This window comes from Setaria italica, chromosome IX, assembly GCF_000263155.2.
Source record: "Setaria italica strain Yugu1 chromosome IX, Setaria_italica_v2.0, whole genome shotgun sequence".
Classification (NCBI taxonomy): Eukaryota; Viridiplantae; Streptophyta; class Magnoliopsida; order Poales; family Poaceae; genus Setaria; species Setaria italica.
In genome coordinates this window covers 8,827,017-8,896,198 of record NC_028458.1, presented here as the reverse complement: position 1 = coordinate 8,896,198, position 69,182 = coordinate 8,827,017, and the positions used below count along the sequence as shown (strand labels likewise).

At 43.6% G+C, this 69,182-nt stretch overlaps 7 protein-coding genes and 1 pseudogene across 12 annotated transcripts in view; 3 read left to right on the top strand and 5 right to left on the bottom strand.

Moving 5' to 3' along the window:
* Window positions 1–611, bottom strand: part of LOC101758904 (BEL1-like homeodomain protein 7) — a 5,871-nt gene extending 5,260 nt beyond the window's left edge. The window contains exon 1 of one of the 2 annotated variants that reach the window (XM_004982120.3): window positions 366–611. The gene's annotated coding sequence lies outside the window, so the exon portion shown is untranslated. Of the gene's footprint in view, window positions 87–365 lie in introns of those variants that run through there. The other variant, XM_004982121.4, reaches the window with a different exon arrangement.
* Window positions 612–10,085: 9,474 nt separating this feature from the next.
* Window positions 10,086–31,881, top strand: LOC101757950 (protein SABRE). 2 transcript variants are annotated; one of them, XM_004982119.4, is made up of 23 exons: window positions 10,086–10,462; window positions 11,793–11,904; window positions 12,640–12,897; window positions 13,836–14,101; window positions 14,393–14,615; window positions 16,135–16,308; window positions 16,393–16,470; window positions 16,547–16,798; window positions 17,389–19,482; window positions 20,302–22,096; window positions 22,286–22,386; window positions 22,802–23,155; window positions 23,271–23,389; window positions 24,244–24,496; window positions 25,045–25,269; window positions 26,365–26,498; window positions 26,700–26,772; window positions 27,122–27,220; window positions 27,505–27,690; window positions 29,159–29,515; window positions 29,597–29,764; window positions 30,857–31,223; window positions 31,321–31,881. In XM_004982119.4, the coding sequence occupies exons 1-23, from the start codon at window positions 10,392–10,394 to the stop codon at window positions 31,419–31,421; spliced, it is 7,860 nt and encodes a 2,619-aa protein (XP_004982176.1). In that variant the 5' UTR covers window positions 10,086–10,391; the 3' UTR covers window positions 31,422–31,881. The 2 variants fall into 2 exon arrangements, with proteins under 2 accessions (XP_004982176.1, XP_012698131.1); XM_012842677.3 differs by having other exon boundaries at window positions 10,088–10,462; window positions 20,302–22,075.
* A 393-nt stretch (window positions 31,882–32,274) lies between these two features.
* LOC101757555 (ubiquitin-conjugating enzyme 15) lies at window positions 32,275–35,196 on the bottom strand. Its single transcript, XM_004982116.3, has 6 exons — window positions 35,035–35,196; window positions 34,790–34,893; window positions 34,373–34,475; window positions 34,219–34,282; window positions 32,708–32,796; window positions 32,275–32,632 (listed from the first exon to the last, which is right to left on the bottom strand). Exons 1-6 carry the CDS (start codon window positions 35,074–35,076, stop codon window positions 32,537–32,539), a joined length of 498 nt encoding a protein of 165 aa, XP_004982173.1. The 5' UTR covers window positions 35,077–35,196; the 3' UTR covers window positions 32,275–32,536.
* Window positions 35,197–36,483: 1,287 nt separating this feature from the next.
* Window positions 36,484–40,439, top strand: LOC101756872 (protein LST8 homolog). 2 transcript variants are annotated; one of them, XM_004982114.3, is made up of 11 exons: window positions 36,484–36,725; window positions 36,968–37,089; window positions 37,417–37,518; window positions 37,602–37,714; window positions 38,139–38,208; window positions 39,074–39,151; window positions 39,235–39,351; window positions 39,434–39,528; window positions 39,773–39,852; window positions 39,950–40,009; window positions 40,086–40,439. In XM_004982114.3, the coding sequence occupies exons 2-11, from the start codon at window positions 36,982–36,984 to the stop codon at window positions 40,211–40,213; spliced, it is 951 nt and encodes a 316-aa protein (XP_004982171.1). In that variant the 5' UTR covers window positions 36,484–36,725; window positions 36,968–36,981; the 3' UTR covers window positions 40,214–40,439. The 2 variants fall into 2 exon arrangements, with proteins under 2 accessions (XP_004982171.1, XP_004982172.1); XM_004982115.3 differs by lacking the exon at window positions 37,417–37,518.
* A 959-nt stretch (window positions 40,440–41,398) lies between these two features.
* Window positions 41,399–47,084, bottom strand: LOC101756466 (serine/threonine protein phosphatase 2A 57 kDa regulatory subunit B' alpha isoform). The gene is made up of 3 exons (XM_004982113.3): window positions 45,573–47,084; window positions 42,258–42,587; window positions 41,399–41,915 (listed from the first exon to the last, which is right to left on the bottom strand). The coding sequence occupies exons 1-2, from the start codon at window positions 46,794–46,796 to the stop codon at window positions 42,258–42,260; spliced, it is 1,554 nt and encodes a 517-aa protein (XP_004982170.1). The 5' UTR covers window positions 46,797–47,084; the 3' UTR covers window positions 41,399–41,915.
* Window positions 47,085–48,550: 1,466 nt separating this feature from the next.
* LOC101755803 (glycine-rich RNA-binding protein RZ1C) lies at window positions 48,551–52,940 on the bottom strand. Of its 3 annotated transcripts, none has more exons than XM_022823147.1 (3): window positions 52,724–52,861; window positions 50,656–52,160; window positions 48,551–50,172 (listed from the first exon to the last, which is right to left on the bottom strand). In XM_022823147.1, exon 3 carries the CDS (start codon window positions 50,167–50,169, stop codon window positions 49,339–49,341), a length of 831 nt encoding a protein of 276 aa, XP_022678882.1. In that variant the 5' UTR covers window positions 50,170–50,172; window positions 50,656–52,160; window positions 52,724–52,861; the 3' UTR covers window positions 48,551–49,338. The 3 variants fall into 3 exon arrangements, with proteins under 3 accessions (XP_022678882.1, XP_012698416.1, XP_004982168.1); XM_012842962.3 differs by having other exon boundaries at window positions 50,656–51,106; XM_004982111.3 differs by lacking the exon at window positions 50,656–52,160 and having other exon boundaries at window positions 52,724–52,940.
* Window positions 52,941–53,022: 82 nt separating this feature from the next.
* On the top strand, window positions 53,023–55,042 carry LOC101755014 (annotated as a pseudogene).
* A 9,379-nt stretch (window positions 55,043–64,421) lies between these two features.
* LOC101754602 (protein NUCLEAR FUSION DEFECTIVE 4) lies at window positions 64,422–66,793 on the bottom strand. Its single transcript, XM_004986252.3, has one exon. The coding sequence runs from the start codon at window positions 66,363–66,365 to the stop codon at window positions 64,476–64,478; it is 1,890 nt and encodes a 629-aa protein (XP_004986309.1). The 5' UTR covers window positions 66,366–66,793; the 3' UTR covers window positions 64,422–64,475.
* Between the last annotated feature and the right edge of the window lie 2,389 nt (window positions 66,794–69,182).

Below are 69,182 nucleotides of genomic sequence, written 5' to 3'. Positions count from 1 at the left end.
AGAAAACCCTATGCTCCAGCACAAACACCATATAATTGAGGGGATATCTAATTTTTTGCCACTATTAGGGACTACGTGAGAGGAGTGAATGTGAGAGGGGTTAAGTGAACATAGCAGGAGACCAACCAATCATTGGGGTCATAACAGCACCCATGGAAACCAAAAGGATTGGTTGCACCCACCGAAATCGGACGAGACACAATTCCAGAAGCAGAGAAGAAGAGCAAGAACCAGAGCGAGCAAACCGAATCGTGTTATCCAGAGAATATGCACCAAAAGAATTTCTGTTGCTGCTGCTGCAACCAACAGGCAGGAGCTAATGATGCGGAGGCGATTGATTAAGCAATAGGAAAATGGAGGCAGACCTGATGGTGTGCTCCTCGTGGGGGGCAGGGCAAGACGGCAGCGATTGCTGTCACCGGACCCGAGCCGACGCTCGGCCTTGGGAGGAGGGGCGGTGAGGTGAGGTGAGCAGAGGAGAGAAGAAGAGAGGAGAAAGAAACCCAACCCCCTCCCTCCCAGTATGGGGACAAAATCAGATCCCAAGATAACAATACCAAAAGGAAAATAGAGGAGAGAGAAGCTTCTCCCCCCTCTCTCTCTCCCTAGCTACCACCCTCTCTCTCCCCTCTGCCGCTTTTCTTCCTCCTCCTTCCTGCCCCGGGAATAAAAAAAAATCCAGCACCACCCACTAAATGCAACAAACAACAACGCCCAATATAAAAATAATTCGAGGGCCTGCCAGAGAAAGCTGTTTCTCCCCTCCATCTTCTTTATTATTGCTGCTGGTGTTGGTTGATTATTGTTGTGGAGGATTATTGGGGGGGAATTAAACCTACTCAACTCGGCTCAACTTGGCAGCTCCGCTTGGGCTGGTGGGAGGGACTTGGCGGTGTGTCCACCACAACTTCCGGTTGCTTCTTTCTTCACGATAACGCGTACTGACATGGGCCGTTCTTATTCGCCATACGCATCGTCGCGGCACCAATTATGCGGCTATTCTATTGGTCATAGGTGAGTACGCATAAAATTAAAAGCTTGTGGTGTACCAACTCAGCTTTTTGTTTAGCTCTCCTCTTGGGTACATCACCCTTCAGCTCAGCAGGTATTGTAAGTTAATGTTCTGCAGAGTACCATCGGATAGAACTCAAAATTATACAAACTCTCCAACAATTCAATATGCATGAGGGGAAAAAAAGATTGCATTTACCTTGGAAGTGTCTAAAATTTAATATTAAGAAGAGAATTAGCATCTGAATTTGAATTACAAGTTTTTTAGAACACGATTCGAATTTGGAGTTAGGATGGACAACCAAACGTCACACCCATTGATCGAGCGGATAAGTCCAACTCTACCTATAATACTATGCGTTTAGACCTACCCATTCCTTATACGTACCAAACTATCATCATGTAAATATAAAAATTGCATATTTGTATTGTACCTCTGTTTCAAAAAATATCTGTATTGTACTTGGACCGGCGGCGGTGATTATCAGTTCAATACTCTGCCAAAATGCCGCTCATTTATCGGTCGTGACAAGATAGCATCCAGCCGGCCGTGCTGTAACCGGAATGCCGCGGTGGGCCAGCGGCATCCAACCGTGACATTTCTGCCCCCACTGCACGAAAGCCCTGCCCACCTTGAATAATTGGAGCCTCCTTCCCGACTGGACCACGCGTCCATGCCGCTGCGCTCTCATCGGAGTCAAGAGCTGGACCAAGGCGGGATGGAATTAGAACCTCGCCGGTCGCCGCCTCGCCACTTGCGCATCAGATGGCGGCCGGGGCGGACACGGGCGACGGGACGGCCCGGCATCCGCCAAGAGGGTGATCAGGAGGGCGGCGAGCCGGCGACGCGGAGAGAAAGGATCTCAGGGACGGCATGCGCATCACCGCCTCGGCTTGTGGTTCGGAGGTTTGGAACGGGTTGTGTGCGGCCGGGCGATACTGCAATGTGGTCGAGCTCGAGCCGGACCATTTCTCGGGTGCGGGGTATGTTGGGGATTTTTTGTGGTCGGGGAAAGATTCATTTTTTTTTTTGTCATAGCTCTAAAATTGGCATGATCTTTTCGCGAGAAAACAACGTCGAGTAGTTTCTCAGCATAAGCTAGTGGTATTTTCCTGTAGCTCTACAAATCATAACGATGAGCATCTCTGATAGACTACAATCTCGTTCGGTTCTCTCGGAACCGCTTGAAATGAGATTTATTCTGCACGGAATGATTTGGTGAGCATCTCTCAGAGACTACGGCCTCGTTCGGTTCTCTCGGAACCGCTTGAAATGAGATTTATTCCGCACGAATTGATTTGATCCGGTTTAAAATCCAGCCTAACATAAAATAACCATTCGGTTCGGATTGGAATAGAGCCGAGCTTGATTCTATTACAGCTCGTTTTGGTTATTCCGGCCTTTTAACGACCCGGAATCAATTTTCATATCTTGACCTCTAAAACAAAACCCTCCCGAATCGAGTGACACAACCGGATCTACTCATTCCCCTCCAAGAACGAATCTGTTTCATGATTCAATCATGGAACAAGGCCTACAACAGACCTTGAAATTGACAAAGTCATGTGCTAGTTTCATTTGTTGCTCAAATAATTATGGTTCTCAGCCCTATATATTTAGCTCAAAATCATATAGTATTTCAGCCTGATTTTTATTGAGCCCGATTCTTAAATTTCTAGGCTGCGCAGGGAGGAAATGACGGGGCTCGCATAGCCATAATTTGGGTAATTTCTTCACCCTTAATATGACTCAATTTCCTTGTGAGAAACCGTTTCTTCATCTCCTCTCCAATCATTTTGCCACATTGGTAATTTGCTTACATAGTAGGTAAATTAAACATTTGATTCTATGAAATTATCCTACTCCCCGTTTTGGTACTATCCATCTTGCTCAGATATGGTATGACAAACCGTACCTACTAATCCTCTCAAAAAAAATGTACCCACGGACTAGACATGCCCATCCGCGCATCAAATCAAATCATTTAATTACTGTAGGCACGAATGGCGAAGAAAGGCCGGTTTGCGCTGGCTGCTAAAATTTCCCCCGTGTTGAATGTCTGAAAATGCACGCGCATTGAATGGCCGCGCACGGTAGCGCCCGCCTGCCCGCGCCCGCAATTCGGTGGCATCTAGCGCGGAGGATACGCAGGATCAGCAAATCGTTCCAGGACAAAGACATGGGCAGAGGATTTATCGCATGTGACATCCAACTCCCCATGACAAAACACTCCACTGGTGGGGGACCTCAAACACCACAAATGCTAGGCTCACCAAGGAAAAAACGTTGTGCTTTGAGAAACGGTGATGAACCGGCTGCTCGTGTGGATGACTAGCCAATTGCTTGAAACTTATTCCCTGGTTAGAAATGAGAAAGTTCACAAGAAGAAGAAAAAATGTAGAGAGAAAAGACGTTGCTTCCTGTTGGAATTCTAAGCGATGCTTTTGGCTTTGTGGTCAAGAGGTTTGAACTTTTTGCGAGTCGCAAGTTGAATATACACATTGACAACATTTGCATTATGTTCGTACGTGTAGCGGCTATCGATGAAGGAAATTTGGGCTCTCGATTGTGTGGTCCATGGTGCTGTGCCATAGCTTGTGGTGTTGTGCAATAGCTTGGGTCCACTGCGAACAAGCTTCTTTGCGCACCGGCCGGGAAGAGTAGGAGGGGCAAAGCGTTGGGTGTGCCCATATCGTCGGGACTATTGTCTTTGCATGACTTAATTTAAAAGCCTAAGAATGCTAAAAATATACTGAAATCCTAACCGTGGAATATCATGATTATTGAGCATAAACAAGAGCGACAGAATTGTAATTGGCACGGACCACATGCTAGATGGATAATCTTTTTTATTGCAAAAGGTTCAATATATATCCTATTTATGGATTTATTTGATCTTCCGGCAAAGAATCAGTGGTGAGGTGCGCCAATGGTGTGGACAAAGGAAAAATGCGTGTACAAGTCTATGAAAAAGATTCTAAATGTGAAAGCTTTAATGACTTTAATTAATAAGTTCATATCATAATATTATGTCATGTTGACTTTATCTAAATTTGAATGTGTAATTGCTTTTTATGTGAATTATATATGGAGACAGAGACACATCATGCATGCCTCCAACCACCCAACCTAAAAGTAATTTTGATCCATTTTTTCTCATGGTAATAATATCATAAAAGATTCCTCACTAACATGAGAAAAAAGTTTCTTTTCCTCTAATATACTCGGAGAAGAATTTCCACAGGCAAAAAAAAAATCTGCATGCAACTTTTTACTGTTAACTCTGAAGTAAAGTCACACCATCACTCTTTTACTCTTTGTATACCTAGTAACAAGGGAGCCACCGTAGCTAGCTAACCTCAATAGTGATATTTTCTACCCAAACATCTTACCACGTGTTCCACACTAGGCTAGCACGTGTTTCTATGATATTTTTCTCGGTTAAGATTCCAATCCATTCAGATTTTGGAGCACCCAACGTGCCTGGTGAAACTGTCAAGATGATCAAATTGTGGAGCAGAGCTTGGAGCAGACACGTTGAGGTTGGGAGTGGGCGTTTTGGTTAGGATGGATGGGAAATGGATATGAAGATGATAGGTGATGGATGGATGGATGGATGGTCTCCATCCCCTTATAACAACCAGTTGGTGGACCTAAAACCGCTTCTTGCCTTAGAGCTTCAAAGACCACACCTCAGCTATCTCCCCCTTTATATCTTATCCCATCCTTTTCTTTGCTTTCTAGTTTCTTTCTCTCTCATAAACTTCTTTTTCTTAGGGGTTTTGTAATCATGCAAGAATGCGCCCACTAATTTGCGTGTGTGCACTTTTTGGGCTGTCTATGCAGCAAGTGACACTAGGACCACAAAAAGGGTGTGTGATTGACAGTGACGGTTGTTAAAACGGTGCTAGTAATAATACATATATATGTATATATGCAGAATTTTTTAGAAAAAAAAATACTTCCAGACTCTGCAACCGCACATAGCCAAGTTTTACAGCATTCTTAGCTCAAAAGCTGATGAAAAAATATGCACGCATATAAAGGAATAAATTAAAGCAAAGTCTATTATTGCTTCTCCATCCATTCTTAGTAAAGATATCCAAAGCGACAATCTCCAATGCTTTGCTTGCTGAGCAGATAGTTTCCCTTGATTCCTCATGCTGCAATAATAGTGTATATGCAAATGGTGAGAGACACTATGTGCTTATCCATTTTTGACCTAGTGAAACTGTAAATAACTTTGTGTGGGTCGCGTGAGTATTTATGATGTTTTCTTGTAATAGTAGTAAAAGTGGGATCAGTATATTTTTTATATTTTATAGTATAGTACCAATTTTCGGAAGTCATCAAGTGTACTTTCAAAAAGAAGTTCATAATTAATGTCTGAAGACTTAAATATTCCCTAAAGTTCATAATGTTACGAGTAAATGAAGGACAAATAATGTGACACCTTCTGAGAGAAAAGAAATAGTTTTGTATAATTAAAAGAACCTTTTACCCTGTTTCTTGAGCCAACTCTATCATTGCAAGTTGTTTTTTTCCGCTTTTGCATTTATGATATATTGCTAAACTAAATTAATGAGCTGAGCTAAGATTATTGACATGATCATTCAAGTTGTACTTGTGAGGCATTGGGTTCCGTTTATGCATGAATCACGAGCAATAAAATACCGTATATATGGCGTGTGCTTATTTGGTGTACACATGTTGTACTCAGGAAAAGCGGTCTCTGTACAAGTGTAACGAGATTCTTCGGGGTGTTTGGATACCACCCGCTAAAGTTTAGCACCTGTCACATCGGATATTTGATACTAATTAGGAGTATTAAACATAAGCTAATTACAAAACGAATTGCATAGATGGAGTCTAATTCGCGAGATGAATCTATTAAGCCTAATTAGTCCATGATTTGATAATGTGGTGCTACAGTAATCATTTGCTAATGATGGATTAATTATGCTTAATAGATTCGTCTCGTGAATTAGTCCAGGGGTTCTGCAATTAGTTTTATAATTAGCTCATGTTTAGTTCTCCTAATTAGCATCCGAACATCTAATACGAGACTGCTATATCCGACACTGCTAAAGTTTAGCACTAGTATCTGAACTCCTTCTGCCGCCTTTTTGCGCTGATGCAACAGTGACGGCTGCTCGATGAGACAACGATACAGCGGCAGGGGTTGCTTTCAGGTGCTTTGAATTTAGTGCGGGACGTTTCTGATTGCTTACTTGGCAAATCGATTGCCTATTTGATTTTTCCTCTCACATGTACCGGCACTGTGTGCGCTAAGCATACGTCGACATGTCGTATTTCACGTCCTTTTTTTTTCCACGGTTGCTGGCGTCACAGAAGATTCTCCTCGGAAGAAGCTTCTATTTTGCATTAGCTGGATGCCACGGCCTCTTGTATTTTCAGCTCGCTACAAAAAAAAGGGCAGTGGGCTCTTTTGTTGTCTGCTTTTGACACCATGCCATGCACGCAAAGAAGTGTGCACCCTAGCAGTTCATGAACCTAGGAGCTACGGCACCTCTGCCTGCTAGTAGCTAGCTAGGTTCTCTGAATGTAGTACCTGATTAATTGGTGATTAGACATTACTAGTTACTACTTTAGTTAGGCAGGCTCCAAAACAGCATTAGCGCAGAGACAAAAAAAAAGTATCTCAAAGAGCATTGGTTCTAGCTGCCTGTGAATTTACACCTTTAGATCACATTTTTTTTATTACTTACTCCTTCCGTTCCCGTTGCCGGTATTGGCATCGTTTACTTTACTTTTTACTTTTTGTGCATGTTCTACCTTAAAATGAGAATTATACTGAGCCAAACTGAATATTTAGATGTTGAATTTATCAATTCTACTTTTTGATGTGATAAATCAAATATTTTAACGTCAAAGTTTTACACTTCCGACTACATGTATTTGAAGGTGACGTATGTGTACTTTTTAAATCAAAGATAGTAGATCGAACTTAAAAAAAAGGGCTAAATTAGCATGGCTATCCACGATGCTTTCTCCTTGATGTAAACTTGGGTGATGTGCAATCCGAGACGCAGACAGTGGCCATCAACACCTTCCCTTGGGCTTGGATAAAACCAGCAGGGGATCTCGCCATCAGGAAGACGACCTCCTCCTCTTGTCTCCAACACTGCCATCACCCAAACCACCAGCACCAACCACATCGCGAATATACAATTAAAAACGTTGCCCTCCCACACACGGTTAGGGAGGAGCCTCTAAACAACGGCACACACGCTAAATCGTGGCGTTATTTTAAGCCGCGCATCAGCAAGCAGGACCGGCGCTTCGGACGCCGATTAAACAAAAAAAACCTCGTGGACACAGTTCTCTGTCTCCGTGCACAGGTCTGGCACGCCAGACACAGTTCTTGCTTTTTCAGAGGAAGAAAAAAAATCAAGCAAAGAAACTCTTGGATATTCCCCACGCTCCGGTCAGCAAGAAGCTTCTCGCTTGTCGTTCCCTCCGACGTCAATCAACACCGCCCTAAATTATCCAAACAAATTTTAAAGAGAAAAGAAAAAAAATGAAGGGAGAAGAAGCTAAGGTGAAGAGGCGTCTTCGGGTGCAGTGCAGAGGTGAAAAAATCATGGCGCACGCGCAGGTGTAGCACCAGCCAGCAAACAGCTGCAACGAAAAGTGTGGCAAAAAAGTCCCATAAAATTGGTACTATTCCAGTCTCCAACCATGAACGTCGCCGGGCAAGGGCGCGCCATCGTTTCTATCACGAGAGATCGGTCCTGCACCCGTAGACATCAACCAACGTGCCCGGAAATCTCGAGCTCCCATCCCATCTCTCGCTCGCCGTCATATCCAATTATCCACTCACTCCCGCAGGAAAAGGATAGAACGCAGACCAGACCGAGGCCACGGCCAGCGCCCCGAGAGAGCGGCCACTGGGTCCGTCGGCGGACGGCATCGCCGGTCCTCCGTGTGCGATTGTTGGGTGCGGCCATAGCGCAGACGGCTAGCCGGCGCTCGTGGCGGGCCACGGGCGGCCTCTGTTTCGGCCGGCAGTGGTTTGGACGAGCTGGCTCGAGTGAGTCAAAGGAGCATCGCACGCGGCGGTGCCCACGCGGCCGCCGTCCGCTGTCCGCGGGGCTGCCCTGCGCTGCAGCCTGCCAGCGCTCCTATCCGCGGGCAGGGGCAGGGCCAGGGTCAAGGCCACGCATACGGACGAGCAGGGATGGCCCGCACTCCGACTCGTCCCCGACCGCCACCGGGGGGCGCCGCGCGCGCGGACGAGACGCTGCCGCCGGCTTCTCGTTGCTAAATCCGAGCTCCTTCCACAAGAATATGAAGATGCGAGGTTGGATCCGTGGGGGTTGCCTGGGCGAGCAATCTATTTTTGTATTGGGGATTGAACGGAACATGTGCTGCTGGCGGTTGATTTGTGCGGCATGAGGAGGAGGAGAGCGGGAGAAGCAGAGAACGGAGGAGAGAGGAGCCAGGTTTAACGCCGTTACGGGAAAAGTGACAGCAGTGGCACATGCGGGATGGTAAATTAAAATAAGGAATTTTCTCATGATGTTGTGCGTTCATATGCGCGAGCACTGTAGGTCGTTGTACAATGCAGCATGTTGTTCTGCTGGCTGATCTGCATCTGCATGCCAAGATCGATGGATCTAGCCACTGTGGGCACTGGGCAGCGACCTTGTTCCTCTCATGCTCATGCAACGCGCGGAGCAGACGGGGATGCTGGACCGTGGACCTCGGTAGATTGTCAGAGAAGGGATCTAAACCACGTCCACGAGAATTAAGGACACTATGACAGGACGTGTGGGGCCCTCGCGCGCGGGGGATCATTTACCCTGTTTGGGAGAACTGTACTATCCGCGAGGATTTGACGATAATAAGTGGAAAACTACCCCGTCCGGAGGAACAGTAGAATGCTATCGGTTGCGACTCTCAGGGTCAATGGTTGGGTCGTTTGTCGATCCCAGCAAGGCAGCAATGGCCGCAAACTGCCGCAGGAGCCGCAAACCTTGCCTTAGCTTCTGTTTGGTTTCTAGGACTAAAGTTTAGTTCTTGTCACATAGAATATTTAGATACTAATTAGGAGTATTAAATATAGATTAATTACAAAATCAATTGCACGGATTGAGGCTAATTTGCGAGACGAATCTATTAAACCTAATTAGTCCATGATTTGACAATGTGATGCTACAGTAAACATGCTAATCATGAAGTAATTAGGCTTAATAGATTCGCCTTGCGAATTAGCCTCCATCTGTGCAATTAGTTTTTATAATTAACTCATGTTTAATCCTTCTAATTAGATTCGATGTGACATGAACAAATTTCTCAAGATCCAAACACCACCTTATAATTTCACAATCCCCTGGTTCGGCACATACCCATTGCGCCTGTGCTCATCGCGAGAGACTACACGCCAAACACCCCATCAAAGCACACGCGTACGTCAAATCTTCTTGACATGGACATCGTGTGAGCTCATGAACCAGTAAGTGAACTCGCAAGACTATTCTTCCAAGTAGGTTTTCTGTCTCATTTAGCCACTTTTTTTCCACATTTCTGGAAATTGATATGATGTGCCAATTTCAAAAACATGTCCTGATTTATTAGGGAGAATTGTCGATCTTATGGAGGAATGGAGTCATCAAATAAACAAAAATGATGAACATACATAAAACTGTTTCTTTGATGGGCCTTTGTCGTGCAATTAGCTTCCATCTGATGAGTTATAATGGACCTTGCCAAAATTTTCCACTCAAGACAAATCGATAAGAAATTGGTTTTGACTAGCCAACGCAAAAACTGCTACAGTTTTTACCGTCTCTATCTAAATCCTATAACTTTGGAAAATCGTAATCCTCTCGGGCTTTATCATGATCTCCGCTGTCATTTGTCAACCTCACAGTAAGTCAACCACCATGCTTTTATTTGTGTCTCTTTTTTTTTGACGCCGCTTTTATCTGTGTCTGTGTCTTCTGCAGTTGTAGGAGTAGCGATGAAACCATCCATCCTGCTGCAGTCTGCCCATTTTTCAGAGCTTGGTTGGACCCTTGCCCGTCTTCGGAAGTCACGAAAGGCGAAAAGCCCAAGGCTTCTACTACAGTTCTACTCCTCCCTCCGGCCTTCTACTCCACTTCCCCTCTCGCTCTGACTTCTGAGAGAGTCCTGACACATCCCCCAAGGCAACAGCACAGCAGCATCTCGCTCGCCCGCCTCCGTCTCCCCACGCGAGATCGCCCGCCGCCGCCCTCGCGCGCCGCGGTCCGAGCACCCGCGAGGCTAGGGTTCGAGAGGGAGGCCATGCCGGCGCCCTCGCCGGACCGGATCCGGGCGGCGTGAAGCGGATCCGGCAGGCGCGCGGGGCCGGCGGGCGCGGCGGCGGGTGGCCATGGCGTCCTCGCCGGTCAAGTTCTTCTCGGTGTTCCTCGCCGTCTCCGTCGTCGGATGGGTCGTCTTCACGTAAGCCCCTCTGCCCCCCTCCCTCCCTGCCTCCGCGCGAGCGCTGGAGTTCAGTAGGACAGTAGGGTCTCGCGGAGCCGCGGAGGCGCTGGCTGGTTTTCGGGACTCGTGGGTTGGCGGCGCTGCTGGGGACGTAGTGGGATCAGGCATTCCACGGCGGAGCCTCGCGCGAGGCCACGGGTTGCTTGCCACTGCCGCTACTTGCGGGCGATGGGGTTCCGTGACGGTGAATTGTGGTTTTTGGTGGTGCCGATTGGCGCTTGGAAACTGCAGTGGCTCTACTTCCGTGGTCTTACTATACTGCTGCTAGCAGTGGCGGCGGTGGCGCCTCATGGAGGTTTTGGGCTTGGGTAGGAGCTGCTTGTGCTGGGAACCTGAGGTTTTACCAGAATCATCCTTTGGGTCTTTTTGCGTTTGAGCAGGTGCAACCAGTCTGGAGCATTAAATGTTTGTGCAATAAAATCCGGTTCAAGTTAGAGGTGTCTGTGTTCCTGATATGATAATTGAGCTGGCATGCTTAAGCTTTGTTGAGGCCTGTGCCATATTCATTTGACTGGTTGCTTTAGAGGATGCATAGTGAAACCAAGACATCACTCTTTGTGTTTTGGAGCCTGCAATCGGCAGGGCGTTGAATAATATAGTTAGCTTTGGTTGTAACTAACATGACACGAGAGTTGCTTCAATCGTGCTTATTAGATGGTTGTTCCAGTCAGTAGTTGTTCTATTTGGAACCGTACAATTTCAAAGCTCTTCTACTTTAGCCTAATGTAACCTGACTATTATAATTGCAACATGTTCTGGTGTGTTCTATTGTCTATTTTCTTGCTCTTTGGTGCATAGTTGGATTATGTTATGTTATATTTGAGCATGGATTCATGGTCACTTAGTTAAAATCATGATCTTATATGGAGGGATTGGAATAACTTAGTTTGCTTTGTTGTTATCGCATGTTATAGTTATGTTCGAGATTCAATGCCTCCACTTCCATGCTGTTCTGATGCCACATTGTGTGTAAACCTCGGAATTTAAATCTGAGGTTTTTGATTTTTTGGTTGCAGTTCTATATTTCACTTTGTAACGGAAATGAAATTGACTGGTCATTTAGACATGGCTAAACACATTTTGATTGTTCAGTGTCTCAGTCTAGCACCTTAGTATTATTAATACCTCGTAAAAAGCGATCATTCAAAGAGAGAACTATGCCGTTAAGTCGAATGTCCTGCCTCCCATGACAAACAGAAATGTTAGACACTAACACCTTCATGTTTTGCTGTAATCTTTTTCTGGTGAAGTTTCTGTTCAGCATTGATATGTGTTTTCTTCTTTGCAGATTTGCTGCGAGGTTGTTAGCTTGGTTCTTGAGCCGTGTTCTCTCAGCTTCTGTTGGGTTTCGAGTTGCTGGGTTCAATTGCTTGCGCGACGTAACGATAAAGTTTCATAAGGTTTGTCTTTCATCTCTTGCTGCCGAGGCCCTAATGCTATAAGTTCATGATTGTCAATGATTTTCTTCTCAAACCATTTTATTAGTAACATTTTGCTTTTGCACCTTTTGCATCTTTTTTTTGGGTGATTCTGGTGCTTTTTCGCTGCTAATTTATCGAGGTCTTGTCAGACACTTCATTACAGTTTGCAAGCAGCTATTGGTGCTATGCACAGCCAAAAAAAAGATGGCTTGCACTCAAGGGGCAGAGTCAGAAAATATTCATGATGTGCCCCAAGTGCTAACACATGAATTATTGGAGGGACAACATCAATTTCTTTTTCAACAAATTACATGGTGAAATTTTGTATACCTAGTAGGGGTGCATCTACCAAGGGGTGTCTTTGCCCCCCTCAGCCCCTGCTAACAGCTGTACTTCTTGATTATGATTGGGAAGCAGCTTAATTACCTTGACATTTGGAACGCTTATCTTGTAATTATAACTATATGTATATATTTTTTTTAAAAATCACCTGGTTTCTATTGGGGATGTTGGTTTTCATGATCCTTATTTTTCTGCTTTCAGTAGATATGGAGAATCTGATCATACCATCTCTCTCTATTATGAAATATTGATGTGCCTAAGACTCAAATCATCCATGTTGTGTTGAATCGTAATGTCTTTAGTCACATTTCTGCTTCGATTTTGTTTCTTTCTTGCTAATCCATTTGCTCATATTATCCAACTTCTTCTCAGGGTACAATTGAATCTGTTTCAATTGGTGAAATAAAACTAAGTTTCCGCAAGTCACTGGTCAAACTAAGTTTCAGTTTTATCTCCAAGGACCCAAAGTTGCAGTTGCTTATAAATGATCTCGAAATTGTAACTAGATCATCACAAAACAAAAAGATAAGAAAGTCAGCAAGGCCTCGCTCTACAGGAAAAGGGAAATGGCTGGTCACGTCAAGCATGGCAAGACTTTTATCAGTTTCTGTGACAGATCTGATAATCAAGGTAACTTAACTGTATCGATAATTTTGTATAAGCTAAAATTTGGTTTGCACATGAAAAATCATGTCATTATTGGGGTTATGGAGCCTCGGGGTGTATGACTGCACCTACCCTAACTAGAAATGGCCAGAAAAGTCAGTAAGGACTAAGGATGCAATAACTTTTTTAGCCATGAGATACTCCCTCCGTATCAAAATATTTGTCGCTGTTGACTTTTCCTTACAACGTTTGACCATTCGTCTTATTCAAAAATTTGTTGCAAATATACGAGAAGATAAGTCATGCTTAAAATACTTTTGATGACAAAGTAAGTCACAAATAAAACAAATGATACTGACATAATTTTTTGAATAAGACGAATGGTGAAATGTCGTGACCAAAAGTCAACAGCGACAAATATTTTGATACGGAGGTAGTAGTTTGATCCCTTTGATGTGCGTGAAGATAAAATTTGTGCTCTATTACATGATGTTCCTATCATGATGTATTTTCAAAAAATTGCATGCAAATCTACATGCAGAACAAATGGCAAGAAACATGACCGAAGTACCGTGCGTTTCCTCATGTCGCATATGTCATTGTACCATGTAGATCAATGGAAAGATTGTTTATGGCTAAAGGAGTAAAGGCTAAAGCTCATGCCATATGCTATGCTTGTAGCTTCAAGCAAATTTATTCAGAATTTATTTGTATGCGCTAGCATTCGGCACGATATCTGTTTAATTTACATAGTTCTGGTGATCTGTGTACTATATGCAAAATCCTTGTGAAAAGCATCTAGCAGAACACACTATTCACCCATATAGATGTGTGTGTAGTTTTGCTGAATGCTTGACTGGAAGCACTGTAGTTTTCAAATAATCTCTTTCCTCGTATATGTGTTATCTGGTCCATGCTGCTACTTATGATTTGCCCCTTAATTTTGAAAACCAATGATGTAGGTACCAAAAGGTGCTGTTGACATCAAAGAACTAACGCTGGATACATTAAAAGTTGCTGGGCCTAACCATATTCTTGGTGTCAAGTTGCATCTTTTACCTTTGAATGTACACTTTGGAGATTTAAGCTTGACTACTGATCCGATGGGCAGTTGTAATCTGCATGATGCTTTCCAGTCTGATCAAGCTTCTGTATCTAACTCTGAGAAATGCTTGGCCCCGTTTGTTTGTGAAGATCTGTTGGTTACTTGTGACTTTGGTCATGAAAAGTGAGTTCTTTTTCAGCTCTTGGCAACTGATACATTCTGGTGAAGCTTATATTATCAACATACAAATCACTCTCCTGTAAAATCATTTAACATGTCTGGGATCTTGCATAGTATTCTTGAATTAGTTTTCTGTCTTTTGAAGCAGTAGGTGATTCTCTCAAAACTAGGGATTACATATGAGACTCAGATTGCATATTTGATTGCCCAAGACTTCTCATACCATAATAATTTGATGTTCCAATAGTATTAATTCTTGCTGTGTGTATTTACAACTTGTTAGTTTTTTATCAGGGAGAAAGGTATCAAAATCATTAACCTGGAATTGAAATGTGGGCATGTTATCGCCAACATTGATGAAAGGTTGTTTCGCAAGAAGCATACAATTCCAGAATATAATACCGTCTCTTCAAACACTGGAGATGCTATCATGGATACTTCATCAATCAAACATACATCAAAAAGCAAATCCGTTCTACCAGCTTTAAAGAAACAAATGCTCACATTTCCAGATAAGGTTGGTTTGCCCAAATATATCTGTGTGGAAAAGCTGTAACTCTTTTGTTAATACTATTTTTCCATGTTAGCCTTGTAACAATTTGCTGACATCATTTGCATGCCTCCTTGTTAAGTCAATTCACATTCATAATCTTCTCAATTCTCGTAATTGGCTAGTATTTGAGTCTCCTAAAGGTGCACTTTTTATTGAAAACTGCTTCACATTAGTGAAAGGCCATCAGGTGAGAGAAATGCTTGGATACATTAATTTAACTAATGTACTCTCAAGTGTGTGTTAGTGCACCCTTTTATAATTGTAAGTATATTACAAGCAAAGCACTTGATGTGAATTTTTTAGACTGCCTTATTTTCCCATCTATGCTATATACCTCTTTGCAAATATCTTGTTTACTACAATAGGTAGTTGGAATTCTTGCAGACCTGTAATGTAGTTGAATTTTTGTTTGTCTTCACTGGTGATCCGAGCACACTTGCATGAATGGTGGTTAGTTGTAACTGTCTAGTTCCAATGCATTCAGGATTGGATTTTGCTAATTCTATTTTCAAGACTACTATGACGGTTACAGCTAAAATCTTGCCCAACTTTACAGTTTAACTAGCTTGATTAGTAAATATAGCCACATGGCATAAATCAATTAACTCAACTTCTTTCTGGTGAAATTAAGCCTATACCTTGTTATACTGAGTATTGAATTAAGTCTAGGCTGTGGCTCTTAGGTTTGTTTATTGTTAGCAAAATGTGTTGGTTCCTATGGCGTATATTGCTTGTTTGCTATGAATTTTTGATAACTTCGTACTGATGTTTTCCAATATGTGAATTGCAATTTACATTTTTCTGCTGGCTATCAAATTAGCTGAATGGCTACCACTCTTATCGGTTGCAGATTGCTTGTTGTAATTGCAATACATCATACATGTTGTTTTAGACATACATGCAGTCAAAGTTTTCAAACTTTGATATTAATATATTTTTAAATGTTTATATTAGATATATGAAATGTGTAGCTTTATCTCGAAAAGTAGTAATAGCATATGGATAATTCTATTTACAGTCTCTGACGCCTGGGACCCAAAATTAACTTTGATCTCTGCAAGTGGCTAGTGAAGGGATAACCAGAAAAGCAGTCACTCTTTGAATGAGAACAGAAAAGGATGTCCTTCAGTTGATTCTAGATAATGTGAAACACCCTCTGTTTGTCATCTATTTAACCTGTAGGGGGGATATTTCTAACTTGAAGTTGAGGGTAGGTTTTCAAACCCAGGCAAGAAGTTTTTTGGGTGTTAATTAGAATCGTTCTGTCATTAATAGTTTGAGGGTGTCAGATGCTTTAATGTGTTTATAGATACATTTCTGTAAAACTTAGTGGTCAAAACTGTATTTTTTTGAGGCTCTGTTGATGCCCAAAATGTCATGTTTGGTGACCAGTGTCATGCCTTTATACCCTCTTATGTTCTCTCCACTCTGCTCATCCTTAAAGGTAAAAATATAGCTAAATATTGTGTTTGTTCTTTGGAAGGTTACCTTCAGTGTGCCGAAGCTTGATGTGAAGTTTAGACACCTGCATGAGGGACTTAGTGTTGACAACAACATTACAGGGATTCAGTTTACTTGTGCAAAGTCCCTACCACAGGATGATTTAGAAGAAGCTACACCACACTTCGATGTTCAAATTGATCTCAGTGAAATTCATGTAATTTTCTCGCATTATAACTAATAAGCTTGTATTTATCAGTAGCTATTCTTTAATCGATTGAATTTTACTTCGTTTCTTCAGTTAGTTAGAGAAGGTACTAGCTCTCTGTTGGAGATTCTTAAAGTTGTCGCAAACACTTCTTTGGATGTTCCTGTGGATGTAAGTATCCTACATTTTTAGTTGGTTTATAATAACTGATCACCTTTTAGAGCTTTAAAATTTCTCTTTCTTTTAGCCATTTCTTCCAGTCAGAGCTGAGATCGATGCTAAGCTTGGTGGGACGCAATGCAATGTTATGTTAATCAGACTGATGCCATGGATGCGGCTTCTTTCTTTGAGAACCAAAGGAATGAAGCCTTCTAAGGGAGACTGCAATCAAGAAATTTCTCAAAAAAAGGAGTTCAAGCCAATTTTGTGGACTTGCACAGTCGCTGCTCCGGAAACGGCTGTCATGCTTTACAATATTGATGGATTGGCATTATACCATGTAAGTTCCTTGGTCATCATAGCAATAGGGTCTATTATTATTATTATTTTTCAGGGGGGGGGCTGACATGTTGCATAAATAGTTGTCTTATGTATGTGACTTGTGCTTGTTACATGGTTACAAAAACAGCATTTCCCTGTTCAAGCATTGTGTGGTGCAGACGCTTTGCAAGAAATTGCAATGAACCCTTCCTGCTGAGTGCCACTGTGTTGGTGTGCGTGATGTGAGGGACCTGTCCTTTCTTTTCTCTCTGAGTGTTCAATAGATAATTATGTACTTTTGGTTGTTTGTGCGCCATTGGAAAAAATGGAGAAGTTTGTCGAGGTTTGACTATGCATGCTGGACCAGGTATTGGGGCTTAGCTCTTATTATGGGTTCTAGCGATCACTTTCTTTTCTCTTGTATCTTCTATGTTGGAGTAGCACTTAGTGTTTGGACTATATAATGCATGTTCTTCTAAGCTAACATTTACATTGTTAATTTATTCATTATTTGTTAATGCTATGCTCTAGATACTACGAATGCATTACCTGCTAAGTGTAAGCATCATCCTTTGACTTGTGTTTTGATTTGTTCCTTTTATAATTCAGGCTTGCTCCCAGTCATCACATTTGTTTGCAAATAATATTGCAAGCAAGGGGATTCAGGTACACGCAGAACTTGGTGAACTGCTAGTGCACATGGAAGAAGAATATAGAGAATTCTTGAAGGATAACAGATTTGGTGTGGATACTTACTCTGGTTCCCTAATGCATATCGCTCGGGTTAGCCTTGACTGGGGATACAGGGAAAGTGATGTCCAAGATATGATTGAAACTAGTAGGCATGCTCTTGTTTTGTCCATTGATATAAGTGATATAGAAGTGAAATTTGGCTACAAGCATTTGGAATCACTCTTGCTTAATTTGATATCATTTAGGACTCTATTTAAGAGTCTTCGGCCATCTGCCGGAAGTGTTAAAGAAAAAAAATTGGAGCGTAGAGGGGAAAAGAAAACGAAAGGTGTGAAAATATTGAAATTAAGCCTACAGAAATTCTCTATTTCCTACTGTGGTGATGCAAACATAGTAAATATGCCAATTGACGATCCAAAGCGTGTTAACTATGGCTCTCAAGGTGGTCAAGTAATTGTTAGTGTTTCTGCTGATGGCACACCACGTAGGGCAAGTATAACTTCAGTTTTACCAGGCAGCAACCGTCTTTTGCAGTTCTCAGCATCTTTGGTAATATCTCATCTCTCTATGTGTATAGACAAGGAGAGAAAGACAACAGAAGTAGAACTGGAACGGGTGAAGACAATCTATGAGGAATTACCTGAGGATCATAGTTCTGGTGTCAAAGTAACTTTACTAGATATGCAGAATGCTAAAATTGTTCGCCGATCAAGTGGCAGTACAGAACTTGCTGTTTGTTCCCTCTTTGGTGCTACAGAGATTAATTTGAGATGGGAACCTGATGCTCATTTAGCACTATTTGAGACCTTCCTTCGCTTTAAGCATTTCCTAAATCTCAACAAGTTACACAAGTCTGAAAAGCTTATCAATACTGAAGTTGCCAACATCAAAGCAAATGAAAAGGACAACATGACAGCTGGTTCAATTAAACCTCAGAAGTCTAACAGAAAAGGGTCAATCTTTGCCATCGATGTGGATGTGTTAAGGGTATCTGCTGAACTTGCAGATGGTGTTGAAGCAAACATGCACGTGCAATCCATCTTTACCGAAAATGCCAAGATAGGTGTACTGTCTGAGGGTCTCTCTCTTACTTTCAATGGTGCTAGAGTTCTAAAGAGCACCCGCATACAGATATCCTGTATTCCTTTCAGCAATGGAAGTTTGCTTGATGCAAAGGTTGATCCATCATCCAAAAGAGACTGGGTTGTTCAAGGGCATGATGTCCATATTTGCATGCCTTACAGGTTGCCATTGCGTGCCATAGAGGATGCTGTTGAAGATATGATTCGCGCCCTAAAGCTTGTCTCATCTGCCAAAAGAAGTATACTATGCCCTGATGGAAAAGAAAAATCGAAAAAGGTTAATTCTGGGACATCCAAAGTTGGATCTGTGAAGTTTGTATTACGTGAACTGACTGCAGATATAGAAGAAGAGCCCATCCAAGGTTGGCTCGATCAACATTACCGTGCGATGAGGGACAGAGTCTGTGAGCTAGGTGTTAGGTTGAAATTTCTTGAAGAAGCTGTATCAGGAAATGTAGATCCAAACAATCGCAGCTCTGAGAAAAAAATTCTCTATGATGGTGTTGAAGTTTGCACGCATGATACCGCAGCTATTCAAAGATTGCAGGAAGAAATCCATAAGCAAGCATTTCGATCATATTATGTGGCTTGTCAGGACATGGCACCTGCAGAAGGGTCAGGAGCATGTTCAGAAGGTTTTCAAGCTGGATTCAAACCAAGCTCGAAGAGAGCTTCTCTTCTTTCACTTTCTGCTTCTGAACTGGATGTTACTTTGACCAGGATAGATGGTGGGGAGATAGAAATGGTTGAATTTATAAAGGGGCTTGACCCTGTCTGTCAGGAGCTAAACATTCCATTCTCTCGGTTGTATGGTAGTGATGTTTCTGTCCTTGCTGGGTCCTTGGTTGTAAAGTTGAGAGACTATACTTCTCCTCTGTTTTCCTCGCTCAGTGCAAAATGTCAAGGTCGTATTGTGCTTGCCCAGCAGGTCAGTTCTGCTTGCGTTCTTTCTTTTATGTTAGAACTAATGATTTTTTAAAGATTTGTAGTACATTGAGAGGGCTATGAATATTTGCTTTAAGAAAACACATAACCGTTCTAAGTTACACTACTCGACGCATTTGAGATGCATGATTTTGGTTGATCTTCCACATATTAGTGTTCCCTCAATTTGGCGCAGTGTCATGCATACAAATTAAGAAATGGGAATGGGTATGTTGTTTATGTAGTTAGTCAGCTTCCCAGAAAGCAGATTGATCCCCAATTCAGCTGCTACGTGGACCCCCCTCTCCAGAAAGGAGCAGCTGTGCTGCAGCTAGTAATTGGATCTGGACTGGCAGCTAGTACTGGACACCCGATATTAGTTGTCCTTACCAGAATAATCGTCATTGGTAGTGGGCATGCGTCACATTTTGAACAGGTATACTTGCTGTTCTGTCTTAATGTCAGATGGAACATAAGACACAGTATATAAATAATGAACTCTCGATACGACAATTTTTAGTATGACTTGATTCTCAGTTTGGCAGATTAGGACATTGTAGTATTGCTCACATAAATATACTAGTCACGAGAAAATTTCTGTGCTTGTACTGTTTGCCTGTAACTGTTAAAAATCGAATACTTTGATAACTCAGATTCGTATGAACATTCATTTTAGAATCTGTTTGTGTTCATTCAACGTTGGTTACCGATGAGAAAAAAACTTAGGTTATCTAAATTTTTAAATTTGAGTTATTTATAAAGAACATGTTATTTTAGATGCTTGTCCATCCTTGTTTTTCTTTCTCACTGCGAGTACTTTCAGGCAACATGTTTTCAACCCCAAATACACCAAGATGTATATATTGGAAGATGGCAAAAGGTCACGATGCTACGTTCTGCCAGTGGTACTACACCAGCAATGAAAATGTACTCTAATTTACCTATTTATTTCCAGAAGGGAGAGATATCTTTTGGAGTTGGTTATGAGCCATCTTTTGCTGATATAAGTTATGCATTTCAAGTAGCCCTGCGGAGAGTTAATCTTAGCACCAGGGCTAGTTCTGGTCCAGCAGTCCAACCACCTAAAAAGGAGCGCAGCTTACCATGGTGGGATGACATGAGATACTACTTGCATGGAAAGATAGTTTTGTATTTTAATGAGACCAAATGGAAATTCCTGGGGACAACCAATCCTTATGAGGACATTGAAAAACTCCAAATTGTTTCTGAATACATGGAGATCCAGCAAACTGATGGTCATGTGGATGTTTCTGCGAAAGAATTCAAGATGTACATCAGCAGCTTAGAAAGTATTACGAAGAACTGCAGGTTAAAATATCCACCTGGTGTGCCCAGCCCCATACCTTTTATATATGCTCCTTTATTCTCCCTAAATGTGGTTATGGATTGGCAGTGTGAATCTGGGAATCCATTGAATCATTATTTACATGCCCTCCCTGTTGAGGGGGAGCCACGGAGGAAAGTTTATGATCCATTTCGATCTACTTCTCTCTCTCTTAGGTGGAACTTCTCCCTTAGACCATTGCAATCTCAGTGTGGTAATGGCCCATCATCCCCCTTTTATGGAAATAACTCAATGCTCCGTGGGACCACATCTGGCAGTTCTTGCAAAACAGCTGATGATGAATTCCCTACCATGAACCTGGGAGCTCATGATCTTGCTTGGGTTTTCAAGTGGTGGAGCTTAAATTACAGCCCCCCTCACAAACTTCGTTCTTTCTCTAGATGGCGTCGTTTTGGAATTCCTCGGGCTGCTAGATCCGGTAACCTCTCGCTGGACAAAGTTATGGTTGAATTCTTTTTCCGTGTTGATGCTACTCCCTGTTGCATAAGGCATGCAACTTTAACTCTGGATGACCCTGCTCGTGGCTTGACGTTGAAGATGTCAAATTTGAAGTATGAGTTATGTTACAGTCGAGGTAAACAGCAGTACACATTTGATTGTAAGCGTGAATCGCTGGACCTTGTTTATCGTGGTCTGGATCTTCACAGGCCAGAGGTTTATCTGATGCGAGATAGCAACCCGTCTTCAGGTGAGAACGCATCCAAAGTAAGGACTACTGTCCAACGGGGCAAATTTGTTCATGACAGATGTAACATGGGCAATTTCCAAGAAAAACATGAGGACGGCTTCCTCTTATCTGCGGATTATTTCACGATAAGAAGGCAAACTCGTAAGGCAGATCCTGAAAGACTTATAGGATGGCAGGATACTGGTAGGAGTCTTGAGATAACATATGTTAGGTCTGAGTTTGAGGATGACAGTGAAAGTGACCACACTTTATCTGAGCCTAGCGACGACGACGACGATTTTAATGTGGTGCTTGCAGACAATTGCCAAAGAGTATTTGTTTATGGCCTTAAGATTTTATGGACTCTTGAGAACCGAGATGCAGTTTGGTCATATGCTGGAGGAATTTCCAAAGCATTTGAGCCTCCGAAACCCTCTCCTTCACGACAATATGCACAAAGAAAGATGATTGACAAAAGGAATGCTGAGGGCTCTAAATTGGTGCAAGATGCCAGCTCTTCCATACATGCGGGTTCTGGATCAGTGCGACATGTGGATGCTTCAGGTTCATCTTCCCCGTTTCATAGTAAAGCCAATTACTCCTCTGATAAGGATGGCATTCTTATTTTAGTGATGTTTTTTATGCTGCACCGCAAGCTGCAAGTTGTGGTCATCTTACTTCTGTCTTAGTCCACTGAAAGCTAAACATTGTCCAAATTAATTTAAATTATTGTGAGCTTTGTTATTTGACCTTGAGCTTGTACTCTCAATGCAGTGAAGCTTGACATTTTTGATGATTCGGATAAGGGAGGGACACCCCAGTATATGGTTAATGTTTACACACCCCAATTCAACCTACACTCTGAAGAGGCAAATGTAAGTTATTTTGGAAATAACAAGTGCTTCTTTTGTTCTCACTTCGTGAATTTCAATTATGAATTAGTTTGTTATGTATGCCGTAAGTTTGTCTAGGTGATTTACATCATGCTTTCCAATTATTTTGAGATTTCAAAATTAGAGAACAGTCCAATTTTTAACCTTAACCTTGATTCTGTTTTCACCTGTAGACTTGTTTCATGAGTCACTTTTCCATGTTAACAAAAAAAACAATAACTGGTTTCGGCTTCATCTGTTTTACTGGCTACATTTTTATTGCCATAAAAGCCACAATGATCATGGTTGCCAAAAAGGGTAACACCACTCGTAAACTGGCCCAAAAAAAATATTTTTTAGATTGGGAGTTGAAAACTTAACCATATACGGAACTAATTCTAAATTCTGTATGTACCAGGGAAGGTTTCTACTTGCTGCAGCCAGTGGTCGTGTGTTGGCACGTTCATTTCATTCCGTTGTTCATGTTGGCAAAGAAATGCTAGAGGAAGCATTGGGTACAAGCAGTCTACATATTCTTGAGTTGCCTGAAATGACCTGGAATAAAAATGAAGTCTCAGTGATGCTTAAAGATGTCCAAGCTCATGTGGCCCCCACTGATGTAGACCCTGGTGCTGGCCTGCAGTGGCTTCCGCGGATTCTAGGTAGCTCTGAGAAATTGAAGCGCACAGGTGCCTTGTTAGAGAGAGTATTTATGCCTTGTCAAATGTACTTCCGTTACACTAGACACAAAGGTGGAACTGCAGACTTGAGAGTAAGTTAGACCCTGATACCTATGAGTTTGTACGGGATGTACTTTGGGAAACTAAATTATTTACATGAAATAATTTTATTGTGATGGTTAATTAATTTCATATTCTGTGATCCAGGTTAAGCCATTAAAGGAGCTATGCTTTAATTCTCCAGATATTACTGCAACAATGACTTCACGCCAATTTCAAGTTATGTTTGACGTGCTTAGAAATCTTCTACTGGCAACACTTCCCAAGTGAGACTTCTTGTAGTTTAATGATTTTTTTTTGTTTTCTCATATTTGTTCCCTTCACAGTTTGGTCCAATGGTTTATGTTATTTTCCAGCTCAATAAATAATATTTACTAGAATATGAATATTTCTTCGTAGGGTTAATATCAGTACTAAAGTACAGTTTTGGAATCAACATGCTTCCGGCAGGCATTGTTTAAACTTTTGTCATCTAGAATGCAGGAGTAGATTTGGTGGTAAACTAGACGTGCTTGGTTTCATGTGAGCATGTATTTCCTTTGGACAAGCATTTATAAATTGTTCAATGGATCAGAATTAGCATTCTTGTGGATGAGTGTGTAGCTCAATGGTAGAGCACCCAGTAGAAGTGCCACCCATCCAAGGCTTGAACCCTGGGTGCCACATTTGTGCCCAGCTGTCCTCGCGATGGTTGATGGAGAGTCCCAGACGAAAGACTGATTGTGACAGTCCAACCGGATGAGACATCTCTTGTTTACAGAACTGTGCCAATGCGTGCCCACATTGTTGATTTACCAGTTCTGGGTATTGGTCTTTTGAATCCTAGATGCCAGCACATGTATCATGCTGGGGAGTGTAAATTGGACCTTTATTATCCTGATTAGTGAAGATACAACTGATCCCCATGCCAGCATTGCAAATATGTAAGTAGCAGGGATAAGGCCTAGTCTAAGAATTCCAACTGGACAACCTTAAATCATGTTTACTAGCACATGTTTACATGTTTGGTAGATTTCTCAAGTATGGTATCTCTTACCCTTGCATTGTCCTTTTTAATTTCTCCCTTTTTTTTTACACAACCTATTGAACTAAACTCATCCTAATTAAATTCCTGGTACAGGCCTAGGAAAAACAGTCTTCAGTATCCATCAGATGATGAAGATATTGAAGAAGAGGCTGATGAGGTGGTTCCTGATGGAGTAGAAGAAGTGGAGCTTGCAAAAATTAACCTCGAACAGAGGGTCAGGGAAATGAAGTTACTGCTAGATGATAGAAGGTCCCTCACTGGAAATGGTGATAGTGGAACTGATCACTGTTATTCTGCAGAAAAGGATGATCATTTATGGATGATCAACAGTGGGAAAACTTCATTGGTAAAACCTTGACTCTGTACAGCCTGTATCAAAATCAATAGTTTCATATTTTCTACAGTGTTCAGTACACCACTTTATTGTTAGTTAATTGCTCAACTCTTTGCTTATCATTCTTTTGCAAAAGTCAATGGAGCAGTTGGTGCTCCACGTTTTTGGGCCATGCCCATTAGCTGACCACTGACTGCTGTATAGAGCAGCAGTGTCATCAGGAGAAGGGCAGTATGCCCTGTCACTTTGTAGTACTAGGGTAGATAGATAGTTGGTAGTTTCACTCATTGTATTGTGTACTCTGCATTGACTTTTGGTGCTATAAAGTAGAAAGAGCAGCTGCAGCTCTAACCAGTTCAGCAGTAACGAAGAATTAAGTGTGTGTGCTGTGCTCTATCTCATCTTCTTCTACCTCTAGCAAGAGTGTGAGTGTGCTGTGTGAGGGAGTAAGCTCAGGGAGCTTACCCGGCCATTGCCAACATTTATTTCTGGAGCAACAGAGCTATTCGATTGTAGAATTATTCAAGTACAAGGTTTGATCAATATTATACTGTTATCAGGTGGCCAAACTGGAGAGGGATTTTAAAAGCCTCGAAACATCTCGAAAATCTGCATCTTCAGCATTAAGGGAAGCACTTCAAAAAGCTGCACAGTCACACTTGAATGAGAAAGAAAAGAACAAAACCCCTTCTTTTGCCATGCGGATTTCTATGAAAATTAGCAAGGTTGTATGGAGCATGCTTGCAGATGGAAACACTTTTGCAGAAGCTGAGATCAATGATATGGTGCGTGCTCAATCTTTCTATTAACTATTTATTTGCAATTTTTCTGGTCTTTTTGTTTTATTCTTTTGCCTGTTTAAATGTTTCAGTTCATCGTGAATTCACTTCTTATTGGCTTTCATTGCGCAAATTGCATATTTGCTACTTGTTTGACCCGCAAACTGGGATTTGCCATAAAAGAACTGCAAAATTGCCACTGAAACCCCCTCCAATTCGGTCCATTTGCCACTAGTTTCTAACTTAAGTTAGGTATTGATTGGCGCAAAAAAAAAATCAGAAAATTTATTTTAGAAAACCATAATATGCGGAAAAGACAAAATTACCCGTGGTATATCTAATGTGTCGAGCTCTGTTCTTATTCCTGATTCCGATCGCCATGGCCTGAGCCAGATTCACCCATCTCCATCGCTGGACCCTTCCTTTCCCCTGGCTCTGCACCTCCCCATCCCTGCGCTGGCCCATGGCCCTCCCCATCAGGCATCCTGCTGCTCCTCGCCGTCAGCGTCATGCCCCTCTGCTGCCGCCTGCTACAGCCACCACGCCACCAGGAGGGGCTGAATGAGGTTGGGCTACCCAGAGGAGCATGGACTGGGCTATGGAAAGGCTGAGGTTGGGCAGATGTGCGAGTGGATGATCAGCCCGACGTCGCCTGCTCACACTTAGTGATACCGATGTCAGTGAGGACATACGTGGCTGTTGGTGGGATGATGGGGAATTGGCGGAATGGGATCCCTGCATGCTGAGGCTGCTGGTAGCTCAATCGGGCCATGATGGGGATGGATACCGTCCGAAGAAGACGACTAGCATTTGAGCCCAGGAGGAATAGAAAAGGGGCATTTGTGTCATGTGCATGGCGTTTGCCCCATCCGGTAGTCCAATGGAACGTTTTATGTTTGACCAACACTTCTAGTTGCAAATATGAAATTATGTCTCTTTTTAGTGGCAAAGCCACAATAATGATTCAAATGGGTGGTAAAAATGCGATTGGCTTACCATGATTTGTGGATGAGTCTTCACCTTTCCTTGAGGTTTGGAGAACTGTTTTTTTGAATATAAACAATTTGTGGTTCAACCATAGCACTTGAATATATTTTGCAGGTGTGTGATTTTGATCGGGATTACAAAGATATAGGCGTTGCTCGGTTTACAACTAAATACTTTGTTGTGAGGAATTGCATGGCCAATGCGAAATGTGATACATTATTGTCTGCCTGGAACACGCCTCCTGGAAAGTAAGAATTAATTTTCATTTTACCGCGGTCACTTTTTCAAACTATTCTGCGGACATTTGATTATAGTTGAAAATTCTGTGGATTGTGGAACATGTTTATCAGCTGTATTGTTCTTTTTCTTTGTAATATCTTAGGTTCACAGTGAGTTCCCCTTAAAAGATGGGGTTCCATTGAATAATAATTGATTGGATTCTTTTACAGAATTAACATGCTCCGTGTGGATGCCAAGCAAGGTGCTCCTAAGGATGGAAATTCTCTACTTGAGCTCTTTCAGGTTGGTTTAGCTAGTGAAAATGGTCTATTTATGGATCTGTGCCTGCCATGCAATGATTAAATTTTGGCCCTAGTAGCTTCCAATGAATTTTTTAGCTAATAAAAATTATGTGGGCTGAGACACAGACAGGATCTGTGAAATCCAACTTTGACCATCAAGTTATTTTGCATGCAAACAGACTATTTAGTAACAAAGGAAACCTTTGTCTTTGTCCAGTCGCTGAGACTGAACAGTTTAGGGGTCTAATTATTTCACAATTCTACTGAAAACTGTGTCGCTGTCTAGTGTCTGCACTCTTGCTTTGCTAGTTCTGTTCTTTTTCATATTGAATCCTTAAGTTTTTTTTCAGGTGGAGATCTACCCATTGAGAATATATCTGTCCGAAGCAATGTATAGAATGATGTGGGATTACTTCTTTCCTGAAGAAGATGATTCACAACGACGGCAGGTAAGCTGCAGGGCCCTGTTTGTTTTGTGCTTCTACTGGCTTCTGCTTAACTTGGAGCCAATCAGAGAAACCTGCTTTTGAGGAGCTCGTCTCAGAAACCGTCTACATGTTTGAAAACATGGCAGCTCTTGAAACAGGCTGCTCAAAAGTGAGCTTCTCCAATTGCCTCCACTTGCACTACAGAGCCAAGTAGAAACCAGAAGCCACCCAAGCAAATCCTCTTCCATTTTTTTCATTGTTTTGTCCTACAGTCCTTATTTCTGTTTTTTTTATTGGGAGAAAAGGAAGTTTGGAGAGTTTCAACATCAACTGGGCCTCGAAGAACAAGAAGGCTTTCTTCTGGTGTCGATGCTGTTTCTTCTAGCAGCTATTCTGTCAAAGAACACGAGCTTCCTGGGAAATCAGGTGCAATTGTATCTATGTCAACAAGTGTCTCGAGTTGGCAAGGTTTACACGGTGACAACTCACAGGTGAGTCAACTGGAACAATATAATTAGACGGGATATACATATGCACAAATTGTTCTAAGCATATATAGTCCCTCCACTTTTAAATATATTGGTGTTTAGGACAAGCTAGCTAGTTCAAAAACGTATATTTGAAAACTAAGGGAGTGCTTTGTTTGCGAACAGCCCTCTAGCTGAGTTGGTTAGATGGTCTCAGTAGCACTCCTCAGGTCCTGGGTTCAACACCCCGTGGGAGAGAATTTCAGGCTGGGTTAAAAAAATCCCCTCGTCTATCACCATAACCAAAGCACAGGTCAAGGCCCGGCCCAGGTCGTAGATGTGGTTTGTTTGGGCCCTCCTACCTGGGATAGTTGCAGTGGTCGCCAGCCCAGTGGTAGTCTCACAAGGGTTACGGGCTCCTATGTAAGGGTGGGGCAGAGGTTCGGGGGTTTTCTCAGCCTGCGTGAGAAGGTCTTCTCTCTTAGCAAAAAGCCCCGGGGGCTGTCTTACCCCCCGCAGGTTGAGTTTTTTTTTAAGGGAGTGCTTTGTTTTGGTCAATAAAGCCATCCAATCTAGTCACTATAGTTCCTAATGTGGTATCACAACTCTTTTTTTTTAAACATGTATCGCAACTCTAGGTTTGTGATTCAGCCACCACATCGTCAATCCGCTTTGCGTAGTTTTCGCATGGTTTCAATTGCTGCTGGTCCTTACTGACCTGGATCCCCAACACATGGCCTCATCTCGGCCGGATCTCCAGCTGTTGTTGCATTTTTTTTCTGGTGGTGGCCCATCATGGCCCAGTTATCCTGCCTGCTCGTCATGGGACAGTGTCGCCGCCTGGTCATTTCCACACCCTCTGTCATCGCGCTGCTCCCTCCACACATTGCTACTCATCACTCATGGGGATTGCGCATCTGTCACGGCTTAGTACCGTTCATCTGCAGCTCGTCATCATCCCTGTCCATGGCACGTAGTCAATTCGTCATGATCCCCATCAGGATCCATCTGTCATGGACCCCCTTCTGCTGCTCATCAAAGACCTTCCATTGCGGGCCCCCTTTGTTGACACTCGCCTGTCTCAGACTTGGCACTGCTCTTCTGCTGCCACCCGTCGTGGTCATGTCCTGCTGTTGTTTGAGCCATCTGTTGTGGTCCTCCACACTTTTCGTCATAGCGAGCAGGATCTTGGTCTCCGCAAGCCCCCAACTTCAATCAGCTCCCGTCATGGGATCCCTCTTTCTATAATTCTAAGATACATTGCTCTCCTGTGTGTTAGAAATAAAAAAGATTCACGGATTAATATTGGGTTCTGTTAATGTCTATAATTTGAGGTGATGTGTTACATAGAAGTCTATTTCAGAGAAGGGATTACAATGTCTCCTTTAAACTTTGAGACCTAAGGATCTAGTCTTAATTAGATGGTGGTTGTTAATGTTGGTGAGTACACTGTAGTATAAACAAATTGTCTTAATGCTTTATCTGCATGCAGGTCTCGAAACTTCATACTATAAAAGCAAATATGGTATGCGGTTCGCATCAAGAGTTGCGCCGGTCATCTTCATTTGATGAAAGGCCTTGGGATGAAAGCGCGGCAGAAAGTGTCACGAGTAATGATGTGGTATCACTCATGAACTCTTCAACTGTTTCTTCAAAAGGAGATGCTAACAATCCTGTGTCAGAGAACCCTGTTGTGGGAACTGATCTGTGGAGAAGTAAAACGAAAGATTCTAAGCCTGCCAAGTCTGGCCGTCTGTCTCATGAGGAAAAGAAAGTTGGGAAGTCTAATGAAGAAAAGAAGACACGAGCGCGGAAAACGATTGAATTTCGTAACATCAAGATCAGCCAGGTATAATCTTTATTGCTGCATCCAGAGGTACTATAACAATTATTTCAGTTTCTCTTACTTTAAATGTTGCTGATGTTGCAGGTTGAACTTCTTGTTACCTATGAGGGATCAAGGCTTGCTATTAATGACCTAAGGCTGCTTATGGATACTTTCCACAAGCCAGAATTTACTGGTACATGGAGGCGACTGTTCTCTAGAGTCAAGAAACACATCATCTGGGGAGTTTTGAAATCAGTGACTGGAATGCAGGCAAGTGTTCTGGGTGTGCACCATTTCGTTATTATGAAATCTGTGCTCACAGTGTTAAGCTGCATCGTATTCTAGATCTACATTATCAACATGTTATATTTGGTCAAAACCATAGTCACAAGATCCCGGGTCGACCGGGTCAAGGAACGTGGTCAAGGGTCGGCACTTAAAATTGCGGCATGAAGGGGATAAACATGTGCTACTAATAAAGAAGCTTATTTGTACAAGCATATCAGAAAAAGGTACAAAATAGTACATTTGGGACATCGCGTACTCAGCCCATTATCCAACGAAAGGCCTGCCAACCCACTCCCTTAACCTTGCCTTCATCTGCTCATCATCGATTGCTAAAAAAAAACAACTGCTCATCATCCCCACAAAAAATAGCAGCTGCCGCCACTCTCTCACCCCTCTGCAGCAGCAGTATCTTTTGGTGGCACATGGGCATGACTGGGGCTGCAACCCCTGCTGAATTGGGACATGACCCAGCCCTGAATGGGACACCGAGCCTATTCAACCGACCCTCGAATCGAGACAATGTCCCCGGGTCGTGGGATGAGGCATCGACCCGAATCCTGTGACTCGTCAAAACTCAAAAGCAGTTACTTGTTCTGTTAGGTTTTGGCTTCGGTGATGTACTTTTGGAGTCTGATACCCTAATCAATACTCTAGTAGTCTGTGAATGTTGACATTCTAACGCAATTAGGGTTCAACTCCCAAGGCAGCTAATTTCTATGTGGGTTTTCTCTTTCTGCAACTTTACTGGGCCTGCCTCTGAGAAATTACCCTTACCCCTTAACTTTGAAGTGCTGCTTGTCCTAACATACAATGTTGCTTCATGTCCTTTTAGGTCATATACTTGATAGTGTTACGGGTTATGGAAATTGCATGGCCCTTTTTCTGTTTGAATTTCCTGGCAACATATCATTCCAATCTGTGTGGTAGTTTTGTTTCATGGTTGGTTTAACAGATCGAGAATAATCATGTTCATCTACTGTCAAACCAGCATCCACATGTTTTGAGGAAAATCCCTTCCCCAGTAACTGCTTTATATCAACCAGAAAGGATAACTAATGGTTTCCATTGGAGCAGGGGAAGAAGTTTAGCAACCGCAGGGAATTACTTGAGGGTGCTGTTCCTGAAAATGATCTAAACTTGAGTGACAGTGATGATGATCATCATGGAAGACCTGATCAATTAACAGCTTCATGGTTGAAGAGGACGGGCGATGGCGCAGGTGATGGATTTGTGACTTCAATTAGAGGGCTTTTCAATACACAACGCCGCAAAGCAAAGGCCTTTGTGATTCGGACAATGCGTGGTGATGGGCATAATGATGAATATCATGACGAATGGAGCGAGAGTGATGGTGAGTACCCTTTTGCGAGGCAGCTTACAATTACAAAGGCCAAGAAGCTCATACGAAGGAAATTCCGTCCAAGAATGCAAAAGAGCTCGGGTATTTCTGCCGTGCTGATACTTTGGTTCACTACTCGAGCACAAGTGCAAATTCCACTCTTTGTGGGACTGACAATTTCTTTTCGTTTTCTACTTAGGTCTGTCGTTGCAAGATTCACTCCCATCTAGTCCGCGGGAAACGACCCCATACCAAAGTGATTCCTCCAGGTCATCATACGAGGACTTCCATGAGCAGTAAAACCGTGCAGGTAGATGGTGATGCTGTTTTCATCTTCTATATTTGGTGGACAAGATGCAGCCATTTTCAGACAGTTGGGGGGCAAGGACGACCATTGCTCTGTATATAGCTCTTCTAACTGTGAAGCAGCTGCTGCCTGCCCGGGCGCATAGCATTGTATTGTCAGCCCCTTGTATATATAGTAGCCTAGCAGGGTGTAGTGGTAGAATTTGTGTGGCATGTGTAACTAGCAATCAGGTGTACCATCAGAACATCAAGATGTATGATATGTAGTGGATAGGCATTGTATCTGAAATTATGTGCCCATGTAAATTAATAAGAGGCCGTCTCGCACTCCTAGAAAACAAAATCTCCATGGCACGAGGCATTCTCACTTCTTTGTACTTCAGAAGTATCCATGTACATTCAATGGTGAACGAGTAGTAATACCTATCCAATACATTTTCCTTTTTTTAGGGCATCCAATACATTTTCTTGACGGATATGTAGAAGCATAGCAAACAATAGGGAGAAAAGAGCGAGTGGCAAGCGATTATAGCGACACCGTGGAGGTGATTGTCCACGTGCTTTTTTTTTTGACGTGCACGTGTATTATTTGCCGACTTGCCGTATTTGTTAGGAGTCAGAAATGCATTGCAGACTAATTCTAGGATTACTACACAATGGACAGCTATGATTCCATGAGCTATAAAATATCTGGCGTTTCATTGATATCAATATAAAAGGTTTACCGTCATTGCGTGATACAAGTACAGGAATGTTATAACACTCATACAACCAATATTTTATGGAATTATTAATTCCAACTATATGCAGACATAATAAACCACTCTTGGTTAGTAGACAGATTCAGAAATCCAGCAAGTAAAAGGTTCAACCTGCATTGCATTTTTGTGTCTGTTCCGTAAATTGACAAGATACAAACATTATTCTATATCAACAAAGGTAACAATGGCAGGACCTGCCGCTGATGCACATTCATTTACAACCACAGGGGCATGTTAATTTCAGGTCAAATGGGTCGATTGAATTAAGCCTAAATCATCTCCCATGTAAAGCAATCTGGCAACTGGAGGGGGCTGCTGCCAGGAAGGAAACGCCAATTGGAACACCCATCACACTGTGTCATCATGGAACCACCACCTGGTCTCCTTCGGTGACCTCCCGTTGCGGCAGTTCCTGACATAGCGATCATTATCGGCTGGGCGTTGCTGCAATCAGTATGTGTATTAGTCAGATAACAAGGTCAACTAATTCAAGAAGAATATGTAGAAAAAACATGTAACCTTTGCCGGTGAGCTTGACAACATAGACAAGATGCTGATACAGACAGAACTGACCGTCATCGCTGGGGACCATGAGTCATACAATATATCTGGAGACAAGTGAAGGAACAGTAAGCCGATAATTCATCTGGAATTGTAACACCCACAAATATACCACTCCAGCAAGTCGATTCAACAGTTATTAGAATAGCTTCTCATGGCAAAATTCCAACAGGAAAAGCAGCTTTAGGGCTTAGTCTTGCATCAAAAAATAAAAGCACAGGAGAGGCTACATGTTTCATCTTCTACAGTACTAGGATACAAAAAGAACACAGAAGACTTGTGCTACACTAGCTAATTAAAATAATCTAAGCTAGAGAAGGTAGATGATAATTTAAGTTGATGGGAGTAAAGACTGAAGAAAAAGAGGCACAAAACATATGCAAGTATAAGCAAAATGTGTACTTGCTCTAAAGAAAAAAAATAAAGAGGCTAGTGATAAATAACTCATACATGTAATCATGGTTAGTTAGTACTCAATTCTAGGTATTCCATGGCATAGGTAGGAAAACAAGACAACAGCATAACAAAAATTCTCTGTAACTGTAATAATGCCCACACACACATCACTAAATAGTTATTACAGTCCACGCCTGGATTAAATATTAACCCTTCCAACAAGTTTATGCAGTAGAGTAAGATAAAGCCAGCATGTGTTGTTCATAACGGGTAGCCAAGAAAGTATACTATTTGGCTTTTATAGAACCATTTTGTACTTCAAAGTGACATTCCAGTATTGCCTGAAGTATTACTTGCATGGCAACCTCCACATGGCATAGCTTGTCTTGACTAAGCATCATATTAGTACACTGTTATTTTTCATTCAGTGATCTGAAAGACTTTTGGCAATCATGATAAGCCATGTTACAGTTGACAGCTTACATAGAAGAAAATAATATGAACTGCAAAGATAACCTATAACTCAAGCTTAGTCACATTTCTATCTTTGTTAACAGATCAGATACTACTCCACAAGCAAAGGGCCTATTCCAAACTAGGAAAAGCAGTATTCACAATGGTAGCAAGGGTAAAATCAATAGGTGCAGGGCAATGGACAACGACCGATGGTTACTGATCATGTCAGGAACCAAGTAATTTTGCATGGCGTATATGTAAGAATGCTGTCAAGGATTCAAGGTGCTCTAGCATCATGAAACTGACAGCTTGAGGTGAGGCAATATGTGCAGATGCTTATTGGAGCTAGATGAGGTTCAAACAAAGCGCAATATTATGTATTTAGTAAAATAGACAGACTCATAAATTTCCTAAAGTGCGCCAAGTTGTAATTAACAAAGATACGTGGTGGTGTGATCAGAAGAGATGTCAATCATGGCATGAAAATGCATCCTAAATCTAGTTTAAATTTGAGTTATGTGATGGCCAGGCCCTCATTATTGAAAGCCGAGATCTCTAGTGAACTTTACAACACAAGAGCTGGACAAAAAATGGTGGTGAACAGTTAATAATCATACCTAAACAGATGTGCCCATTGCTGTAAATGTGCGGATGCATCGGAGCTGGATGCAGGAATATAACCTGCACAAAGGAACCATTAAAAAAACTAGAATCTAATGCACAAGTAATAATCAATTGAAACTAAACTAAATGGGGAATAAAGATACTGACCTGAGGTGCCTCCATGGGGTAATGCTCGGGGAAGTCCACCTGCAGCTGGTACGTCTCACCGGTGTAGAGGGTGCCTGGCGCCCCAGCCACATCGATGACCCACCTTTCGTGTTGTTTCATCCATCGTTATTTTTCATTACGTTTTTTTCTTTCGTTCAGGATCACAAAGATGCTACAAAAATTGTAACGAAAAACCCTAGGAAAAGAAGACGAGAGAAATCGCAAAGAATTCCACAGCTACAAGCCCAAAACGCACGCAACGCGACGCGTCTTGGACCAGGACTAATCGAAACTCGCAGACAGAAAAAATAAGCGGCCAAGTGTCGAACCACGGAGGGAATCATCAAGGAACCCCGCATGAAGGGATTGCTCGGTGAGAAAGTGGGGAGAAAGGGCGGCGAGGGAAAGGGGAGTCACCTCTGGAGGTTGTCGGTGACCCTGTGCTTGAAGCCGGCGGGCGGGTTGACCTGCCATTCCGAGAGCTCCTTCTGCAGGCGGCTGCACGCAATCTTGCTCAGCGCCTGCACGCCCACAACCCACGAAGCACGGAGCAAGGAACCCGACCCACACGGAAGGGGGAGGCAGAAAGATCAGTCGAATCGGGCGGCGACATCGCGCGCGGCTGGATCGGGGGGCAGGGGCGGGGGCTTAGGGTTTCTTACCTTCCGGGAAGTGGATGAGGAGGAGGAGGAGGAGCTCGTCATGGCGCGGGCGGGCGGGCGGCCGGCGGCCGCTGGGTTCCCGCGGAGGCCGAAGGGGGCAAGAGGGGAGGGGAGGGGAGGGGAGGGGAGGGGGAGAGGAAAGGTATCTGTGCGGGCGGCGCGGCAGCAGAGGCTGTCGTATTGGTGGTGGGGCGGCAGCGCCAAAGGGGGAGGCGAAAGGGGAGGGTCCGAGTCCGACCGAGGACGAGGAGACTGGCTAGTTGGCCGGCCTTTTGGCTGTTGAAAGTTTTCCCTGTCTCGTGGTTTGGATTCATCATTTTTTTCCTTCTAAAATTCAGTTATCTAGAAATGAAGAACCAAGCGATCGCTTGAAGTATGTGAGGACCTAGGATTTTGATTAATTGGAAACATTATTGGTTTACACAGCAGCATTTCAGATGTCATAGATTCGCCAGTTAACTAGGTCCTAGATGATTTGAAGATAGTAAAAGAGAACTCCAACAAAAAGCTGGTTAGTTAACAAATACTATTTTTATAACGTGAAATCTAAAGAACACTAGAATAGAATGTTCTAGTCTTCTCCAAGACTCATTTCTTGTGTGTTCAATCTATAGCTCCATTCGCATTGTGGTGGAGCTTCTTCAGCTCCAGTAACCCGGCAGTACTGCGAGGATTTGAGTAAGCGAGCTACCTATAGTCTAGTCTCTAATTTAGAGAGATACTTGGCCAGTGATGATGGTAGATGCAAGGACGGGATAGCAAAGGTGACCGAATATTGTCAACTTTTAGATGGTGAAGGATAACTAGTTCGAAGATTTTGAAGAGGCTAAGTTAGAAGGCATCTTTTTGACTAGCATGATTAACATGATGTAGAAAACGAACATTAAGCCTAAACAAATACCTAAGCTCTTGACTAGGTGTTTTCTTGGATACACTAAGTACTCTCTCGTTAAGTTGTCTTAGTTTTCTTCCAAATCAACTTATGCAACTTATGTAACTTTGATCAAATTATTAAAAAGTGCAAACGTCTACACCATCAAATTAGTCACTAAATCCGTTATGAAATATGTCTATTTATTTGATATTCTAGATGGTAATATAGTTTTTTTTATGAAATTGATTAAAGTTAGAGAAGCGTGACTAAATAAAAAAACTAAAGCCGCTTACATTTTAAAACAGAGAGTAATCTCTAATATTTTAATAATTTTGTGTTGATCGTACAAAACTTTTCTTTGGTACATTTGTTGTCCATCAACCTTATTTTTCTTGTACAAGCGTAAGGCTAAGAACCTAGTATAGTTATAGTATTCAGTGATATAAAGAAAGTGAAGAAAAAATATAGAATCTTTTTTCCCACTATAACTATATTAAATATTTCTTCTCTACCGTAAGATGGGTCCCACTTGCAGACCAGACACAAACAGCTAACCAGCTTGCGATCCATGCCCGGCCCCAGTCCTGTACTCCTGTCCCAACAACCCGCCACGGGAGCGAGGGCCCACAGCGACCGGCGCCGTCGACGCCCGGCGCTCCCTCCACCCGATCCAGGCGACCGGCGGCGCGTCATCGTTAGTCAAACCGAGGCCCCCCACGGGCCACCCGGCGGTGCGGCGCCAGCGCCGCGGGGCAGCGGGCTCGCGACCGCCCGCTGGCCATCCGGCATCCTCGCCGCCTCACCTCAGCTAGCCCCAGTAAGTGTGACCACTCCGGCCGCTCCGGCGTGCCCTATTGCTTGGGCCTTCCCAGTTTCAATGTACTGGTGGGTGAATTTGAGCTTTGAAGCACCGGTTGAGTGGATCAACTGGATCAATGGGTTTATGAATTTAGTAGGGTTTAGTAACACAAGTACGACAAACTGAAGATGATGGCTATATTTTTCCTCTAGAATATCCAAAGGAACTTCCCTAGATTGTGATTATTGATGTATGTGCAGGCTAAAGGTGCAAAATGGCTCAGCCTTCTGTCATTCTAGCGACTGCAAGCTATGATCACACAATCAGATTTTGGGAAGCCAAGAGTGGTCGTTGTTACCGCACTATTCAGTATCCAGACTCTGTAAGTATTGGCTCTGGGTTCTTAGAGTTTTTGTCATCCGGCTTGCGTATTGTGGTGATATGGTCTGTCTTTAACTTTATAAATAGTAAACAAACCACTGTTTTGTCAAAGTCATGTTCACTAATTACTATGATTTCTTCCTTCATTTTGATCATTGCAGTGAGTTTTCTGTAGATGTGTTTTTATAAGGATTTCGCTTAATATAATCGCTGTTTATATTTTTTTTATGCTACCAAAGGAATGAAGTAGATATTCTATTTGCTTTCAGTGTTATTCGATGATACTCTGCCCTGTTCATTTTTATGATGTGTAACCTATCATTTGCAGCAAGTTAATCGCCTTGAGATAACCCCGGACAAGCGATTTTTGGCTGCTGCTGGCAATCCCCATATCCGTCTTTTTGATGTTAACTCAAATAGCCCTCAGCCAGTATGCACGCATGTTTTTAACAGTAATTAGTGTGGGCCATCGTGTTCATTTTCCTTATTATTTAATCAGAATTCTCCTAGCAGGTAATCAGCTATGATTCACATACTAGTAATGTGATGGCTGTGGGGTTCCATTGTGATGGTAACTGGATGTACTCAGGTTCTGAGGATGGTACTGTGAGAATCTGGGATTTACGGTGAGATTTCAAAACTTATTGTCTTGCTTGGCTACTGTTTCTTGAGTTCTAAACCAATTTTTCCTGACTCCAAACTTCAAGAACTATTCTAAACAAGAGGGGTCTATTGCATACCCATGTCCAGGTGATATCATGCAGATCACTCCCATACGGTCAGTAGGTCTGGTTTAGATGGACTAGATATATGGATATCAAATGCCACATGCATTATAAACCCCTCACAAATTGTGAAAGCATATGTGAAGAATCCCGGGAGCCAATTCTATATAAAACTGATCCGTACACATACATCCTCCTTTTAAGTTTGCTGATAGCACCAATAGATGGGATTAAATTAGGTATTAGCTTTCTACTAATTTTCCAATCAACTATTCATATTACACATTTGATATTGTCATTTATTATTGTACATGTATGATTTCAGAACTGCCACTTGTCAGCGAGAATACGAGAGTCGTGCAGCTGTCAACACTGTAGTCCTGCACCCAAATCAGGTTATCATCATTCTTTTTGGGTATGCTGACTCAATTGATAGCAAACTACACCATCCAGGCACATCAATTAAAATACCTTTGGGTACAAAAACTGTTGTTTAGCTAACACTTCTGTGCATTTTTTTCCATAAGTAAGAGATTGCACTAGCATTTATTTGTCCCTTGCCAAATCTGTATCACCATATGCTGACACAACCCAACCACCTGCATGTAGCTGTGAAACTATGTTTTTTTTTCCTTTCTATATTCATAGCTTTCAAAATTTTTGTGATACCCATGTTGAAATAACTGTTGTGAGTGAAGTGAATATTCATTTGGCAAGCCTTTATCAGAAACTATGGACATGCCTTGCCATTTACAGGCCGAATTCGCAGTATTTTTTTACTGTTGGGAACAGCGCTTGATTAGGCATGTCACTGATAGCACACAGGGATTACAACTGGTATTTACTTATTAAGGGTCAGTTTGCAGTTCCTTTGTGGTATTGTGCTGTGTCCTGTGGTGGCTCTGAATGCTTCTGAGAAACCACTTTAACCAAAAGTACAAAAAGAATGCTTGGTGTGGTGTTGTACTGCTGAAACTTTGCTATTCTGGCTCTGCAAGATAGCCTTCCAAGTTCCAACAAACTTTTTTAACCAAAATTACAAAAAAGTTATTTTTGCAAAATCAACTCCATTGTGAAATGGATGCTAATCTTCCTATTTTTGGAGTTTTTTTTTCTCTTGAACTTGACTTTATACTTCACAAATGTTTCCAAATTAAATGGATCACTTCAGATGGTTCTCCTTTGCTACCTTTGCTCCTTATAGTACTTTGTTCGTTTCTTTCTACCAAATTTCATAACATTGTATCCCCAATCTTTCAGAAAGAACTAATATCTGGTGACCAGAATGGAAACATACGTGTCTGGGATTTGGCTGCTAACTCATGCAGCTGTGAGTTGGTGAGTCACATGTCATTATTATGGTTCTACTGTGGTAGGTGATATGCAAGAACATAATTGATGTGTTGGTTCCTTTTACCCAGGTACCAGAGGTGGATACTGCTGTAAGATCTCTGACAGTCATGTGGGATGGGAGTATGGTGGTTGCTGCAAATAACCGTGGGACATGCTATGTTTGGCGTTTGCTTAAGGGTACTCAGGTCAGTCAGTTGTATTGACCTACCAGTTGTTAAACATATACTTGTGATTTCGATATTTCTCAAGCTGAAAATTATTATGCAGACAATTACCTGCTTTGAACCTCTCCATAAATTGCAAGCCCATGATGGTTACATTCTTAAGTGCCTGCTTTCACCAGAATTTTGTGATCCTAACAGGTAATAAGTCAAAGGCTAGGGCACATGTGTCATTGTGTCTTCCTCTCTTCCACCGTACACATATTTTGAGCACTGCTTTGTATAGGCCAAAATGCATTTGGTTGATGTGGAGATTGCAGTAATAGTATTTCATTTGTAAAGCATTGATTTCACATTACAGCTCAAGTATTGCATCCAGGTAAAATAACTCTGTATGACTTGCTCTTTTCTGAATTTTATGTCATATATTTGGAATTGTTTGTAGGTATCTTGCAACAGCATCATCTGACAACACTGTAAAGATTTGGAATGTTGATGGCTTTAAGTTGGAAAAAACTTTAGTTGGTATTGTTCTGACTTCTGAGTATTCTGCAACATTTAAGTGTAAGTTGTGAAATTGCTTAATGGGTTCCTGGAACATTGCGGGTACTCAACTTCTCAGGTCATCAGCGCTGGGTGTGGGATTGTGTTTTCTCAGTAGACGGTGCTTATTTGATCACTGGTACATAACTACAGCTTGTATCACTCTATCTTCCCTATAATTCTTGAGTAGCCGAATGAATGTTTCTGCCTTGCAGCTTCGTCTGATGCCACCGCGAGATTGTGGACAATGTCGACTGGAGAGGCCATCAGGGTGTACCAGGGACATCACAAAGCGACCGTCTGTTGTGCTTTACATGATGGGGCTGAATCGGCTCCCCCATAAGCACCGTGTAACCTTGGATTCTGTACATAACTCTGATTGCCTACTTTCCAGCATTGTTGTGACTGAACATGTGGCAACTGTAGTGAAACGGGACACAACCATATTTGGGGTTCGTGCAAAGTTATTTGCATGCTAGTATTGGTCAACTTGTTTTAGGAAATTGCTGGATATTTAATTATAAAAAATGCAGAACTGGAGACCAAAGTACTCCCTCCATATCTTTTTACAAGGTGTGCACACGTTAATATTCAAATTTCATGAAATCTGGCCTGCAATTAGCTTACCCTTTTGTAGATTTTTTAATACAAAATTAACAGGATCGAAACCATATTTGAATGCACTTTACTAGACTTCTGTTTTTTGACATGGGATTGCATTCTTGTAGGCCGCTTTGCATCATATCGTATTGAAACGGATGGAACAATTTGTTAATCAGAGGATGCTCAGAAAGTCCCCTCAGCTGCGTTGCATAAATGTAACCCAGTTTGAGTCGTTTTCGTTGGTTTTTGGCTGGCCAGTTACACGATGCAACAAGTAGCTGCTGGTGACACGACACCATACTTGTCTTCTACATTATCTTTCGGTTAGGGAGGCACTAAACGACTACTATATTGCATGGTTCGTATGCACCACAGCAGAAAATCTCGCCGACCGCCGACCGTTGCATAGAAAACGGTATGCGAGCACGAGCACGAGCGCTCTTTTTCTGCAGGGGTCAGCACCATGCACGTGAACACGATATGAACAAGCACCCCGATATTTCCCTGCCGACAAGCTACATCTTTCACGTGAGTATGAAGTTTTCTAGACGCTGCCGCATCGATCTAATTTCTCTCACTCGACTCAAACCAAAGAGCGCCCGACCAAGATGTCACGCTCTGGTCAAGTGTTGCGTCAAAATATCTGGATGATGAAGAAAGAAATGGAGCCGGCATACGAAGAGAAATTGAATGCCAGCCTCGGATTCAAAAATGGAGATGAACAGATGATGCGCATAAATGAATAAGTGACATGGAAACTGAACATTTGAATTATTTGGCCTGAACTTGGAGGTGAAAGTGCAAGGGGCACATAATCGGCATTCTGCGACTCCCCACGAATTAACATGCAACCGGAACTTAATCCAGAGTACGGTAGAGTGAGCCATTTTATATTGCTAAAACAACCCCAGCAACAGAACAGCAGTTCCTACAGATCAGCCATTATATTGCTATCATGCCACACACTAAGTTAAAGTGCTTTTATCTCCATTTCGTGATGTTACTTCCATACAACATGAACTGAATTAACTCAAAAGAGACAACAGGTAAAAAGACAAAAGACAAAGAAAAGAAAAAAGCTTACATCTAGCCCAGTCATTTTTTCTACTTGGAATTTTCCCAATTGTGGGTAGGGAACTAGGGCAAACAATGAAAGATTAATACAAGGGTCCCATTATTCATAAATTAATGCAACAGAAAAGGAGGGGCTGAACAATGGACGGACTTGAAACCACAGCAGGACCTCACTACGCATAGAAACTCTGCAAGAATTGGCCTTCGCTACCACCGTTATGTCTGAACTCAGTCGACATTTTTTCCCCGATGCAAGGAACTCTGACCTTGTAATCCCCAAGTCGATCAATGTTGATATGAGCGCACCGATAACTTGTCATCTCGATAGGTGCACATGGATGCTCATGGGATAAGTGAGCAGCAATTATCTGAGGAAGCATAAACATGCTTTCAAACGATGTTTGCATACTTGTGGTCTTATGGATGCTGATACGAATAGGGTTTGCTTGAGATTACTAAAAAATAAATGTCCATAATAAATTGAAAGTTCAGTACAGATATATTCCATCTTTTTGTGAACTGCCATGACCAAGTCAAAACAAAAGGTAAGCAGTACAAAAAGTGGCAATGCATCTCACAGAAATGCTAAAACAAAGCGAGAACATCAAGAAGAGGGCATAAACAGAGTAGTACAGTTTTAGGTTACAAGATTAAAAACAACTTACGAACACAAGCACTAACAAATAAATGAAGCAGGAAGGTTATATTACCTAGTTGACCAAAACCATATCATCTCCAGCAGCCTTGGCAGCAACAACAGCTTCCAATTGTCTCCATGCAGATTCTCGTTGCTCCTGCATCTCTTTGGCTTTTGCTTGTTTCTCCATGTACTGCTGTTGGCATTCTTCAAATAGCTCACTGTCCATGTCCAAAAACATCTTGCGTACGTTTGTAGTGAGACCATGAACAGCTTGATTCCAGTGGCTCTGTATATTCCTCTCAAGCGCTTCAAATATGATTGGAAATATAACACCACGATTTTGGGCTATCAAGCTTACAATGTGATCATTGTTCCACAAGAACAAAGCACGCTCAGCAACCTGACAAAGGAAAATCAATAATAAGCAAGAAAAAAAAATCAGACATGGAGTGATCCTGTATCACAAGAGCAGGAGCTAGCAACTTAAAATAGTGAAATACTAGTGGAGGCAGATTTTGTTAGGCAAGGGTAGCTTAATTTTTATTCATTTATTTTGCTGAGCATACCTAGCAGGGTTATACATATCCACAAAATTCAATAAAAGGGGTAAGGAAAAAATCTGTTAATAGGCAAAGGCCAGGAAATAAATCCAGTGAGTGAAGAGCCATCATTCAGATATGGCGCAGAGATACATGGTGAGTGCTAAGCAGAGAAAGGACAATGAAGCAACTCCTTATATTAGGTCCTGGTTTTGGATCACCTACATTCGCTTACCAACCAGAAAACTACGCAATAGTATAAGCTGCCCACAACATTGCAATAAGGTATAATGGCTTGAGTTTAGAACCAAAGAAACGGAATTTCAATCATTTGTGCCAATAGTATAGCTTGAGTCTATAGAACCAAATTGCATCATGTATCTAGTCTCCAATAGTACATACAAGCACTACAACGAAAAAGAAATTACTGTGCTAAAGCAGATTAAATGGATGTGTTTACTAGAAATCAGCTCCAAACTTCATGGGTTGAGAATGATTTGGAGAACTTTATCAACCAAACTATTGCACTATGACAAGACACCGATGAACTATTCAAGAAGACAAAGCATTATAGTTGCACAATAATCAAACTAACTAGAAAACATGGCAAATTAGTATCCAGTAAGCACCGCAGTCCAGCATTTAACACCCACAGAGCACTGATGTTCTTGAAATGTTTAAACATAAACAATTAGCAAAGGAAAATGGCTGGACCCAATACAGGGAAAGTTTGAACAAACAATTATAACCATCGTTTACATAATGGATTTCATGAGGCACAGTGGGGTCTGGAGTTAATCGGATACAAGAAATGTTGCAACTACAGAAAAGTCATCTACAACAAGAAGCTTTATTTCACTAGCGCAGAGGTTTATGTTTCTATACTAAAAAGTCAATGTGACATATGGGCCAATATTATATGCCGATGGCCATATTGTCCACAAGGACAAATTAGCTACACACCTATATTACATAAACAAAAAAAATAGTTGAAATCTGGACAAGGATTTGTTGTGTGCATAGTTAAAATTATAAGTAAATGTTGCATGTTGCTAGATCAGTTAACCAGTCTTGTCAATACCAATAAGTGATTTTTGGTGCCTATGAGTAAAATCACACAGAACAGATCGACCCCTAACAATGCATCTTAAGCAGCTGCTGTTAAGGGACATGATTATCTTAATGAAAAAGCTAGCACAGATATATCCAAGCATGCCAACTATGAACAGCTTTCACTGGGGAACCAGTCTTTTCAAACAGCTTCCTTTACTTTATGCATGTCTTAGCTCCTCACATGACTTCCTCCCAGACCAGCTAACATTTGACAAAGTTAATGTCTAAGGTTATACTCATTTAGGACATCCACATGGTCTCCAATATGACACCTTAACTTGCATTTGTTTTTCCTAAAAGTATATTATTTTAGTATTTCGAATAGAGAAAGTTATATACAATGAAAGTATTTTCCATGATGAATCTAGTAACATCAACCATACGTTGTTAATCCACATAACCTTTTATATATTGATGGATCAAGTTAAAGAAGTTTCATGGACTAGAATTCAAAGATGACCCGTATTTGAAACTGGAGGGAGTACTAGGCTACTAGCTATAGCTATCGCTGAGAAAATAATTGATAGATCTGGTTCTCCTTATAGACAGCAAAAATACCTTGCAGTTTAAAGGCTCTGTGCAGTGTGCAAAGAAAGTAATCTCCCCTTTCAGGGCGTAGTACAGTGTTGTAAGGAAGTAATTGCACAGTACTTCAAACACATTTTCATGCTGATAAGATGTATTTATGGCTATTAGGTAGCTATGAAAAAGTAAACAGAAATCCACTAAACTGGATAACTGTGACAAAACAATAACATGAGAAACCAAAAAGGGAAAGGAAGGATTGATAAGCCAGCCCTTCTATCTAAAGTCATCTTAAATTATTTAATCCAATAGCATCCAAAATATTTCAAAATTGCAAGACTGGGAACTCGATAAATATATATACGGTATATACCCGACTATTACAAATGGTGCTAACACTTCATGACTCCATGGTTAGTGTATAGGGGTGGACACTGAATGATGGTGGTCACTAATTTACTGAGGAATCAAAATTAAAAAATACCAAGCCTACAGATGGAAATAAGTGCCAGCCTCCCAACTTATCTATGTTGCAGTAACTATTTTTTATCAAGGAAAAACAGCAAGAGCCCATTAGTCCTGTGAAAGCTATCAAGTTGCTACTACATTGCTTGGAAACAATTAGTTATTATTACCTGGTATACTCTACTGTATCAGAAAGAATGTTAGTTTTTCCCCGATAATGCAAAAGACTTGATGAGAAAGAAATCAAAATGATGAAAATTTTCCTTTTCCCTGCAACGCAGTTGCTGAATTCCCAAAGCAGCTGGTACACCCCAAAATGACCTTGCAGACAAGAAGCACGCAAAACCTATACCTCTAGCAGTAAGCTACAAAGGGGGAATTAATAAAGGACATACAACAAATACTAGTTCAAAACTATTAACCCTCAATGGTGGTGTGCTAACCTGACTGAAAACTCATTTGTGTAAATCAAGAATTTTTTTATGTTAGATTGCAAGAATAACATGCACATAGTAATACAGCCATTTCATTTTCCATATTAATAACATAGTGCCTTGTTATAAGAACTTTGTTTTCCCTTACATGCAAATAGTGATTTGGCACACTTGGAATGAGGCATATTCACTCAAAAGGCATATCACGAAACATATGCAGCACATTTGACTAAAAAGTAAACTTGTAAATGTATGCAAGCATGCTGATGAAAACATACACAGAAGCCAGCAAATCAACTAAAGCAGTACCTGGAAATGAGAACTGTTAAGGCACCGGCCAATCTGCTTAAACAGTGGTACCATGCAGCGCTGGAACTCTGCAGGCTGTGTCGCCTCAAGCACTTCTTCAAGCTCTCCCAGAAACAACACCTCCTTCTGGCAATTTGTGACTGGCCAGTATTTGAGCAGCCCCCGAATCACAGTATCTGCTAATTTGTAGTCCTTCTCAACAAACTGAACAATACAATAGGAGAGCTGCTGATGGTAGATCGCAACAGACTTCGGCTTGTGCAGGGGAATGAGAGCACGGGCAAGGAACAGCTTGTGCTCCTCCTTCATTGGCAAGGCAAAGCCATTAATGATGCTTCCCAGGATCTCAAGGAGCTCCCCTATGCCATTGTGGCGTTGCGTCTCAAAGATGAACCGGTAGAACACATTGTTGATGGCCTTGCGGATGAATGGGCGGTGTACCATGAACTTGCCATAGATGCGGTGGAGCACGGTCTTGAGGTACTCGCGCTCTCGGGGATCCTCGGAGTCAAAGAGGTCGAGGAGGCGAAGCACGAAGGCATGGTCCACGTACCGCTTGGCGACCTTGGTGTCGGTGTCGGGCGACACCACGTATCGGAGCAGGAGCTCATAGACGAGCTGGAGGTGCGGCCAGGCAGGATCGAGGTAGGGCTCCTCCTCGTCGTCGGGGGCGGCGCCGGGGTCGATTGCCGCAGCGGACTCGTGCAGCGCAGGTGGCAGCGGGCGGAAGATGTTGGCTGAGATGGCGGCGACGAGCGCCTCCTGGACGTGGTCCGGGAGGCGCGCAGCCGCGTTGGCAGCCTGCGAGGGGGCCTGCACGTAATCGACGAGTTCTAGGAGCGCCTGGCGCTTGGCCTCCTTCTCTCGCGGGTGCTTGAGCGAGTCCGAGAGGTCGAAGATAGCGGCGACGAGGCGGAGCTTGCGGAGGAGGAGCCCGGGGCGGTCGGCGGCGGCGACATCGCGGAGGAGCGGGAGCGGCTCGAGGAGCGGCGGCGACGCCGCCCCCGCCGCCTGGTTGGTCGCGAGCGCGGACGGAGCCACGTGCGGCGAGGTCGGCGAGGACGGCGACGCCGCGGTGGCCCGGGAGGCGTGGTTGACGGTGACGGGCGCGGCTCCCCCCGCGCCGCCACCGGAGGACGAGGGCGCGGCGGGGCGCGCGGCGGGCTCCCCGCCGTCCCCGCGCGCGCCCTTGCGGTTCCCCCGCTTGATGATCTTGTTGAACATGGCGGCAGCGGCGTATTGGGAGGCCGGCGGCGGCGGATCGGCCGATCGATCAGCCAACGAATTCCCTCCTCTTCCCTCGGGGATTTGGGGATTTGGTGGCGACGGGAAGGAGGTGGTGGTGGGGCCCAGGTGGCAGAGGGAGAGGGAACGCAGTGGGGAGGTGGGGTCAGCCGGTCAGGGGCGGCGAGGGCAGGGGAGGAGGCGGCATGGCTCGCTGGCGATTTGGGAGACGAGAGAGGAGACAGGAGAGGGGAAGGGGGGGGGATCAATGGGGGCAGGAAGGAAGGGGAAGGCTGAGGAGGAGGAATGGGGATTTTTGGGATTTATTTTTGAGCGTTTTTTGTTTTGTATTTATGGGAGGCGTTTATTTTTGTATTTTTTGGAGTTATTTGGGCCTTGTTTAGTTGGCCAAATTGGGAGGTGCCAAATTACTGTGCTGGCACTGTAGCAACACTGTAGCGTTTCGTTTGTATTTGTGAATTATTGTCCAAACATTGGCTAATTAGGCTCAAAAGATTCGTCTCGCAAAGTACAACAAAACTGTGCAATTAGTTTTTAATTTCATCTACATTTAGTACTTCATACATGTACCGCAAGTTTGATGTGATGGAGAATCTTCTTTTTGCATAGTGACAAAGTTGGGAGTTGGGAGTGAAGTAAACAAGAGCTTGATCGATTTTTCACTTCGACGGTCGGATAAAATGGGACAAAGTGCATGATCTGGCGCGGTGGCCCCTGGATATTTTAGGAAGAAAAACTCCAGTGACTTTTACCAATATATATTCATCTTAATGCAACTACCAAGCTAAATATTGAGTTTAATGCACAAGGATGTACACAGCTGCTTTGATGGCACCCACACCCAAATACTTAAAATCTAGTTTAGGGTTGCCCATGGTGGTGACATGGTAGGCCAAGCATGATGACATGTGGCAATTACTGTAGAAGATATGTTACGCGCAGATTCATTATATCAGAATTTATATGATTTTCATCCTAAGCCACCAGCAGAAGTTCATATCTGGCTAAAGTTGGACCCAGGGACGGGTCACCTTCACATCTTCTATTCGGCGCGAGCAAAAGAGCTTATATTTGGTAAGTTGCACATATCACCATATCATAATTATCAATATCAATTGTTTAAAAAAAATCATAAAATTAGTCTAGAAAAGAAATAAAAAAAACCCCACAATTAGTGGCTCTATCCACTTCGTTAATGTACTACACTACACTAGCATGGAGAGGCAAGATCAAAGTCACGCATCAATCTCATCGATATTAGAACTTCTTCGGTTAACATAAAGGAGTGTATTACCATAAATCTCTTTGCATTATAGAACGTCTCACTTTTAGAGCATGAATGCGACGTTTAACGCCGATGGCGACGGCCATTAGTTTGGCGTTACCGTTCATGGATTACATGTTAATAAAGAGGAGGTGGACTGAAGTGAAGTACTATATTGCTAAAAACCAAACATTGCGATTCTTTTTTCTTGACAAGTCCAATTGGAAAAGGCGGAGGAGGATAGAGACGGGCAACTTTTGGATAAGTCACGCTGGACGGTAGAGATGGCGGAGACGGTGACAGGCGGCAGCTGCTATGATTGGACTAACCGCAGCGTATTCTTCAGAATGGTTTTTATTTTCCCCCTCTCGCTTCCCATATATTTATCGGTGCTTCTGAGGTCTGCCGTCAGCGTCGCTCATACTTTCCCCGTGCTAAGATGAGAAAAATAAAACTCAAGCAATGCGAATGATATGGATTTACAAGTTTATATTTAGCTATTTACAGATATATAAATACCTGTACAAGCCGTCAGTCAGGCAATCCATGATATGGAAACGAAATAAATAAACAACGCTACCTATTGGTTTGGTATACAGAGACGTCACAGGACACCGCTCTACTTCTGGACCGACGAGGCGACAACAACACTCAAAAGTAGCAGCGAACTTTGCACCGTTTCAGCTATCTCCAACACAGGGATACTTTGGACAACTGTTCTGTTACAATCCTTTGCATTGCAGATATTCAGACCAGCAACGACAAGCGACCGCTGCAAATATATCCTGCTGGCAAACCAGATATTCAGAACAACAATGGCCATCGAGCATCACTGAACATATAATCCACGCAGACCCACAATTTCACAACCAACAGCAAGCAATCACTGGAAAATATAATCCTTGCATACCAGATACTCAGATCAACAATGATATGCAATCATGGACAACCTTAACACATAGGCCAGGACTGCTTCCAACACAAGCCCAACATGCCCAACAGAAACATCCATTAGCAAGCCCAACATGCACAACTGCTCAGAGAAGACTTATGAACTCACTGTGCAAAAAAAGTCCGCCAGATAATGAGATAAACTTATCAAGTAACAACACAGGTGCCAGTACTTGTTGAAAAAACAGAACAGACATAACAGTGCCAAGGATACATTAAGCATCTTCCAGAACTCAGTACGCATTCAGCTATGAAAAACTGCTAACATTACTGCAACATGAAAAGCTTGAGTCTACAGACAGTTCATCAGTAGCGATCATCAAAACGTCCTCCTCCCCTGCTGGGGCGATCATACGGCCCAGGCCTCTCCCTGTAACTTCCTCCATCATAGCGTGCAGGTCCTCCACCGCCATAGCGATCAGTGACACCACCACGTGGACCATCCCTGTCATAGCCACCACCCCTTGGGCCATCCCTGTCATAGCTTCCACCACCCCTTGGGCCACTCCTATCATAGCCGCCGCCGCCGCCACCACCACGAACTCCATCTCTCTCGTAGCTTCTTTCTCGCTCCCTACCATAACCACTTGGCGCATAACGATCTGGACCACCTCCGTACCTGTCCGCACCAAAGTGATCGCCACCAGAGGGGTAGCGATCATTGGCATAACGATCACGGCCCCCAGCATACCTGTCTCTTGTGTCAACTTGGTCACGATACCCATAACGACCACCATCATAACGATCATCCATGTAACGATCACCAAACCTATCTGATCCAGAGAAACGGTCTCCCCTGCCGCCACCGCTGCCACCACTAAACTTGGATGAGAATCTGCCCGAACGACCACCAGCAGCATTAGGGCAGTCACGAACCCAATGTCCAGGACGACCACATTCGAAGCAATTGCCGGGGGGTGGACCATCACTTCTACCACCACGATACTCTGCTCGTCCACCACCACTGTCATACCTTGTGTCATCTGTGTTCATCTTAGGCTCAGCCTTGTTCACTGAAATGGTCCGACCATCCAACTCTTGGCCATGCATTTCCTTGATAGCGCTGTCAACTGCCCGCCGATCTTCGAATGTCACAAAGCCAAAGCCCCTGTGGCGGTTAGTGTGCCTCTCCAGCATGATCTACAAATAAAAATGCTCATTAGTGTAGGGAATGCGGAGAAAACTAAACAATACTAAGCCAAGTAAAAAGAATATAGGTGTCAGTAACAAATGGCCTAGAAACAATTGTTTCAGTAAATACAACCCATACACAAGCATTTGCACCATCCATAGTAAGTACTTGAATTTTTGAAATGAAGCCAGGAGCAATAAATAATTTAATTTCAGCAAATAATTCGCCATTCGGCACAAAAAAGTTGATCTAACATTTCAACGTAAGCTTACTATTGTTTTTAAAAACTGCATTACTTTATTCAAAACAGAAGCATACATTGCTCAAAAAAGGTTGCCACTTATGACACTGCTATCTTAAGGAGCAGTGGTACACAAAGGGACCATTAAAACACAGCATATTAATATAGTAGCTACTATGTGAAATGCTTTCACTAACCAGAATCATTTCTGGATAAATTAAGAGATAGTTGGACAATTTTAAGACATTACCTTGGAGAGAGAAGCATTGAGATTAGTTATTACTGGATCTTGGTGATTCAAGAACAATCGTAATCTTGACACATATACATCTAGCTGTAACTATCTTGATCAAAAAGTCTATTCCCAAGACAGCAAAGCTCATTATCACGGACAAGGAGCAAAGCTAGGCACCATGTTCTGGCAAAATGAACTATTTCCAAACCGGCGCCAATTTTACCGCTACCCACATGAACTAACTTCTCTCAATAAGTTCAGCATATTCTGGTGTCAGGAAAATCTAGTAGATATGCCACTGTCATATACTTTACTTGCCAGATCATCTAAACCAATGCTGAAAACCTAGAGGCAAAACTTCCATTTCCATGGAAACAACAGTGAAACTCTGAGATGCTGGCTAGCTGGTCTGCTAAATAAATCCCTGTCTGTCTTCCCAATACTGCAATACAACAGATGGAGGTGGCTGAAAGCAATATCACACAAAGACAATGAATCAGAGGTTCGCACTGGTGAGGCTAGCATCACTTTTCTGCTCCAGCAGTAGTGTTTCAAATGTCCATACATGATCACTGAATACTGCCCAGTGCACCTATATGCAAATCTGAACTTTCAACAAAATTCAACTTCAATCAATGGAAACATTTATTGAGTCAAGCAGCAATGGTTCTAATAAAAAATGGATTACACAAGAAAGAACATTGGAGCAAGGTGTCCTTAAAGTAGGAGTTACTTGAGTTTTAAATACAAAAAGTGCAAAACCAAATTTTCCTAGAGCTGTTATAACAATGAAACGAACTAAGCATATGCATAAAGAGTTGCAGTCATATATCATAGCAGAAAGACTTTATCTAGTTCTAACAAAACACTGGATGGGGAAAAGATCAAGCTTGTAGCTAGTTTTCTAAATGCTGACAAAGGTAGAGGAACTATGCAGGCAACTCATATAAATAGAAACAAAACAAGTCAACTGCGGGTCATGATCTCTGTCTGAAAGCACGCCAATGAACCCAACTGAAGACATGGCTATAAACACAACCAGACACTTATAACAAATTGATGACTTCTGTTGCCTCTTATCAGCCAATCAACTCGGCTCAACCCCATACAGCACTAATTTGTTTTGACTGTTCCATAGTAGAGCGATGGGCCACTCCTGTGTCATGGATATGGCCCCTGTTGCATGTTCTCCACAGGTGTGTGCAGCTCTTGTGCTGGCAGAGCAGAATTTCAAAAATCAAAAGGACTGCAGACCGAAAAAACAGGGCATATATGCCAGTTGCTTGTCCAATTGTTCCATTAAATGTAGCATCCCCTCTCTTCATCAGACCACCAAACTGAACTAAGGAAAGCAGAACACTAGCAACAGTAGGACCAATGGATGTTCCCCCTTATTCAACGCAGGCAAAAGTGAACAATCCAGGCATCTAACTGTAAGGAACAGCATCAACATTTCAGCTTGGGAAAGCAACATGCATCACGGTGCAATCCAGCTCTGGAAATCTGCCAGCTCATTCAGCCTCACCAAACAAAGAATGGCAGAGAGAACAGACCCCAGTTGCAAAGAAAGATGGAAAAACAAGAGCAATGAGTTAAATTACTGAGAGAAAGCATTCAGCATTGAAAATTACTGAGAGAAAACATTCAGCATTGCAAGAATCTTTTGAGAAGTTAAGATGCATGTATCTGCATTCCCTTTGTGCCGTACATGATAGTAAATGCTTTTAGCCTATCATGACAAGAAGCCCCGTTACTCAATCATTTTAATCTGGTTCTGGAAGGATTTGGTTACCTCAAACTAAAGAAATTTATCTTTCTGTCAACCTATTTGCGCTTACTTCCGAACACAAAGAGAGACATAAAAGCTAAAAAAATACAACCATACTTCATACGCAAAGCACATTCCCGTTCGACCACACACAAAAGCAATCCACAGATCCACCTTTCCACCCTGCACCACCACACCCACCGGCCCTTCGAAGCACCAAACCGTCCGAAATCGCAACGCGAACAACACCAAACGAACAGATCTAGCAAAACTACCCGGGGCATGAGGCGCTAACGGGGACGGGCGGGGGAGTACCTGCGCGTCGACGACCTTGCCGAAGCGGCCGAAAGCGTCCTCAAGCTTGCGCTCGTCCGTCTGCCACGACAGGCCGCCCACGAAGATCCGGCCCTCCTCCTTCCCTTCCATCGCCGCCGCTCTCGATCAATGGATTCGATGTGCGGGGGTGGGGAGGGAAGATTAGGGTTTGGGAAGGAGAATACGACGAGGAAGATGAGGTTGTGAGGAAATAGCGAGCGCCGGGCCGGACAGCGCGAGAGAGATCGGAGGTTGCGCGCACGGTGGGGCCGTGGGCCGTGAACTTTTCCTTTGACACAATGGGCCGTAGGATCTCTCGCTCTCTCGGCACCTATGGCCTTTGACAAATCTTTGAGCAAATCTATATCTATATCTATACCTAATATTATTAGAGAAAGAATGTCATTTCTTTTTCAACCATCATGGTCATTTTTCAAAAAAATCTATCAACTTTCATGGAATCAACCCGCAGTCCAAATTCTGAAGAGAGGGGGGCTCGGGTGGAAAAAGAAGGGAAACGAGGGGGTTGAAGGGGAGAAAGAAACAGAGAGGCGAAGGAGAGAGATTGAGCGTGGGCCGAAGGAGGGGGATTGAGCGCGAGCGGTGGCCGGAGTGGGGCACCCCACCGCTGCCCCGTGCGGCCTCGGCGGCGACGTCGGCCTCCGGAGCATTCTCGTCCGCGGCGGCGGGGCTGGGACCACCGCGCGCCGACGCGGCCGCCGAGGGCGTCGAGGCGGCGTGGTTTGACCGCTGCGCCACAGCGCGCGCGGAGGAGGCGCGAGAGGTGTCCGTGACCCGGTGCCGCATGCGGAGGTGGAGCGCGCCGGGAAGGTCGCCGTCGAGCGATGCCGGGACGCGCGGCTCCGCGGAGGCGGGGCGGCCGTCGCCACGCGGTGCTGGCGCGCCAAAGTGGAGAGCTTTGGCGGGGTGCGCCTGGCACGAAGCAAGGCCGCGTGGCTCAACTGGTGCGGCACCGTGGAGGTCGAGATGTGCAGGACCGTCGACATCAGCCGGTGCGGAGCCTCTTTATTTCGTCTGTCGGCGTCAGCGTCCGGCTCTCCGTCGCGACAGCCAGCCCCGGCTGCGACGCCCTACAGCGCCCGGCCCACCTCCTCCCTCTGATTGGCGTTCCCGGGCATTTAAACCCCACCCCGACCTTCTCGTCCTTCCCCACACCTCCATAGCCAAGCCATCGAGCACCTCCACCGCTGGCTCGATTCATCAAAGCTCCAACCGCCTCCACCAAATCGGTCGCGCCCACACCTAGCCCACCTTCCTAGCTCCACTCTTGACTCCTCAATGCTGCTCGCCACCCACCACACGACCGGGAATCAGAGATTCCCCATCCGCCAGTGCCGTCCTCGAGCCGAGGCCATCTGTCGCCAAAATCCCAGCATCTGCCTCCACCTCCGCCCAATAGCCGCCACCCACAGCTCCCCTACCTCCTGCTCGACGTCCCCAGCCCATCCTTCCTCCAACTCCGGCCGTCCACCACCGGGGATTTCGAATCCCGCGGCTACCCGTGCTCTTCCGCCGCCACGAAGACCTTACCACCGACAATCCCCTTCCGAAGCCTCTTCGTCGAATCCAGTGAACTAGGTGAGCTCCACGTGAACCCTCAATGGTCCCGCGTTCGATCCTCCGCCCCTTCCGACTGCGATGGCTTCCCGTGCATGAGGTAAGCGCTCGCTCCTTCGCTCCTGCCTCCTGGGCCTGACTGCTACGTGCGTTGCCTCCTGCAATCCTGCCTGCATGCTTGGGCCGACCTACGTGAATCCAACCAAGGCTTGTTTAGTTCCCAAATTGGGAGTGGCAAAGTTTGCATTTTGGCAAAGTTTGCATTTTGCCATAAATGCGCAAGTGTAGCATTTCGTTTGTATTTGTGAATTATTATCCAAAAATATTGACTAATTAGGCTCAAAAGATTCGTCTCGCAAAGTACAACAAAACTGTGCAATTAGTTTTTAATTTCGTCTACATTTAGTACTCCATGCATGTACCGCAAGTTTGATGTGATGGGAAATCTTCTTTTTGCATAGTGCCGAAGTTGGGAAAAAGGGGGAACGCCCAATTTGCCTCTTGTAGACGGTAGGTAGCGTCCTGCACATTTGGTCCAGGGTAAATTCGCTGATGGTGTAGACTGCTAGGAGCCAGCATGTCATCCAATGACATCATGATTCCACAACCCCTTTCCCGTCTAATCTCCAAAATACATGACATATCAAAAAAATCATTTTTAATATTGTTTACTTTAACCGTACTTTATAAACTGTTTCAACATGTAAATGATTTTCCTACATTTATTTTCAGCATACTTAAAAAAACAAGCTACTTTAGGGATTGGAGAAGAACAAGAGAAGAAAAATCAACAAGTGCTGCCGGATAAAAGAAACATAAAAAAATTTCAATACATGATGCAAAAAAGAGTTAGATGAGAGGCTGACCTTTTTTTAGCAGGGAAAAGACCGCATCTCCATCTATACTATGTCTGAGCTTCAAGGCTGCCGCTACCGCAACATAGCCGCGATACCTACCATTCCCTACTCATACCCATTGCCATTTAAGCACGTGCATGGGGCGCCCACGTTAGAGGCGCCGAGCATTGCGAGGATAAGCACAAGGTTAGGACCGTGTCGTCAGCTGCCCCGTGCCCAACACATGCCGTGCGCTAGCCTTCCAATATAGAGGTGGCGGCATTGGCCATGATACAAATCATGTTTTGCATTATAGCGTGATAATATATAGATATAGCATTTACCCGTAGCAACGCACGGGCATATTTGCTAGTCATGTACCAAATGGTTAACTGGCTTAGTGATCTGCGATAGGAAATCCTAGGGCTCCTATAGGTCTTCTATGAAGTAGATAAGCAACACATCTTTAAAATCCATCAGTATTTTTTTAACATCCATCAATATTTTTCTTAAAAAGTTTGATTTAATTGTTATCACCATTTTTTAACATTGATCAACATTTTTTTTAACTTTTTTACATTACCAACATTATTGCTCAACATTTTTTAATGTGCACCAAATTTTTTTTGCACTGATCAACATTTTTTTGCTTAACATTTTTTTGCATTCATTAACTTTTATACTAAAAAATGTTGAGATAACGGTTCGTTTAAAATGTTAAGATAGTTTGTTGGATCGTTGTGGGCCAGTTATTGGGGGTACTGCTAGGTTATAGATGTTTAGTTATCTATCTTTCGGACGATGGCTAGAATTTTCCGAAATCCTATCTATCTTCCATAAGATTTTTTCTTACCCACCATTCACTATTGAGCTCAGTACAACATAATGTGAACTGTTGAGATTGCGTCTATTTTTAAAAATCAATATTTTAGATAAACTATCTTAATATTTTTTATATAAAGTTGATGATGTCAAAAAAATATTAAGCCAAAAAATGTTGGTAAAAAAGTTGGTGCATGTAAGAATTGTTGAGCAACAATGTGAATGTAAAAAAGTTAAAGAAAAATATTGGTACACCTAAAAAATGGTTGGCCAACGTCAAAAAAATATTGGTAACAATTAAGACAGACTTTTTTAAAGAAACAGTTGATAAATATAAAAAAATGTTGATGGGTGTTAAACAAGTGTTGTACATGGGATTAATATGAAGTTTAAAGATAATTTATTTATCTACCTTCTGTAAGGCATATAAGAGCCCCCAATTTGCGATAGCCTAGCCTTTTCTATTTAGTGCGGACCAAAAAATGATGATACTTTTCCCTTAATAAAGATACTTCCCTCCATTTTAAATATTTTCACTTTTATTATTCTAATTTTGAAACATACCTAGACCTTTACCATATAAACATGCAATCATATGTTTAAATCTATCAATCATATGTTTAAATCTATCAATCATATGTTTAAACATCGTAATCAATAGTGTCATTATTCAAAAACAGAGGTGGCTACTACCATTAAGAGGTTTTTCAGTTAGGATCCAACGCTTAAGATGCTTCCCTAAGTGTCGGATTTAGTGACCGACTGTCCACCTAAGGGATATCCAGATGGTTGATTTGTAAGCAGAGAGGATCGCAAGACCATGAACTTGATGGTAACGCAAGGCACAAAAAACAGAGATTTATATAGGTTTGGGCTACCAGTGCAGCGTAATACCCTACATCCTGTTTGAAGGATGTATTGCGCCCTGCGCTTGGGTGTTGGTTGTTGTGTTAAGGGATTGGATCGGTTCCCTTCCTAGGGGTACCCCTACATCCTCTTATATACTCCGAGGGGTAGGGTTACATGGTAGCACCCCTAGTCGGTTACTATAGATGAGATCTAGTCAAATTACAACACGTGGGGAGCCCTAGCCGGACTCTATCTTCTGCCTTCTTCATCAAGTCAGGCCAGCCCATTAGTGGTCAGCTGGGCCCTCCATGAGGGTACTCGGGTATCTATAATCATCAAGCCCTCGAGCGGTGTGGAGTTCAGCGGCAGCCCGACACGAATGCCAAGTTGGATAAGATTCGCTTGAGTGCTTTCGTCGTCTGGTTGCCGAGAAGCTACGCAGTGCTCAAAGAAAAATCCTTGATCGTTTAGACTTTGTCTTGAGTAAACACCATGGATGCACGTCTAATGAGATCCCACGTCCAACCCCCAAGCCTGGGAGCTGGCTGAGCCGTGGAAGCGCGCTGAGTCGCCTCCCGCACCTAGCCCCCAAGCATGGGAGGTCGGCTGGTGGCAGGAGGCACGCTGAGTCGTCTGCGGTGCCCAGCCCCCGAGGCTAGGAGCTAGCCGAGTTGCGGAAGCACGCTGAGTCACCTCATGCCCCGAGACCCTGAGCCTAGGAGGTTGGTTGAGCGGCAGGAGGTACGCCGAGTCATCTGTGGCGCCCAGCCCCCGAGCCTGGGAGCCGGCCGAGTCACCTCCCGCACCCGGCCCCCGAGCCTGGGAGGTCGGCCTAGTGGTAGGAGGCATGCCGAGTAGTTTCTGAACTGTAAAAAGACAATGTAAACATTATGTAGCATAATGTTGAATATTTAATAATTGAATAACTCGGAAGTTTGATTCGTTGTAGACTCTTGTGCTCTTGTAGGCCAGGTAATTCCCTCGAGTAGTAGCCCGTTACGTTTAAGCACCTGACCTTGCCGGGGTGTTGCTGAGAGGACTCGAGCGTGCTTAGCAGGAAGCGACATATGAGGGTCAGGCTTCATGGATTAAGGCGTGTGTGAAAGGATCTAGATGTCGACTAGAGGGGGGTGAATACTCGAACCTGAAAATTTTTACAACTTTGAACAATTTTTATCAGCGACTTCCGGAGTTTCCAAAAATTGTTCCGGAAATTCTGCAACTTACGGAATTTTCGGAAAAATCTACGGATTCTCCAAAGATCAGAGGATTTGAACTACAACCTTATGCAAGACTTGCTGAAATGTAAATCACCGAATATAGGTTAAGCAACATGTTATTCTAGGCCTTTGGCATAAGATAGAACAACTAGATACTTGTTAGAAATGTAGATTGAGCACAAACTCTAGAAAAATATTCTATGCTTGAATATGAACAAATTTAAGAACAACAGCACAAGAGATACAAGGATTTGTTTACCGAGTTTAGCTTCACACCTTGAAGCCTACGTCTCCGTTGAGAACCCACGAAGGGTGGGCTTTTCACTCCTAAGCCACTTTTCTCCCTCTAGTGACCACAAAGATCAAGTTAGAGTCACTTACTCAATTATCGGGGTAATACAAACTTCCCTTGGGCAGCCACACTCCTTGGATGCTCCACGAGCAACACCTAGCCGACTAGGAGCTTGAAGCTCCAAGAGTAACAAAGACAAAACCACCGGCTTGACGAAGAACAAGGTGCTCAAGAGATGGGAAATTAGCTCACTAGCACTCTCCCTTGAATCCCTCCTTAAATCCCCCACCAAATCTTCACCTAAAGGCCAAGAGGGGATAAATAGGGGCTTTGAATGTTTCTAAATAGCTCAGGTCAGTGTTAGGTCGAGAGGAGACTGTGGGAAGGGGTGAAGGGGTATTTATACCACATCACCCCGAAACTAGCCATTGGGAGTTAAGTTTCAGAATTTTCCGGAAGTTTTCCGAAAACTTCAGAACCTCCAAATTCTTTCGAAAAATTCTAGACTTCCGGAATTCCTCCGGAAACTCTGCAAACTCCGGAATATTCTGAAAGATTCTCCGGAAAAATCAGGAGCTCTCAAGTTAGCACCAATCTAAGTATCCCCATGTGATGTGCAGGTGTAAAGGCATCTCTCATAGGTTTGTTAGGTCATTTTAAGCATCTTTTCCAATGTAATGACCAGAGATTGCACATCCCTCTTAATAGTGCAGCATTCATATACTCAAATTCAAATCAAAAATAAATTTAGCCTTCAAAGTATGCCATTTATCTATTCATTTTCTTTTGAGGGGTCAATCACAAGTGCTCCATGTCCAACATTCCTTTTAAACCTGCTCATGCACTTGAAACTTTCGTTATTAATTCACCAAAACCTACTTAAGGGGCCAAGATACTCTTCAGAATGCTACCTGAGTACTTTAGCAACCGTTAAGAGGGACGAACAGGCCGCAAAGTAGTCAGAACTGTGCGAAAAAGCACCAGCATGAACTGGGTACCTGTGCGGTGTAGCCCCCGACCGCTCGTGTAGTGGACGAACCAAGATGTATAAGTAGTTGAGGTGCAACCAAGATGGTCGGCGAAAGTCACAGGGACACGAAGGAGCCGAGGCGGTCGGCGAAAGTCACGCAGACATGGAGGAGCTAAGGTGTATGTAGGTATACGAAAGTCGTAAAATATTTAATTGTAAATAAGACTTAGCATGATTCGTGGTCGAGTCGAAGAATCAGCGTCATGGAATCAGCGTCATGCCCGAGCGAACCGCCATCAGTGAATAGTTGTTGACGAAGCTGATGCCAGGTCCAGGTAGTAGGAGTTGTCGGCGAACGGCTTTCAATGAAGCAAAACAGTCGAGACCTGTTGCTCAGCAATTCTTGGTCGGGTCCAAGTGGTAGAAGTTATTGCCGATATGCCTACGTTGCCGACTTATCGTAGCAGTGCATGAGGCACTTGGGGTTAAGGTGTCGACAACGTAGTTGCTGCAAGAGTGTCGAGTCGTTGCATTGCTATACATATAGGTGCACCGATCCCCTCGTAACCCATGCCCAAACAAGAATCGAAGACCTCGTTAGATAAGCAGAGTACAAAAATAGTATTAATTGAATAATTAAAGGAGGAAATTGAAACTAAATCTGTTGTTGACCCATAGATGTAATCGCCTAACTAACGTCACCCCGTTCATTGGAATTTCGCATCCTCACGGTGGGTGTGCTATGCAGCATGTCGTACCGCACCGCATACCCTACCTGCGACCTGCCTCGGCAGGCACGAGCTGGCTGGCCTGGCCTGGCCGAACTGGTCGGGGAACTAGACCCGGCTGCATGCTTGTTGACGCTAGCAGTGGATAAAGCACAACGACCGACTTTCTTGGGGGCTGACGACGCACATCCATCCGAAAAGATACCGAGTGGCGCTCGTGTCGAAGAAGATGACCCGTGCGTATGTTGTACAAATTAGAAAGACAAATCAATGTGCGATTAATGTCCAGAAAATCAGATGAATCTAATACCGATATTAGAAACAACTCACCCGATTGGTCAGATGCCGGAGATTTCTACCATCAAGCTCGCCAAGAGTATCCCGCGATCACCCCTACCTGGTGTGCCAACTATCGGATTTAGTGACCGGCAGTCCACCTAGAAGGTACCCAGATGGTTGATTTGTAGGCAGAGAGGATCGTAAGACATGAACTTGATGGTAACGCAAGGCACAAAACATAGAAATTTATACAGGTTCAGGCCACCAATGTAGCATAATACCCTACGTCCTGTTTGGAGGATTGTATTGCGCCCTGCGCTCGGGTGTTGGTTGTTGTGTTGAGGGATTGGATCGGTTCCCCTCCTAGGGGTACCCCTACCTCCCCTTATATACTCCAAGGGGTAGGGTTACATGGCAGGACCCCTAGTCGGTTACTATAGATGAGATCTAGTCGGATTACAACACGTGGGGAGCTCTAGCCGGACTCTATCTTTTGCCTTCTTCATCAAGTCGAGCCGGTCCATTAGTGATCGGCTAGGCCCTCCATAAGGGTACTCAGGTATCTATAACCGTCACTAAGCATTAGCTTCCTCTATCAGTGTTAGACTGTTGGTGTAATGTGATTTTGCAACTGTAACCTATAGTTGCATCATTTTTGTGGATGGAGCACCAATTCTGGTGTTAGCACAAATGTAGATCCCATTGTAATGTAGATCCCATTGTATCTGCAATGGCTAATTTGCTCAAAGTTTTTTGAATATAGTGCAATGGTTGGTTCGTGTTCCATTACAGGTGGCGTTTATGCTGCACGGCGCGGCAAGTCAAATCCTAACACCAGATGCACACGAGTTTTCTATATAATTTTTTCGAAAGTTTTTTCTTATTCAACTTTCGGTGTTTGAGATTCATACGCTCAATACTATCGGTTGGATGCACCCTCAAAGCCTCAACCTAGATTTTGCCTCGCTCGAGCCACCGTCCCGATGAAGCTGCTTCACTCGTCGCCGCCTTGGTCCTCCCGACCGCAGCTCAGCTGCCGCATCAACCCTACATGCTGGCGTTCCCGCCCACTACCCCGCTCGTCGTTGCTCCTTTACTTAGCTGCTACTCACAAGTGTCGGCCCCACTGCCGCCTCCGCGCACGCCACCGTACCCAATGGGTGCGCCACTCCCCTCATATATGTCGGCCCCGCCCGCTGCCACCTGTGGGTGGACGCTGCTAGCCCTGCACACCGCCTCTACCGTGGAATGTGGTTGAAGAAGAAGATCAAAAAAATAATATAACTAAAATATTGAATTTTGTTTGGAAAAATATTGAATCCTTTTTTGTGAAGATGTTGAAGTAGGTAGGGAAAAATGTTGAATGTTGTACTTTTTTACAAAATATTGAATCTAGTATTTTTCAATGTTGATCTAATTTTTAGAAAATATTAAATATAATTGGAAAAAGTCTATGTGACTCCCCTCACCTAATTAGTTTTTCCAGTTAAACCCTAAGCAAAATTTAGGCTCACTTTACTCCCCTGAACTATTTTATTTGGTCCAATCTACCACCTAATTAGATTTCTCTTTTTTATTTATTCACGTATAAGTTGAGTTTTATTTTCAAATTTTTCCAGCTAACTTATAACATGATGCTATATGTTAGAAAAATACATTAGAAATTTTTCATTATCACTTTTTATACAATTTATTATATCTAAGATCAATTTCATATTAAATATTCCTAACCTATGAAAATAACCATGAAAAATTGTAATATAATTTTTTAACATAAGGCATCATGTTTTGTATATGCTCACAGAATTTGAAATGAAAATTCAACTCATACACAAATAAAAAAAGAGAAATCTAATTAGGAGGTAGATATGACCAAACGAAATAGTTCAGAGGAGTAAAGTGAGCCTAAATTTTGTTCAGGGGTGAAGTGGACAGAGTGAATAGGTGAATTGACTTTTTCCAATCTAATTTGTTGAAACTAGTTTATGAACCCGTGCTACCACATGAGCTAATGTTTTTAAAAGCTATTATATTTTAAAATTATTTAGAAATTAAACTTCTAGCTAATAATCAAAATTGTTTACCTAATACTCTCTCATCCTTTCAATACTTCAACATAATATTCATATAGATAAGTATGTACTTATCTTTATCTAGTTGTGAATGATTTTTAATTAGTAATTACTCTATACACTTTTTTCATCCACATTCACACTTTTTTTCATTTTTTATCGTACCTCCATTGTGTTTAGCATAAAAATTAATATTTTTCATCACTTCCTCACAAACATGTGTAAATGGTCTACATGTACACTCATCATGTGTATATGTCTTAACTTAGTATTTCTATATTAACAATGATGTGAATAGGTAATTTAGAATCATATATTAGTTTACTTTTGGACATTTCAGTATGATGCATATGAAAATAATTAGATTAACATTTTGGTGTTTACTTTATGTTGTTTTTAATAACGACATACACCAGTAACTTAAATACAAGTTTAGAATGGCATTTTAAGTTATTCTTTGTAATGATATGCATGAGCAAATTAGATGAAGATTATGGGTTACTTTAGATTATTTTTTATAATGGCAGAGCTCGGTACTTTAGATATAGGTTTAGTGTTTATTTTAGAATATTTTAATAATAATAATGGTGGGTAACTTTTTAGAAAATGTAATAGACTAATGACTATGATTATTAGAGTTTACATGATTGATGTTTGATATTTTTGAGTTTTATGAGAATTTCTATGATTTGTCTTTTTTTTCTAACTTGTCTCATGAGAACTAATGGGGAGTCTCCAATGGAAAAAATGAGGCTAATTGCTACAAAACTACCTTGAGTTGCATCTCATTTGTTAAATATTTGAACATAATATATAGCTATATACTTATTACCTTCATCTGTTTGTGATAGATTTTTGTTAGTAATTACGCTATAACGTTTTCATCCACATTTATAATCTTTAACTTTTCACTTTGGATCGCATCTAAATGCTTGAATTTGTTTAATAGACCTGAAGTTTGAGCTGTAATTTTAAATAGAAATATATATTCTCATCACTTCCTCTATATCTTTATAAATGGTGACACACAACATGTGTATATATCTTAATTATTATATCATATACCAATAGTATAAGAAATAGACAATTTAAAATCATATATTGGTGTATATTTTTAAGTAAGGTGATTTGGATTCAAATGTAAGGTTATCTCATGTTATTTTTAATAATGGCATACGTTGGTATTATATACACAAATTTAAGGGATTAATTTTAGTTATTTTTTATAATGCTAGTGGTAAACAATTTAGATGCAAATTTAGGGGGATATTTTTTAGAAATTATAATGGTATTAGTTGGTAATTTAGATGAAGATTAGGGGATATGTGAAGTTATTTATATTAGTTGCAAATTTAGAGGTTATTTTAAATATTGTTTATAATGGGATAAGTGGGTAATTTTGATGAAGATTAGGGATTACTTTAAGTTTATTTTATATAATGGTATAGGTGGGTAATTTAGATATAGATTTAGAGGGTTACTTTAGGCTATTTTCATAATGGCATAGGTGGGTAGTTTTTTAGAAAATATAATAGATCTAATGGCTATGATGATTTGAGTTTATCTATTGATGGTCAGATATTTTGCTTTTTTGTGAGAATTTATAGGATTTCTCTCTTTTTCTATAGTATCCACCTAGGATCCTAGGTGGCTTCACCTAGAGACTTCAAAAGGAGCCTTTCACCTAGAGACTTCAAAAGGAGCCTCCAATTAGTAACAGTAAGATGTTGATCTAATTTTTAGGAAACATATAATCTAATTGGATCTCATGGGATTTAAAGTCACTAAGCTTAACCAACTCCCACAAATTATACAAGATCCCCAAACGTGCACGTTGGCGTCTGTCGTTGGTTGGCTGCACGGAGCTTGGGAGTCGGGAGTCGGGACACGCCGCGCATGCGCAGCACTACGACCGCCACTCGACCGTCCACGCCGGCCAGCGACGAAGCAGCGCTCGCCGGTGACCACATGCGCATGGTGTGTTCCCGCGTTCGATGGCCCGTGCTACGTTGACGTACGCAAAGTCACCAAGAGATCGTCACGCACGGTAAGTGTGGCAAGCAGTCGAGCACTCAAGGAATAACCTTTCTCCATCTCATTTACAATTCAGACCTTGTTGCCATTGCCGCTCTCACTGGTACTAGTGGAGTCCTTATTACCGGTGTCAGTGTCACTGACACCGCCGCTGCTGCTCGCTACCTCACGCACCTTCTTATCCTCTCCTCCTCCCCCGCCGGCGGCCGCTCCGACCATGCCGACCTCCCTGAACCGCCCGTACAGGTCCCCGCGGTAGAACTCCCTCGTCCTCCACGCCAGCACCAGCGACACGAGCGCGCCGAGCAGCGTCACGCCGGTGATGATCAGGAACGACTCCCTGAAGCACCGCACCCCGATGCAGGTGAGGTCCCGCCCCTTCCGCCCGCCCTGCCGGAGCGCCTCCCGGTCGTACATCCTGCCGGCGACCCGCACGTTGAGGATGTAGGAGCCCACGGGGCTCGCCACGGCGCCGAAGTTGTAGAGCGTCGAGTAGTACTTGAGCCCGAACACCTCAGAGATGATGGCGAACAGCAGCGGCCACTGCGCGCCGAAGCAGAAGCCCAGGATCACGGACGCCGCGTACAGCCCGTTGCTGACGCCGGAGGCGATCAGCCCGTGGCCGACGCAGGCGAGGAGGAGGACTACGGTGAGCGCCAGCGGGCGGGGCACCTTGTAGCGGGCGAGGAGGTGCTCTGAGGCGAAGCCGGAGACCACGCGGCCGGCGTAGTTCCAGATGCTCACCAGGGAGACGAACGTGGTGATGGAGCGCTGCGCGTAGCCCAGCGACTGGCCGATCTGGCCCATGTTGTCGATGGCAGTCAGCGTGCCGCCGATGCCGCAGATGGTGGCCACGAAGAGGACCAGCATGTCCACGCTGAACAGGGCCTGCAGGATGGTGTAGTCCTGGCCCCTCGCCGGCGGCCGGAACACGTCCTGGAAGCACGACGGCGAGGTGCCGGCGGCGGCGGCCTGATCAGAAGCCGGTGGCGGTGTCACCTGGGCCGAGGACGGGTGTGTTTTCTCGTGATCGACGGTTATCGTGACGATGGAGGAGGTCGTGATCGCCGGCGCCGGCGGCTGGAGGTAGGTCTTGAGCTCTTGCTTGACGACGATGACGATCGGGAAGAAGATGAGCAGGAGGAGGACGGCAGCCGTGACGTAGTAGGCCGGCTTGGGGAAGCGGATCACCTCCAGCTCGACGACGTTCATGATGAGGAGGTAGATGGCGAGCACGATGGAGGCGTAGAGGAAGAGGAAGAAGGCCCTGCGCTCCCTGCCGCGCTCCTGCCCGGCCGCGTCCCGCCGCGGCATGATGCGGATGGTGGGGATGAAGAGCAGCGAGATGGCGGCGGGGAGCCACGCCATGAGCAGCACGAGTTCCGCGCCGTCGTTGTCGGTGCCGTAGATGGCGCGGTAGAGCTGCGTGAAGATGGCGCCGCTGAGCCCGACGAAGCCCTTGAGCAGGCCGAGCACGACGCCGCGGTCCTCGGGGAAGTTCTTGACGGCGGTGACGAGCGCGCCGGTGTTGGCGAACGACTGCGAGTTGGCGCCGACGGCGATGTACACGCACATGAGCCACACGGGGGGCCGCGCCGTGCGGCCGGAGACGGCGAGGTATATCATGAGGTAGCCGGCGAGGTTCATGCCGGCGCCGCACGCCAGGACGACCCACGGCGGGGTGACCTCGTTGATGAGGCCCGGGAGGATGCCGACGTTGGCGCCCACGTCCTTGAAGAAGCTGAGCGTGTTGAGCGTCTGCTGGTCGTACCCGAGCGACGACTTCACCGCCTTGGAGTAGATGCCGAAGATGTAGGTGCCGCCGGCCGCCGCCATGATCAGGATCGACGCGAAGAACATGAACCACCGCCCGCGCATCACGTGCAGCGCGAACCGCATCGTGCTCGCCGGCGCCGCGCCGGCGCCGGGCGCGCCCGTGGCGGCGCGGTCGCCGAACACCATCGTTGATCGCCTGATGGTTCTCGGGACGGCCACGCACAAGAGGTTCGCTTGAGGTAGCTATATTAGCTACCACCTGTGTTGTGTGTCAGCTCCTGTACTTGCAGTGGCTATAGCTGAGCTTATATGTAAGAGGCTGTGGAGCCTTGTGAGCTTCCAGTTCGGATCCCGAGTGCGACTCGACGAATAATCAAAGGAAATTTTGACAAGCGTTTCCACTGCGGTTAATCCCGAGCGTCCATTTAGGATTTGTTTGGATTGAGCGATTCATGCTATGGCTTATTTGCTATATTTGTCTTCGCCATTTTCCTGCTATCTATCAACCTCTGGTACGGTACGATTATGTCATTTTGAAATTTATTGAGTTTTTTTGGTTAGATCTACAAGCAGGAAAACGAGTGCAACAGGAGACGCCAAAAGTTTGAATAATATAGTTTGAATTTTCGCTCGAAAGATAGCTCATCGTCGTGCACTGTCGCAAATCGAATCTGTAAGAGCATCTCCAAAAAATTCCTACTTTTTTCTCCTAAAAAGTTATAGTTTGGCAACTCCCAAATATTAATTGGGAGGGAAAAAAATAGTCATCTCCAAGAATTTCTAATAAATGACATCTAAAAATTCAAATTGAGGCCCACATCGGCAGCAGACACACAGCGGCAGCATGCACACAGCGGCAGCAGCTGGCGGCCAGCGGACAGCCACGGCCGGCCACAGGGTGCCACGGCCTCGCACGCAAGGCAGCAGCCCGCCATGGCCTGGCAAAGAGGCGGCGTCCGGCCATGACCTAGCACGGCAAGCACATAGGGACGGCTTCTGATCCAGTGATACAACAACGCAGCAAATCCAAAAGAGCACGGCCACGGCAAAACATAGGAACGGACGGACGGTGGCGGGCAAGGGAAACCTAGCGGCGGCGGCGGCCGACAGGAAGCCATGGCGCCGGCAGCAGCACAGCAAGCCCATGGCAAAACGATAGATCGGAGTATGTACCAGGTCACTACGTCCGTGGCGTGTCGTTCGTTGACCTGGACGGCGAGCGATGGAGGAGCGGCTTCCTTCCTGTACGACCGCCACGAACGATGGACGAGCGCACGAAGGATAGATCGGCGGCAAAAGAAGGCTCGCCAGGATGGATTCCATGCGGTAAGGCAAATCCGTGTGACCGACGAGACGCGCAAAGTTACGCGCGCGGCTAAATATTAGGAGGATGGATTAGAAACTGTTGGAGAGAGATTTTTTCTCATTTTTCTAAAAACCAAGTATTAGGAAGGCAAATAGGGAACTCTTGGAGATGCTAACGCCGTGCAAGCGTATCACTTAGGTCATTTTGACGTAATCGTAAGTGGTACACTGCTTGACCCACCCAAGATACTATCTCCATTCCAAATTATAAGTAATTCCAACTTTCTTGGAGAGTCAAACTATTTTATGTTTGATCAAAATTATAGAGAGGATCATAAAAATTTATAGCACCGAATATATACTATAAAAATATATTTAATGAAAAAACTAATGGTACTTATTTGGTACCATGAATGTTAGTACTTTATTATATAAATTTGGTCAAACTTGAGATGCTTTAACTCTTCAAAAAAATTGGAATGACTTATAATTTGAAACGGAGGGTGTAGCTTCTATCACTTGTAATCGTCGTGTACTCCTTCACATGGTTATATGAGAGCGTCGAGAGGTTGCGGCGGGCACGTAAGCTAATTTTCCATTTGACTACATGTTGCACTAGGTGTGTGCAACTATGAAATCTCTTGTCATTTTTTTCGCTCCAAATTCACTACCACTTGCACGTGCGCTTGGTATAGTATATGGATTTGCTATTTACTAGTCTGCAACTCTGCATGGACTAGGAATTTGAGGCCTACGGTTCAAAATTGCCTGGACAATACATACGACGACTTTGCCATGGACTTGGTAGAGCAGTGTGTGGCTTGCTGGCCCAAAGACTAACCAGTCGACTGGTCAAGAGTCAAGACACAAGCCGCCATTTTCTGCCACGCCACAAATTGTAAAACGTTCTAGATATTAGGTAAGCCTGCTACAATATCCATCAATTCCTAAACAGACTAGAAGGGTTGAAACTGGCGCAACGACTAACATCTTACCACTTGCAAGACCCATCGTTGTCTGAGGTGATCCTTGTTGCCCCTTCTTTCCAGTAGGTGATGCGTGGTTGTTCCTAAACGTTGGTCGTTGTGTACTCCTGGTGCCCACACGTTAGGATATAATACATCACAATCGCGTGAACCTCAGAGGAAACAATTTAATTCTCTTGATTTTGTTCTGGATGTTACGGAGTACTACAAATTTTTTTAGAAAAAAGTGTTTCGGAACTTCTTGTTGCACTTCGAGAAGGATAAAACTAAACAGAAGAGCGAATGTTTTTGATGAGGAGTAAATTTTTCAATGTGGAGCTGTCTTCTCTTCAATCGATTTTGGATGTGGATCCAACAATCCAAAACCGCCCCTTCTCTCCTTATTGGTTTCTTCTCTCATGCCTTCATCTTCCTCCCGATACAATGGAGCATCGGATGTGACGCCCCACCTCCATCCTACTCCAACGGCCTCCGCAGCCGCCCTCCGCCACCGCCAACGCTAACCCGTTGGGGTCTAATGCCCCCGCCGCTTCCACCGCCAACCGGAGCTCCTCCACTGCCCGGCTCCGGTGGTGCCCTCACCACCTCCGCTCCGCCACTGTCTCTTCCCCCTCCACCGCCAGCTAGCCAGCCGCCCCGAAGCTTCCTCTACAGCCGGATACAGAGCTAAACCCCAAATTCCAAACCCTTAGACCCTAACCCCAATTTCTCA

Excerpts from the sequence above, each read along its gene's own strand:
- LOC101756466 (XM_004982113.3), bottom strand. The coding sequence starts at position 46,796 with ATGTTCAACAAGATCATCAAGCGGGGGAACCGCAAGGGCGCGCGCGGG. Across the intron at positions 42,588-45,572 it reads TTAACAGTTCTCATTTCCAG|GTTGCTGAGCGTGCTTTGTT; the intron begins GTACTGCTTTAG and ends TTCCTTTGTCAG.
- LOC101755803 (XM_004982111.3), bottom strand. The coding sequence starts at position 52,834 with ATGGAAGGGAAGGAGGAGGGCCGGATCTTCGTGGGCGGCCTGTCGTGG. Across the intron at positions 50,173-52,723 it reads GCAAGGTCGTCGACGCGCAG|ATCATGCTGGAGAGGCACAC; the intron begins GTACTCCCCCGC and ends TTTTATTTGTAG.
- LOC101754602 (XM_004986252.3), bottom strand. The coding sequence starts at position 66,365 with ATGGTGTTCGGCGACCGCGCCGCCACGGGCGCGCCCGGCGCCGGCGCG.
- LOC101756872 (XM_004982114.3), top strand. The coding sequence starts at position 36,982 with ATGGCTCAGCCTTCTGTCATTCTAGCGACTGCAAGCTATGATCACACA. Across the intron at positions 37,715-38,138 it reads GTGAGAATCTGGGATTTACG|AACTGCCACTTGTCAGCGAG; the intron begins GTGAGATTTCAA and ends GTATGATTTCAG. Across the intron at positions 40,010-40,085 it reads CGGTGCTTATTTGATCACTG|CTTCGTCTGATGCCACCGCG; the intron begins GTACATAACTAC and ends TCTGCCTTGCAG.
- LOC101757950 (XM_004982119.4), top strand. The coding sequence starts at position 10,392 with ATGGCGTCCTCGCCGGTCAAGTTCTTCTCGGTGTTCCTCGCCGTCTCC. Across the intron at positions 14,102-14,392 it reads TGTGACTTTGGTCATGAAAA|GGAGAAAGGTATCAAAATCA; the intron begins GTGAGTTCTTTT and ends GTTTTTTATCAG. Across the intron at positions 26,499-26,699 it reads TGGAACACGCCTCCTGGAAA|AATTAACATGCTCCGTGTGG; the intron begins GTAAGAATTAAT and ends ATTCTTTTACAG.
- LOC101757555 (XM_004982116.3), bottom strand. The coding sequence starts at position 35,076 with ATGACGAGCTCCTCCTCCTCCTCCTCATCCACTTCCCGGAAG. Across the intron at positions 32,797-34,218 it reads CAATGGGCACATCTGTTTAG|ATATATTGTATGACTCATGG; the intron begins GTATGATTATTA and ends ACTTGTCTCCAG. Across the intron at positions 32,633-32,707 it reads TGTCAAGCTCACCGGCAAAG|CAACGCCCAGCCGATAATGA; the intron begins GTTACATGTTTT and ends TACTGATTGCAG.